Genomic DNA, 72089 nt, shown 5'->3' with positions numbered 1-72089 from the left:
ATATATAAAATTATATATAATACATATACATCATTGTATGCATGCATGTAATATATATATAATATAATATAATATATATATATATGTGCCATGTGTAATACATATATATAATATATAATTTATTAATAACATTAAATTATTTTTATTTTTTTTTAGGCATGAAGAATTCAAGCCCATGAAGACTTAAAGTCCATGAAGAATTCAAGTCCATGAAGAAATCAAACCCATGGAAAAATCAAGCCCATGAAGAATTCAAGTCCATGAAGAAATCAAGCCCATGAAAAATTAAAGTCCATGAACAATTCAAGCCCATGAAGAATTAAGACCCAATTTGAGCAACCCATGGAAGATATTATTTGGAGAAGGCCCAAGGATTATTTTTAATCCTAATGAAGATTAAAAACCAATTTATAGAAATCTATTTTTATTTTTTATGTGAGAGCTTTATTAGGTGTGTTTTTTAGCTAAAATCCATTTAACTATTAGGTGGATATTATAGCTAAAATCCATTTAACTTTATGAATGCTTTATTAGGTATGTATTTTAGCTAAAATCCATTTAATATTAGGTGTGTATTATAACTAAAATCCATTTAACTTTAAGTGTGTGAGTGCCCATTAGATATAATTATGTCTAGTTGAATAATTGAAATTGTGTGGTTTGTATTGCATCTTGTGGCCTATAAATAGATCACTTGATTGCATTTGTAAGTGTGATTATTATTCTTGAATTAAAGTTTAGTTGTTTCCTTATAATTCTCTCTTTGAGAATTGTTCTTGTTATTTCCCCTTTTCTTTAGTATTCTCTCTTGTGATCTTACTTCCTTCCTTCCTTTCTTCTTTTAAATTCTTATGTCATTTATTATTACTTTATTATTCACCGCCTAAATGGCCGGTTAATTTGTGCCTTTAAATTTCTGCAATTTTAATTCTTGTCATTTAATTATTCACCGCCTAAATGGACGGTTAGTTTATGCCTTTAAATTTCTGCAATTTTAATTCTTGTTATTTAATTATCCACGGCCTAAATGGCCGGTTAGTTTATGCCTTTAAAATTTCTTGTCATTTAAATTCTGTTATTTAAATTACGTCGTTTAAATTCATGTCAATTAACTTTTAAATGGAAATGAGTAGCTAAATCTAATCTTGGGTTAAGGCAAGGACAGTGTCCAACGCCAATGATTCCCAAAGAAAGCTGCGCTTTAAATAAGTAACATTAATTTAAATTTCAGTATGAGTGTATCTTAATTATTGAGAAATCACTAGGTTTGGATTGGAGCGTAAGCCTAACTTAGAGCTTTCATGCCATGTATGAGAGTTACTAGAACTGGAAACGCTATCATACCCAAACCCGGATGATTAATTTAGTTGTTTTGTGTATTAATTGCAATTAAATTTATGGTGGTTGCTTAAATTAGAATCCCGCATATCATGTATGGGGATTGCTTAACCTAGAACTATCATCATCTCTAATTGCATTTAATAACAAACCCTCATATCTGAAATTAAATTAATGTTGCTAATCTTTTATGCTAAAATTTGGGAATCAACGGGTTGGCACTGAAATTGTCTTAACTCAAGTACTATCCAATTTTATATTCTCACTTAAAGTATTTATTTCAATTACTGCCTTAATTTATTTCTTAGAATCTGTTGTTTAAAAAACCATAAAAAACCTTGTTGCCAATTTATCCAAATGCGTGTGTGCTTGTGTGACATTCTTTTTATTTTGCCATAAATAAATCTCTCAGTGGATGACCTGGACTCATTCAGAAAATATAAATTTAAATTTGAACTACAACTGCACTCGTACACTGACGAGTATAAACCTCTCACCCAAACAAAGAAAAAAAATATAAAATTTTTATTGTGTTTTGTTTTGTGTTTTAATTGCAGGGTGGGAGTGCAGCCATATTCTTATTTTTGTGTATGCGTGCCAGGGTGGTCTTTGCCTTGTGTTTCATTCTTTTTCCTTCCATAAGTGCTCCCGTTCGGGTAGTCCGGGTGGTTGGGGATATCCGGGCGGGGGTGCTTACATTGTTGGTATCAGAGCGTAGTTTGAGTCAGTTTTTTTGGGAGATGAGTTCCTGTACACCAAGGTTGTTGGGTAGAGGTAGGGAGGTCTAGGTGAATCGAATAGGGTCAGGCCGCGTTGAGTTTTGTTGGTTTGTGTGAGAGACAATGTCCCAATGTATACTCGTGCAGGGGTGATAAGTGCACGTTAGGATGGGATAGTGAAGTGGTATGAATGAGATTTATTTAGGACTTGTGCCTAGCCTAGGTGTTTGGGGTAAGAGGTTGGTTTAGCCTTAATATATGTGCCTGATATTTGGTGTTGCATGCAAATTTTGAGTATTCCCAATGGAACCTGGACGATTAGATCCCGGTGTACCCCTACCCAATCCAAATGATCTCCTAGCATTGGATTGTTTATGGTGTCAGTGGGAACATGAGTTTGCTGCTGGATGGGGAGGCGGGCGAGATGAAGAGGAATACTTAGGGAGTTATATGTATCGGCTTGACGAGTTGTTTTAAGAGACGATCCACGAGATCTTTTGGGGATTGTCGAAGGGATAAGTCCTGTTCACTCGTGAGCACATGAATGACGTGTGGAGGCGGCTGACTAAAGTAATGATGAATGATGTGATCCTTCGTTCCCATTATAATGTTTTTGCCAAGGCTGCGAGGCAACAAGTTTCCATTTGGGAGCCTTACCAGGGACCGATACAGGATGTGCCCAGGATTGGAGCACTACCTGACACTCAGTCCCTCCAAGCTACCGTGAGGGTACCATCACAGCCACCAGAGGGACATGTTGAACCCAGCTCTAGCATAGCTAGCAATAAGGACTTAGCTTACCTGGCAGAGGAAGCTACCTCAATTGCCAAGGGTGATTAGGGGAGTTCTAGTTAGTATGATTAGTAGGGGGGCTGTAATGCAAATGTGTGGTTTTAAATTACGAGTTTTGTAAGGATTGGAATAGTGTGAGAAATCAAGTACAATGTTTGAAGGTATTATGCAATAAGATGAATTTAGTAAACTTGTGAGCCTTGGGATCCTTAGGAATCAAGTAGTCATTGTTATTAGTAAAAAGTATCATAATGACATGATGTGATGAATAGTATGACTAGGAAAGTCACAGGTTTGACCTGTGATGGACATTTGGTTGTAGATCGTTTTCGCTAAGACCGAGTGGATCGAACACCTGATTTGTGGTGGATTTGTTGGGTTCCTAACCATTTCATAATAGTGAGGCGGATTAGAGATAACACGTACCTCGTCTAAGGGAACTTTTAAAGTTATATTTAGGGCACACATTGTGCATGATAAGGGCGTGTATGGCTTGATTCCTCCGCGATTGTGAATGAGCATGGGATACTCTGGACCTTCTTGAAGATTTACTAGGGAAGTTGCCTTAGTAAAGGATTGACCCTGCAATTGAACCGGGCAGCCTTGAGGCATAAATGTCCTTCCTCCCGAGTAAATGATCTGTCGGGCTAACTCTGAGGTGTTTTCTAACGATTGTTTGTCGTACTCGTACAATCGCTATGAGTTTGTGGCCATGCCATTTGGGCTGACCGACGCCTTCGCAGTATTTCTGAATTGATCGGGACCAGTGTCAGAGATAGAGGTATGGAGTTTCTTTGGTCTCGCTAGGGGTTAAGGCTAGCGTCAATTTCATGAGAGCTGAGGTCGTGGTATAATATGAGCTGGAGGCCCATGATTGGATTTTGCCAGGAATGGTACAGAAAGGTCCCACCATGTGGGAATGTGCTATAGGAGTTCGATGGTAAATGGTAGACCCGTAGGTACCGAGATGTGTACAGGGTGTACTGGGACCAAAAATTGAAGGTTGGGTAATGCGGTAGCTCGTGCGTAGTTGACAGTTAAACTGTCTATTCATATTCGGACGAGACATCAGTGATGGGAATTAACTGAAGGATTATTACAGCATTATAGATTTAGAGTTTACAACAGTTATGCTACTTGGAGATTTGGCATCACTACCTAGATAGGGTATAGGTATTTAGTTCTCACAAGTGGAATGGAGTTTAGGTGACCCCATGGTTGGCGTGTCGAAGGACTAAGGCTGTGAGATTCTGTAATAAATAAGATTAAGTAAAGGTGGTAGCGGACGTTTTGGGATGTCGTGGAGCATCCATGATAAAGTGAATTAGAAATAAGAAAACCCCTCTAAGATTCTAGGAGATACCCTAGTGTATGGCCAGGACCGAAGTTAGTTGTATGTCTAAGTCACTATTGGGTTCTGTTGTAAGGATAATGGTAGCTATGAGTACGTTCGGTACTAATCGCAGACTACATGCCCTAGGGTCGGTTATTGACCGATTGAGGGGATGAGACTCCTCTGGATGCTGGTCAAGTGGTACATCGGCAGAAACATGAGATGGCTTGTTATGCCAGTCAGAAGAATGCTTAACCCACTTCAGTTACTTTTCGTTACTGGGGAGACCTATGAGATGCCTTGGGGATTTAAATAGTTGCTGATATGGTGAGGTGCTTTTAGCCGAATAGGCTGCAGAGCGGATAATACCAGTTCTAAAGATCGTGTTCTAGCTAGCTTATAGGATCTTTGAGGAGGTCAGGGTTAGTATTTAGCGATTAAGAGGAGGTATGGCCAATTAGCTGTTTGGAGTTAAGATTGGCAGTGGGACAAGACTGAGGGTTGTGGTCACAGAATAAGTCGTAGTAAGAACTAGCAATTGGGTATGTTAATTCCTTTAAGAGGGGAGATCTGGTGACATTTGGATCTCGAGGTATATTGAGTGGATAACGTATATTCCTTGATAGTCCTGATTAAATGGCTACCCCTACTTATTGACGGGACCATGAGCGTACGCGATAAATTGTGAGAGAAAGTACTGTCGAGAAAATGTTGTGTTACCTGGTTAAGAATCAGTTGGAAAAAGTTAGACTAAAGGATATTGCTGTTGAATTCTTGATTGAGTATGTCGTCTCGTTTCCATGTTCCCATGCTTTGCGAGTACGTGGCAGGTTCCAGTCACGTTACCGAGTATTAGCTTCTCGTCATGCAAAGGGATGGCTCCACTCTTGTCTTTATCGGTTGTACTTGAAGTTAGCTGCATTTGCATTGAGCTTTGTATTGTGGATCGGTTTGTTATTGGGATTGAATACCTCTGAATTTTGAGCTTACCTTTAGATTGATATGTGGTCGAGATAGCTTTGGGGAACAATTGAGTTATGATATTGTAATAGGCGAACCATGTTGGTGTGTGTAATATGATTGATGACGTTTCTTAAGTCGGTTGAGGTATCAGTGGCCATAACGTGATCTAATAGAGGTGATAGATTAGGAAGTTGTGCTGGTGTAGTAAGTCAAGTAGGATACGTAGTCGACTCAGACTTGTGGGAATACTGGAAAATGATGATATGGAATGTCCTGGAAGAGATATTGGGTAATATCATCAGGGTTGTGAGTGTATCTTGAGTTCATAAACTGAGCGCAAATTAGGAGGACAAAATTCTCTTAAGGAGGGGAGAACTGTAATACCCCGAAATTTTGGAAACGATATTAATTATCAAATTTCGGTATTTGGGGTTTGTATCGAGTATTTGAGGACTAAGGTAATAAAATAATAGTAGAAGTAATGTAGAAAATAACAAAAAAATCATAATAATAATTAATTGTAAATCAAATTAACTTAAAGTAATTTAAATTAAATTAATATGATAAATGAGTGGCTGTGCACATAGGCTTGGAGGCCAAGTTTTACACAGTGCCATTCTCTGAAAATTAATAGAGGAGAGAGAGAGAGAGAGTGAGAGTTGGAGAGGGTGAGCTTGGGAGTGAGCAGAGAGTGAGAGATAGAGAAAGGGAGGGAGATGGAGAGAAGGAGATTGAGAGCTGGTGGCCGAGGACTGGCCGAAGGCAGTCGGGTGCAGTCGTGAGCGGCCATAGAAACTGGCTGAGTGAAGCTCGGCCATGGCAGCCGAGCGAAGCAACGAGCGGCAGTGATTGCGGGTGATGGAGTGGACGCGACCGAGGTTGGTGGCGGAGCTGGGTCACAATGGCGCAAGGAAACGGCCGGAAGCAAGCAAAGACGCGGCCATGGTCGCGAGCTTCGTAACTGGGTGAGGGGGCGATGCAAGCAGCGGCGCCGCTGTGGGTGGCGGTGCTGGTAGCGGGGTGGCCAATGGTGCCGCTAGTAGGGGGCGGTGACAACTGGGCAACGGCGAGTGGTCGCTGGTGCGCGCAAAGAAGAAGGCACAGGAGAGAGCCGCGGGGAAGAAGAAGAAGAAGAAGAAGAAGAAGAAGAAGAAGAAGAGAAGAAAAAAGAAAGAAAGAAAAGGAAAGAAAGGAAAATAAAAGAAAAGGAATGGAAAAAAATGGGAAAAATGAGGCGATTTCGGGATGGTCTTGGCATGAAAAGTGACCAGGTACGTGGGTAAAAATTTATTAGAAGTGTTCTATGTTTAAAAATTCTATTCGGCTAAATTAATTATATTATATGGTAGATTTATTTAATTAAAGTTACGATTTTATTTATTGCCAGCAAACGTTTTATTTCGCAGGGGGAGTGCAAGAAATGCAAGAAACAGCAGTGTAAAGGCAAGCTCCTAACCCTCTCCTCGTGTTCTTTAATTCCCGTGAAAGACCCCGTGATTTCTCGTATTTTACCCTTTCCTTACTCTAATTCGGCGCCTAGCCTTATTTATTGAATTATTGTTCATTTGTTTTAATTTAAAGTAAGTCTGAGACTTCTAGAGTTTTATTTGTTGAGTGCTTACAGGGGTTTGTATCACCCCCATTTCTTTTGGAATGATGCCGAACCCAGCTTGGGGACTAGGTTCCTAGACGTACGGGTTTATTTACGGTTTTCTCGGATTTATTTATGGTTCGATTAGAGCTATCAAGCAGTGGGGCAGGGGTCAGTTGTTGGTGACGTTGGGGTAGACTATTGTACGGCCCTGATGTGGACCGTCGGGTGGACACTCCTAGTCACTGGCCATTGACTAGTGCCGGGGACTGCTGACTAGCTCTACTAGTATGTGATTTACTGCACGTTTATATTCATTATATTACTGTTCATGATTTGATATGCACATGGGTACGGGTTGCATGTTGGGATATTCATTTATTGAGTATGCTTGGACACGGACATTCTAGCTTGGTTAGGTTGCATCCAGCACGGGCATATGCATCGCGTGTGGTTTACTATGTGGGCGGAGCATGGCCTGATGCTTAGATGTATGGGCGCCAGTGTATCACGTTGATGTTTATTACGCCATTGCATTTTTATGGGCATTGCATGGTTACTGGTAGTTACTAGTTCTCGGACGAGAGGACCGTTTCGAGAGAGCCTATGGCTCGGGTGTCGGGAGTACCGACACGGACACACGGGTGACGAGAGTACCGACCCGGGATGGCACGCACAGGTTTGTGGAGATATTTGTTGCCTTTTCGGGCAACGGCAGGTTGGTATGGGACTTGGGTGTCGTGTGTCTTGTGTGGGCCCCAAGAACCGGTATATGCTTTTGTTATGCTATACTATTACATGGTAGTGTCTCATAGCTTGTGTGTGCTTGGGGGTTGTGTCCTAGGGGAGTTTATTGGATCTATACAGCCTTCAGCCTTTCTTTCCTTATGCTTGCTGAGTCTCTTGAGTCACTTTGCTTTCCATCATTCCAGGTAGTGGCAGCGTGGGCCATGGCAAGGGAGTCATCTTTTAGTGGCAGAGTCGGTATGGTGTACAAGCAGTCCTGTCAATCCCTGTTAACTCTGATGTCTAAGTAGGATTTACTCTATTATTTTGTACTGTGCCAGGTCTTTTCTCGAGTCTCGTGTATGTCAGCACAAGAGTCTGTGTTTATTTATTTATCACGTGACCGCTGTGCTAGCGGGGTACCCGTAGTGCATGCATGTGTTTAGCTTCGCTTCCGCTGTTCTTATTTTTGTGTATGCATGCTAGGGTGGTCTTTGCCTTGTGTTTCATTATTTTTCCTTCCGTAAGTGCTCCTGTTTGGGTAGTCCTGGTGGTTGGGGATATCCGGGCGGGGGTGCGTACAAAACATGTCTAAAAGTAATCTCATTTAATTTAAAATAAATTTACTTTTTATATGAGTAAGAGAAAACATGTCTAAAACCAATTCTCTTTAATTCAAAATAAATTTAATTTTTGTATGAGAAAGAGAAAACATGTCTAAAAGTAATTCTCATTTAATTCAAAATAAATATACTTTTTGCATAAGTAGTAAAAGCATTTATCAATAAATGAAAATTCAAACATAAATAATCAAAAGAACGAAACATGTTTAAAGACAATCCACCTTTAATTCAAAATAAATTTACTCTTTGTACCCACTTTTAATAAAAAATAAATTTATTTTTTTATATAAGAAAGAAATACATTTATATCATAAAAATATTTTTGTTAATAATCAAAATTTAATTAATATGAGCAAGTTGGCTCAACAGTATTATTTGATTGCTAACAGGTAGTGAACCTAAAAAATCACTCACCATATAGTGTTGCGTTTGATATCGCCATCGTATACCCAAAATGTTACTGGAAGTGATTGGTCAAATGTTAACCCCTGGCCCCTTATGTAATAGTGCATAGTTAAAATGCATAACAAATAGTGCATAGTAAAGTACATTATTAAAAAGGGGCGATGGATTTCAAAAGGATTTAAATTGGAAGAAAAAGAAAAAGTGGAAGGGGAGAAAAAATTAATAAAAAGGGGGCAGGACCTTTGCCCTTCTTTTCAGCTCTCCCTACTTCTCTACTTTCTTTTCTCATCTTTTCCTTTCTCTGCTTCCTTTAAAATTCTTCTGTTGTCGAAAAATATTTTACATGTGAAGGCCACGCGTAAAATTTTGAGATGCGGGCACTAGTGATACGCAAAATCTCTATGTCTAACACGAGAAGAGATAATTGGAACGGTACCATTCGACATACTAGGTGTGGATCGACTTGGATCACCACATCTTGAGGTGGATTCAGTCTCAGCACAAAAATGATTTTTGTATTCCATCCTTACATCGAACAACAGGTATACCTTTATTTAGATTCAATTACTGAATATGGGTGTTGCTTAAATACCCAAACTAGTGTATGTCATGTATATTATATTCCGTTGCGTGTATGTGATACACGGTAAAAAAATTATTTTTGCCCATACTGCTGTACATCTGATTCCCTTCAGGGGGATCAGAACCTTAACTTGGTATTTAATGCATATACGCGGATGTATGTGTCAAATATTGCATTTAATCGATGTGCTAGTTTCGGCAGCCAAACAACATATTTTAATTGCTTCATTTTCATGGTTGTGCGATACTTTGCATTGGACATTAATATGGGGATTTAGATATGCTTGTTTGAATGTCGGTTTGTATTATTTGACATATGCAAAATAAATATTTTTAATTTTTTTTTAAAACAATGGAAGCAGATGTATGTTTAGGATGGGCATGGGCTTTGCATGTATGAATGAATGAATGTTACAGGGTTTCGTTTGATTTAATTCAAATTTGTAATAATTAATTCATTCGGGAATGTATTGAGGCATAAGCTTTTAGTAGCTTCTTTTAGTCTTTATTTTACAAAAGTTGTAAATGATGACAGCATCAAGGAGTTGATTGTAGCAAAAGTGGTGAAGTTGAAGCATCACTTCATCAACAAGTTGATGTGTGACATGGTTTAAACTCTGAAGGCTCAAGTTTTTTTTGTGTGGAAACCCATGGTCATCCTGGTTAATTTATTGTTCGGTTTATTATTCAATAATTGTGTAATGGAATGAATGATGGAATCTGATGAGACCTTAAAATAAGAAGCTCAAAAATCTTTCCATAAAATTAATATTAGATATAAAAGATAAATTGATTTATTGTGGCTTTTCACTATCGTAGGGGTTCATCAGTCTTATTGGGTGTTATCCAAAAAACTGTAAAAGTAAGAGTGTATTTCATGAAAAATTATTTGATTTTTCCTATTAACCATGAGATGGGACAGTGTTCAAATGGGTCTCACCTAACTAAGTAACTAAAATGTGAAGTAGGGTGAGGTTTAACTCATTGCACTTAGCCAGACAGTGGGTGGGATCTAACTAGTCTATTAGGTTAAAAAACTATAAATGTGAGGTTTATGATAGGTTCGACCATCTGCTATTGGATTCTGTATAAGAATCAAGTTTTTTGCTAGGGAAGTACAGGATTCTAAAAATTTAGTGAGAGTACCCATTTAATCAAAAATCTTTAATTAAATGGAGTTTTGCAAAGATACAAGGTAATATATCAATTTATTTTCTACAGGTAAAATGACAGGTTTAAATCTGTTATCTCGTATTCTAGAAACCAATAGGCTTACTAAGCCTAATTTTTCTGATTGGTTTCGAAATTTAAAAATTGTGCTTAATATAGAAAAAATATATGACACTTTGTCCTATATATCACCTACTGATATTCCTCTAACTACGACTAAGGAGGAGATTATCACTTGGGATGTAACGCCCCATTTTCCTGGACGCGTTATAACCTGCGACAATTTTAGGACAATAATTTTTTTCTTTCAAACGCTAAAGTAAATCACATCATTCCTCGTATCCGTCCCAGAATTCCCATACATTTTTTTCGAAAGAGAATCATTATACATATCAAGTGCGGAAGCAAGGATCGAGCCTGATAACTTAACATTGATCATTAAATTATCGTTCCTCAACATAACTTAATACAAAACATAAGTTCTCAACTATCATTAATCTTAAATAGGGATATATATCCTCATGCTTTCAAAACGTCCAGAATTTAAAGTAGCAGAACTTAAATACATGGGCTACATTACATACATTTCATTCATCATGCACTCTGCTAAGTGCCATTTCATACCTCATTCATCCTCGTATCTGCTACAATCTCCATCTAGAACGTTTGAATATTCCAGGGGCAAAGCCCAAGTTAGATGATGAATCATCTAATTAAGGGTATAGAAAACATATTTTGTGCATGAATGCAATGTCTTACTTCATCGTAAGAGTCAACTGCACCCTTCATGTTACTCACCATTTTTGCAGCCACCTCTTTCGAAGCTGGGGTGTATGGGTGCACCCCTTGGTAAAGCAACGGTGTCAGTTCGTACTCCTTATGGCCACAATGAGCATGGTCAATGATATCAACGTGTACATATGCATTTCATAGCATGTCATGTGCAGTCCACGTGATGGATACATATCAGAGCATGTCAATATGATGAAAACATCCTCGAGGATTGGGGTTTGAAACATAAATCACCTACAACTAACCATTTTTCATAAAATTAAATCCAGTTGGGAAGTACCACTTACCTTCTCAAGCTTATCGGGGTATCTCGATATTCACGCATGTCTCAAAATTCGTGCATCGCCTCGATTTGCGTGTCAATCTCAAAATTTGCAAAAGTTACTTTAACTTAAACCTCATAGCATCCTAATCAACATAATTATTTAAATAAACATTAAAATCTATTTTTCATAATTTCATGCATTTTCTTTATTTTTCTCTCTATTTCTTCCTATTTTCCTCAATAAATCAAACTAAATATTTCTCAAATATTTTCTTGAATATTTTACTATGAAAATTCATAAAATAATATTCTTGAATTTCTAAATTTTTCTAGACAATTTTACTTACCTTAACTTAGCCTCTCAGGCTTCCTCGGTATGCATGCCATATCCTCAAAACGCTTGCCTGAACTATTTTCTCGCCCAAAATCTCCAAAATATTAATAAATATCCATAGCCTATTTTTTTTGAAAATTTTCCCACATTTCCTCTATTGTTTTCTCCATTTTCTTTCTTTTTTTTCTTTTTCTTTCTTTTCTTTTCTTTTCTTTTTTTCTTTTCTCTTTCTCCTATTCATCTTCTTCCTCCCTCCTTCCTCTTGCAACTCACGCATGGTTTTTCTTCTTTTTTTTTTTCTTTTTTTCCTTCTTCCTTTTTTCTTTTTCTTCTTCCCCCTTCTTCTCCTTCCCTTCTTCCCTTGATTCTTCTTGCGCACATGGCCGCCATCGCCCAGCCGCTGCTGCCTCGGCCAACACTGCCTATCGGCCTTGCCGCCATGCAACACCGTCTCCACCGTGAACCGTCACCATCGCGGCCTGCTCTATCGCGGCCATGACTTCACCTAACTGCTGTAACAGTAACTTCGCGGTTGCCATGGCCGCTTCTCCGGCCACTTCCAACCTCCTCCGTATCACCTTGCGACCTTCTCCTGCTGCTCTGCTTGCGCCACCTCGCCACCAGCTACTGCCCTGCTCCAAGTCAAGCTTGCGCGTTAGCCATGGCCGCTTAGAGCTCACTGCCATGGCCGAGGCTGTTTGCTTTAGGACACCTCTACTCGGCCAACTTCCTCACTCTCTCGATCTCTCCATCAATCTCTCACTCTCGGCCTTGCCCTCTCTTTCTCGATCTTACCCTCTATTATAAGCTCTCAGCCAAGCCTGCCTCTTCCCTCTCCTTCTTCCCCCTTTTATAGCCACTTCCGCTGCCAACGGCCCACCTTGCCCATCCCTCTTGGAGTGAAGATCACTCTACTAGTAGCCATCAATTGGCAGAGGCATGGGTTTGAAGTTACAGGGCATGGGCTTTGAATTGAAGATGCAGAGAAATGGTTGCACACACTGCACGCATACATACATATAACTATATACTACATTAATATATATATATATATATATATTGAAAATTGCATAATTGATTTAAGAAAAATTACACATTAAACCCCAAATTTCATCCCTATTACACTAGTGCAATTCCCTAATTACAACTACGACCTTAAACCTCAAATTAATTTGCATTACAATACCAAAAATCCACAATTAATAATTTCAAAGTTACTCGATAATAACGATTTCGCCCCAGTGTCCTCACCGGCCTGTTGTTTTATCCCGAAACCACTGAAGGGTTGTTTATTACGAAAAATTGGAGCCCCCTCAGGCTTTCGTTGACTTCCCAGATGTCCCCTACGACAATTCAATTTTACAGCCTAAATAGCAGTTGTATTTTAGCTGTACCGAAAATCGACTCAATTCCAATTTCTTTTATTATCATAAATCTTATCTCGGAACGCTTATCAAGACCATATCATTTTTCTTAGATAATTTCACTCCGAGACACCCTCTGCAGTCGATTCAGTACTTATAACTACTATCAAGCCCATTTTTCGATATTCAAACCCTGCTTAAATTACGTGACAACCTTATGCCGAAACGGGGTCTTGCATGGGAGATTTTGAAAGAACATGACATGAGAGCCCGTAACTATATTCTCGCATCGATGTCCAACGATTTGTAGCTTCATCTTAAGCACTTTATGAGTGTTGCGAGCATGATACAACATCTCAATGACCTATTTGGCAAGCATAATCGGGAAACTTGGTATGAGATATTGAAGAAGATGTTTTGGGTTCAGATAGTTGAGGAGATGTCGGAGACCATCTCATTAGCATGATCGATATGATTGGTTAGCTGGATGCCTTGGAATTCCCAATGAACACTCAACTTCGGACTAATCTTGTCTTGCAATCATTGTCGAATTCTTTCTCCTCCTTTATTACCTATTTCTATATGAATAAGATTTAGTGTTCTCTCATTGAGTTATTAAATATGTTAATAACCGCCTAGTCACAAATGAAAAGAAAGGGTAGAGGAATTCTTGTTATTGCCTCGTCTTCTTCTCAAAAGAAACCTAAATCTAGGAAGATGAAGATAAATATTTTTTAAGCTAACAACGATGATGGTCAGATAGAGACAAAGGGAAAAGAGGTTCAAGGAAGGGTAATTATTACTTTTGTAGACAGAAGGGACACAGGAAGAGGAACTGTCCATACTATCTAAGGATCTTTAAGGGAAAGTGCTTGGATGGTCAAGATATTTTTCCTTCTATGTGTGTTAGTGAGACTGATCTTTCGATTGGTCAATACTTTGCTTCTTGGATTGTGAATTCTGGTGCTACTTCTCATATTTGTTTGTCTGCGCAGGATCTTAATCAAAGTAGGGCACTTAGGAAAAACAAAGTGATTTTGCGGGTTGACAATGGGGTAGCGTTGTTGCATTAGTCATAGGGAGTACTTCTGTATCTTTACAATCTGGGCATGTATTTGTTTTATATAATTGTTTACATATACCGAATGTGATTCAAAATGTTGTTTCAATTCCACAACTTGTAAGTCATGATTATACATTTTCTTTTATATGTAATGAATGCTTTATTATGTTTGATAATGTGTGTATGAGCAAAATTGTGATAATAAACGGTTTATATTTCCTAGAAACATGTGTAAGTGAATATAGTTAGCAAATAGTTGCTAGACCTAATACCACATTATTGTTTTACTCTTGTGTTTAGTTTTGATGATGAAAAATATCAAATGATTTTATACTCTAAATCAAAGTATATGATTTGGAAACAAAAATCAATTTCAAGTTCTTTGTTAAAATGAAAACCAAATGATCTATAATTTTCTATAGATGAAAATTTTCACAAACAAGTATTATGAAGAATCTCCAAAATAATTTTTACAAATTGATTTTGAACCATCGGATAATAGAAGCAAATCATTTTCAAAGGAAAAAGACCATGCCTACTCTTTATAGATTGATGTTTTTGTCTTTGGCATGATTTTAATGATGGAATTAATTTATTAATTTGCATTCACTTGGTGCTTTAAATTTCTTTTATATGATTTATTAAGCACCAAAATTAATTTCATCATACAATTAAATCTTGATGACAATTGAAATATTATATTTCTGATTGATCAAAAAATTGTTAAATGAAAATTAAATTCAATATCAAAATATCTTGTGATAAATTTCTTATGACCTTTTGGAATATTGTGTTTTTAATTAATTCAAAATAAATTTCTAATAAAATATCTTTTAAATCAAAAGAAATCATTTTTTAGTGCATTCAAGATCATCTATCGACAAGTATTGAAAAAATGTATGAAACTGTCGACAGTCAGAAAGCATGTTTTGATAATATCATGAAACTATCAGCAGTTTGGCAAGCAATTGTCGAAAGTTTGTAATTTTAAAAATGCAACTATCAACAGTTTGGCAAGCAACTGTCGACGGTCAATAAGTTTGCAAATGCAGCTGCCAACAATTTTTCATTTCTAAGCCTATTCTGTCGACAGTTTATGTGATTTTGTCGACAGTTTGTTACACAAAAATCTTCTAATAGCTAGTTTTTCAAATTCCAACAGTCACAAACAGTTATATTTCTCTTGAAACGTTTGAGAAGGCTATAAATACAAATCAAGGACATCATGAGAAGGCGAATGGATGGAAATGAAGTGAAGAGAGCTTAGAAATTATTTACATCATCTCAATTGTATATGTGCTTTAATATTTTCTCTCAAAGGATTTGATCTTAATTTGTATTTTATTATTCAAGCCTTGTTTTTATTTTGAGAGATCTTATAACTAAGAGATTTATCTCTTAAATTCTCACTTATTATACATTTCTTATATTTCTTAGCTTTGATAGCTAGAGGGCCTACTTGTTTAAGTAAGAGGTTTGTAAATTCCTAGCGGTTAATGCTAAAGGGTGTACCAATTTTGGTAGGAGAACTAGTGGATTGGTTTACAAAATCCTTAGTGAGGAGCTAAAATAGTGGTTTAGGCTTGATTTAAGCCGAACCATTATAAATCCTTGTGTTTATCTCTTATACTATTTGTTTCATTTATTATTTCAAACATTTCAATAATTCTCACTTGCATTATATTCTTATTTGTTTTGAAAAAGATTTCAAGTTTTCAAACTAATTTTTAAATAACCCAATTCACCCCTCTCTTGGATTGGTGTCATAACATTTCAAACCTATCAATTGGTATAAGAGCCAAACTCCTTGTTCTAGGTCTAACGACCTAAGGAGAGATCCATAGCTCTTAAGGAAGATTATCCTACTAATGTGGCGCCGTACTTTGATGGTTCTTACTATGATTTTTGGAGGAAAAAGATTTGTATTTACTTGCAATCCATTGATTTTAATTTGTGGTATATTGTAGAAAAAGTATTTGTTTCAAAACCAAAATCCATTTGGAGTGAAGATGATAAAAACCATTTTGTTTTAAATATCAAAGCCATGAAAATTTTGCATCAAGCTTTGCATGAAAATGTTTATGCAAAAATTTCTAAGTGCTCTAATGCTAAAGATATATTGAATACTCTTAATTTAGTTTATCTTACTAATCAATCTTGTGAGTTTGCTGATGATGTTTATAAGGAAAACAAAGAAGATGCTTTAAAGGAAAGCTCTCATGCCTCTACTGAAGAAAGATCAAATCCCATCATGTGTTTCATGGCAAATGAAAAAGAGGAGGTAACCTCTACTTTTACTCTATATATTAATGATATTGAAAATGATCATGATTGTAGTTCTTTGAATGCTAAAAATGACGATCATGATACTTTTACAAATGAAGAGTTGTTGAATATTTTAAATGAATTATATGTCGATTTTGAAAAACTTTGCTTAAAGAACAACACTTTTCAAAAGCAATTAGATTTATTGTCAAATGAATTAAAAATTTTAAGATCAAATAATGAATATTTACTTGCCTTCAATAAAGAATTTTCAATGGAAAATGATTTGAAAGAAACTAAATTGAAATATCTAATGGTACTTTAAATGAGAAACTTATTTTAAATAGAGAGATTTCAAATTCATGTGATCATGAAATAGGTGTTCAAAATTTTAATAGTTAAAGAACTAATGTCTAAAGCTCATCTTCACACACCTTTCATGATATTAAATGTTTTTATTGTTGCAAGATAGACCACATTGCATTTTGTTTTCCTTTTAAAAGGAAATCATCTAGTGGTCCTAAAATGAAATGGATTCCTAAGGGAACTAAGGTATCTAGTATTTCTCATATTAAACCCCAAGGATCCAAGCATGTGTTGATACCAAAAAATTCTTATTTTCATAAGAATGTGCACAATAATAAAATGAAAACAAATTTTAAACAAAAATTATTTGCTTCACATCCTAGTGATTTGTATCAATTTATAAACAAAGGTTTTGTAAGAAACTATCCAAAGATTTTTAAACAAGTATGGGTTCCTAAGGGAACACTCTATGCTAACAATGGTGAACCTAATGTGGTTTGACCACCAAAAGTTTGTGGATAGTTATTTTTGTAAATTTGTTTGACATCCAATTGATACTTGAAGAGAAATTCTTATGGATGGATCAAGCATAAAGAAAAAGGGGAATGAAAAAGAGATTTAACCCCAAATGATGAATTGTCATCCAAGAGTAAGAACGATTTTATTAATTAAAATCTTGGTGATACATTTCTATCCCTAAACTCTCAATGTTTAGGAGTTTTGATGATTTTGAATTATGAGTTTGCCTTCATGATTGTGTTGAAAATTTTATCCATAATTATATTAGAGAATAAAATTTGTGATGTATGCTAGAAAATGTTGTTTTAATAGAAGGAATTAAACACAACCTAATTAGCATAAGTCAATTGAGTGATAAGGGATATAGAGTATTCTTTAATGTTAAATCATGTGAAGTATCTTGTTTCAAAACAAATGAAACAAAAATAACAGGTAATAGGATAAAAAATGTGTATAGATTTATTCTTATCTAGTATAGAAAAATGCCTAGGATCATTTATTTCTCAAAATTCTTGGCTATGGCATAATAGGCTAAGGCATACTAGTATGATTGCCATCAATGAATTTTGCAAACATGATCTTATTAGAGGATTGCCGAATGACAAATATGAAATAGATTACATTTGTGAGGCATGTATGAAAGGCGAACAAACGAGTATATCATTTAAGCCTACAAGTGAAGTTTCAACCTCTAGGTCTCTAATCTTACCTCATTTAGATCTTTTTGGACCTTTGAGAATCCAAAACCTAGATGGAAAACATTATGCTCTTGTCATTATAGATGACTACTCTAGGTTCACTTGAGTAATATTTCTTACATCTAAAGAAACATATAGATCATTTGAAATATTTTGTAAAAGAATTCAAAAAGATAAAAGTATATGCATTTCAAATTAGAAGTGATCACGGGGGAGATTTTGAAATGAACAATTCAAGCACTATTGTGAGGAAAATGATATTCATCATAATTTTCTAGTGCTAGATCACCTCAATAAAATGAGAGAGTTGAAAAGAAAAATAGATCTGTAGAAGAAATGGTTAGAATTATGCTATGTGACAAAAATCATTTGGTCTAAGCCATTAACACCTCATGCTACATGTTGAATAAGGATTCCATAAAGCCTATCTTAGAGAAAATCCCTTATGAATTATACAAAGGAAGAAAACCTAATATAGGTAAATTTGATGCCAAAAGTGATGAAGGTATATTTATAGGTTACTCATTCCAAAGTAAAAGTTATAAAGTATTCAACAAAAGAACTCTAGTAGTAGAAGAAACAATTCAAGTTGTATAGTTCATGACATAAATGTTGAAATCTCAAAACCTAGAGAAGAGTGATAATGAAGTAACCAAAAATCTTGAAAAACTTTCATTAGAACATAATGAATCAAACACTCTAGATAATGATTCGATTGAAAGATATCAAGAGTATCAAGAAGAAAAAGAATCAACATTTCCAAGAGAAAGGAAATATATCAAAGAAAATGAAATCATAGGAGATCCAACTAAAAGCATTAGAACTAGATCATCCATTAAAAATGAATGTCAATATATCGCTTTCTTATCTCAAATTGAACCTAAAAATGTCAAAGAAATTTTAGATAATGAAAATTGGATTATGGCCTTGCAAGAAGAGCTAAATCAATTTGAAATAAGTGGTGTATGGAAATTGGTTCCAACATCCAACCATAATAATCAAATGGGTGCTTATAAACAAAATTAGAATTAAAGCTAGATTAGTAGCTCAAGTGTATAATCAAGGAAAATGAATAAATTATAATGAAACTTATGCTCTCATGGCTAGGTTAGAAGCATTGAGAATATTGTTGGCATTTGCATGTCACAAGAAGTTAAGCTACTTCAAATGAATGTTAAAAGTGTTTTTTTGAATGGATATAAATGAGAAAGTATATGTAGAACAACCTCTTGGTTTTGAGAATCCTTAATGTGAGAATCATATGTTCAAATTTACAAAGGCAATATGTGATCTAAAATAAGGCCCTAGAACATGGTATGAAAGACTTAGAAAATCTTGTCTAGAAAAGAGGTCTTAAGAGAGATTAAATAGACACTACAAAAAATCAACGTTTTAGCGATGAAAAATTTCGTCGCTAAAACATCAAAATCCGTCATTAAATATTTTATATACGGATTTAGTGACGAGTATTTTTTTAGTGATGAATATTTTTAGCGACGGGTATAATCCCCGTCATTGATTTCCTCGTCGCTAATTCAGCAACAGGCTTTATCCTGTTGCTTAATAAAAAAATAAAAAAATATATTTTTTTATAAAAATAAGTAAATTTAAACATAAATTGTATAAAAAATCTATAAATAAAATAAATATATTATTTATTTTTAATATATTAATAAATAATTTTTTAATAAATAAATAAATTAATTAAAAAAATAAAAAATAAAAATAAAAATTTTAAAACTAAATAAAAAATATTTTTAAAAATATAAATTATATAAATAATTTTTTTTTATATTTATTTAATATAAAAAAATTTGTTTATATTTTATATTTATTTAAAAATAAATTTTTATATATAAAAATAAAATTTATGATAATTAAAAATTTATTTTAATTAATTGAATAGAAATTAAAAATTTATTTATATAATTATTAATTTAAAGATAAAAAATTAAAATTCATATAAATATATAAAATAACAAAAATGAATATGAAATTCAAACCGATTAATTTAATTAATAAAATGTATTGATAAATATTTAGTTATAATCATCATTATTAAAATCATCATTTTGTTCTTCATTATCATAAAACTAGTCTCTTGGTCTAAGTTGAGTCGACGGTCTGGATTGCTGATAAGGGTGAGTCGACGGTCTAGATTGTTGTAACGCCATCATATGTCTACTCATCTGCTCATGCCATGCCATCATCTGTTGTTGCCACTGACACAGCTACACATTCTTGTTTCACCACTCGATCATCTCAGTACGAGCGGAATACAACTCCTCTTTCATCTGGGTGACTCTCAGTCTAATTTGTTTTAATTTCGATGACAACCCATATGAACCACTGGAGCTGCTATTGGATCCAACTAGGTAGGATTGCTTAGCTTGAGAGTCGAGACTATAGAGATGACACTTCTTGTTCCTACTAGAGACAACCAGATAAAAGATGTGACACTCATCGACTGTAGGTAGAGAGGACGACTCGCTACCGTTGACTAATGCTGAAGATACCTCTGCACTTAATCTCTTATATGCCTCATATATAAATTAAAATATTGACACTGTTAATTAATAAAAAAATCATTAAATTGTAACGATGTACATAAACACAATTACCGTGACACTCTTTGATCTATTATCAACCCACACTTCTTGTCCTTGATCATCATTCCGAGTGTGAGTTTTCTTGAAAACCTCAAATTCATTGGGCTTGCAGTTTAATTCCTTTGGTTGTATGACAAATGTATGAAGTAAATAAAATAATATATAAACCACTATATAAGTTTATAAAATTTACATTTAAATAGGAAAACTAATTACCACCCTCCTTTAGCTCTTAGTAAAAGGAATGGATCCGCCTGTGTGGACTGACCCACTAGTCTCGGAGGCGTGATTCTTTTTGTTTTGTTCTACTTGCTTCTTGTACTCATCTTCATCTCACTTTGCGCGCAATGCCCACCGCATGATCAGATCCATCCACTAACCCTTATTAGCATCTCTTTTAATTTTGTTCAAATTATTTCTGAAACTTCTCCGCTTAAACTTATTCCAAGTGATCCATATACAATCATTCTCCTCAGGTTGCCACTTGAACTCCTTCTACAAGAAGTTGAAAATGAATAAATATGTATTAAATTTTAAATTAAAACTTTCTATAGTTAAGAATTACAATTATACTAACGCTAAATTCTTTCAACCACATCCATCGTATTATTTTTAGCACATTATCTCAATGAAGCCAAGCTTTAGTGTATCGTCTCTTCCAAATCTTTGATTGTACACTTGGTGGGCCAATTTTAGGGAAAAAATTGTAAAACCAAGATTTATCTAGTAAAAACATGCATTTTTGTATATAATAATTGCAAATAATCAATTAAAAATAATATATAAGATACTCACTGAACACAGTTCTGATTACAGGATAACTCTACTCGGTGATCAATTCGGTCAGTATCAACTGGCTCAGATAGAGTTAGCTCAACATTTTGCGTAAGAGAAAAGGACGAAGGATTTGCATTCATTCACTTGGTGCTCTAAATTTCTTTTATATGATTTATTAAGTACCAAAATTAATTTCATCATACAATTAAATCTTGATGACAATTGAAATATTATATTTCTATTTAATCAAAAAATTATTGAATGAAAATTAAATTCAATACCAAAATATCTTGTGATAAATTTCTTATAACATTTTGGAATATTATGTTTTTAATTGATTTAAAATGAATTTCTAATCAATTGTCTTTTAAATCAAAAGAAATCATTTTTGAGTGCATTCAAGATCATTTTTTAGTGCATTTTTTCAAGCATTGAAAAAATGCATGAAACTGTCGACAGTCCTCTAGGACTCTGTCGATAGTCAAAAAGCATGTTTTGATAATGCCATGAAATTGCCAACAATTTGGCAAGCAACTCTCAACAGTTTGTAAGTTTGCAAAGGCAACTGTCAACAGTTTGGCAAGCAACTGTCGACAGTCAGTAAGTTTGCAAATGCAACTGTCAACAATTTGGTAAGCAACTGTCGATAGTCAGTAAGTTTGCAAATGCAACTGTCAATAGTTTATATGCAACTATCAACAATTTTTCGTTTTTAAGCCTATTCTGTCGAAAGTTTATGTGCTTCTGTCAGCAGTTTGTTATGCAGAAATCTTTCAACAGTTAGTTTTTAAAACTCCAATGACCACAAACGGCTATATTTCTCTTGAAACTTCTGAGAGGCCTATAAATACAAATGAAAGAGATCTTGAGAAGGTGAATGGATGTGAATGAAGTGAAGAGAGCTTATAAATTATTTACATCCTCTCAATTGTATATGTACTTTAATCTTTTCTCTCAAAGGCTTTGATTGTAATTTGTATTTTATTACTCAAGCCTTGTTTTTATTTTGAGAGATCTTGTAACAAAGAGATTTATCTCTTAAATTCTCACTTATTGTACATTTATTGTATTTTCTAGGTTGGGTAGCTAGAGGGCCTACTTGTCTAAGTAAAAGGTTTAATTTGTAAATTTCTAGCGGTTAATGCTAGAGGGCTTACCGGTTTTGGTAGGAGGACTAGTGGATTGGTTTACAAAATCCTTAGTGAGGAACTAAGGTAGTGGATTAGGGTTGGTTTAAGCCAAACCATTATAAATCCTTATGTTTATCTCTTGCTCATAGTTTTTGTTTAATTTATTATTTCAAACATTTCAATAATCCTCAGTTGCATTATATTCTCATTTGTTTTGAAAAGGATTTCAAATTTTCAATCTAATTTTAAATAACCCAATTCACCTCCCTCTTGGGTTGGTGTCATAGCTTTTCAAACCTATCACACATTAAATGAGAAGTGTTCTCGGGGTAATCAAATTAATCTCAAACAATTGTGACACCTTAGATTGAGTCATATCAACGAGAGTAGGCTTATGAAGTTGTCTCATTAGGGTCTTATATGTGATTTGTGTGCTAAGCCTGCGCTAATTTGTGAGTCATGTATTCTAAAAAAAAATGAATAAGTCTCATTTTGTTGGACAAAGAGAAAGGACTATTGAATTGTTAGGATTGGTACATTCAAATATATGTGAGCTCATAAAAGTTATGGCTCAATGTAGTTATGCAATGACTGTATATTTATGAGTTAATGTAAATTCTTGAGTAAGGAATTAAGTGAAAAAAAATTAAAATTAAAATTAAAATTAATGTATTTTTAGTTGAGGGTGTTTTAGCAATTATTCAAAAATATTGGGGTTTAAGTGTAATTTCAAAAATTATTGCTATATCACATTAAATATAAGTTGTGCATAATATTAGTTGAGGGACCTTGTAGGCGAGATGGCTTGCGCACGCAAGGGGGGTTCGGGAGGTCCTGGGATCGAGTCCGCGCAATTGGGAGGAAATTCAAGCATTTTCCAACAATAAGGGCCCCAAAACGACCTTGTTTTGGGGTCGGGTCCATGCACGCGCCAAGCGCATGACATGCGCGCTGTTGCATGGCCATGTCGGGCCACACAGGGCCCTGCATGGCCCAACCACTCACCACGCGGCTGCCAGCCGCTGTTACTTGTCGCCTTTCAACCTTCCACACATCCAAACCACTTTGTTGCCACCAGAAATGATGCTCCCTTGTTGCCATGATGCTCCTACAATATTCCTTCCTCTTGGCCTATAAATAGGTAGTGATGTTTGAGTGAAATGGGAAGATTTTGGAGAGAAATTAAGGAAAATTCTGGTGACGTGGGCTTGGGTTGTGACGTTAATGACCATGGTGTGTGGCAAGGGTTAAGGAAAAATACCTAAGGCAAGTTCCTATTTCCTAACTTTCTAATTTGCAAGTTCATGCCTCTTAACTTTATATTTTGCAAGTTTAGTTACTCTCTTTGCAAGTTCTCTTCCCATGTTTGCAAGGTTGTGCTTCTATTTTTGCAAGTCCTTTCTCATTTTGGAAGTTATTTCCCTTTTCTAGTAAATTATTTCATGGTTATCATTTATACCTATTGAGTCTCATTTATGCCTATCTTTCTTTGGAAATGATGCTTTATTGAGGACATGTAAAGATTTGATGTTATCTTGCATAAGTTATGTTCTCTCATGTATGTTGCATCGGGTAATCGTATGTCAGTTATATATGATAAGTCATTATAATATGCATGGTATGATGATGCATAGAGCATGTACATGAAAATGGTTTTAAAATGTGTAAAGGCTTCATGATGCGCGCAGCGAACGAATCTGCAGAGAAAGCTTCGACTCAGAGATGAACTTCAGTCCCATGTTTATGATATGGACTTCAGTCCCATGTTTACAAAATGGATTTCGGTCCTAGGGTTTTGGACTTCTGTCACATGATTATGGTTTTAAAGGATTGCATGTGAGCATGAATGCATGTTTCATCTTGTATCATGTAGAGTGATATAAGAGATGTGGTGTAAGAGCCTTAAATGTCACTTATGATTCTATTTGTCTCTCGATATCCATGATTCTTATGCTCACTTTCTTTCAGTCATTCTAGGTAAGGGTAAGTGTAATACCCAAGAATTTCCAAAGGACTTAAGAGTAAATTATCTTGGGGCAGAAATGGAATTTACAGAATAATTTAAGGTTATAAGATAATTTATTATAGTTATAAATGACCGAATTGACGACAGAGAGTGCCCTGGAGCCAAGATGCCTAAGGAAAATGATCTGGCATAATCGAGCATCTCGAGGTATGATTTATAGCACTGAAAGAAATCTAATTTGAAACGATTTTCGATACAGCTAAGATACAACTATGATTTAGGTTAAAAAATTGAATTGTCATAGGAGACTTCTGGGAAGTCAACGGAACCCCAAAGAGGTTCATATTTTGCATAAGGAACAACCCTTCAGTAGTTTCGAGAAGAAACAAAAGGGTTTATGGTCAAAACTTAGATTCGAGCCAAGTGCAAATTTCTTAATTTTGTCTGAAGGAGGTCGAAATAGAGTTATTTTGGAATCTTCGGAGATGCAATGAAAAGTACTGATCTTATGGATCGTACTGGCACTATTGGGAACCTCAAGGGCTTCAAGGAAAGGACCAAAATGCAAAAAAGGAAAGAGGCTGGGGTCAAAGTACAATTTTGCAAAATTTTGCAAAAGGAAATCTACCATGGCCGACCAAGCTTCCACCACCACCTCCCATCATCGAATTTGGTGGCGAAATACTCATGGAAAGTGGTCAAGGATGCTCTTGGGTCGGGCCTAGCCAACATTGGCCACGAGGGTGGCCAATTTTGCATGATTTTTAGTCATTTTTTTGGTTGGAATTTTGATGCATTGAATCCGTGTTTAGTGGTTGAATAATGGTGTTTTTAGACTAATCCTGGGTAGGTAAAAGCCTGACAGAGGTTGGATTGACTAGGCACGAGCATTTGAAGGCTCAAAATTGCTTATAAATGAAGGTTTTTGGAAATGGCTAAGAGAAGGAAAAAATTAAACTCTCAGATCCAAGAGTTTGGAGAAAAATTGAGGGAAATGGATAAGGGGCTTTTGTTCTCCATGTTTAGAGGATCGTTTTTGGAATTTTGAGCGATTTTCATTGAGAGTTCAGGGAGATACGAAGATTCATCGGGAAAACAAGCTTTGCCAGAAAATGGGTTTGAGCAGATAGAAAATAGCTTCGATTGAGGTGTTTAAAGCTATAATCCTGTAGAGGATGAAGAGAGGGAGACGTAGGTTCAAACGGGAGGCGAAACAGAACTCAAACGAAGAAGAAATCGCCAAAAAACCAGGGATGTTCGAAAATCATCATAATCTGGCTGAGGAAGAAGACCAGCTCGTGTAGTGCATGCGCCAGCCAGCCTCTGCTCGTGGGGGCGCGTGGAGCATTAAGAATGGGCGTGTGAGGGCGCGTCCAGGCTTGGAAAATTCTGCAAAGAATGTCAAAAAATAGAGAAAAATGAAATCTAAAGGGTTGTGCAAAAAATTTTGGTGTTTGCCTTTTCAGTTTCTCGATTTTCGCAGTGACCAACCTCGTTATGCATGCAAACCAAACATTGGGGTTAGTTCTGGAATTTTCTTTTAAAGTTCTTAGAATATTATGAATCGTTGTGGAAAAATATTAAAGAAATTAGTTAAGAAAGTATTTATTTGGAATATTAAAGAGAAAAATTGGAGAAAAATGAAGAAAAATATGAAGAAATTGAGATATTGATGTATTCTTGAATAAATATGATTTATAGGATCATTGTGGTTTGAGTTTAAGTGATTTCTAAGTTCAGCACGAAAATTGAGGTTCGACACACAAATCGAGGTAGTACACATTTTTTGAGGTGTATTGAATTTTGGGCATCAAGTTAGTGGTTTTTCCTGAAAGCTTATACATGTTATATTTTGTCTATGTTGAGCATGATAGTCAAGAAAGTGGCTAAGTTATATGTATTTTATGCACATCTTGTCATATCTGTACATATATTGTTGCATCGATGGTTATGATATTTCATTCGACATGGTATTATTGGCATATCGATACTTGTGTCGGGATGGGATGTCTCCCTATAGTGTAGCCGTAATTCCCCAAGAGTAATTGACGAAACAACATTAGGATTATCCTAAAAGCAGGTCGGGATTCTACCTAGGGTTCCGTGCCGGGCTGATGGGCTAGGAAAGTTACACTAGGGCATATGTTGTTCATGTATGTGCATCATGCATTCATGTATCTATTTTTAAACCCTCATTAGAAAATTCATCTTCTAATTGAGTTATGCCTCTGGAACATTCAAACGTTCAGTTGAGACTTGCATCCTAGGCAAGGAAGTGGATGAGATGAGATGGCACGTGATGACGTGCCCGATGAGTTCAGTATGTTGTTCCAGTAATCTGTCTGTTCATGAAGATCCAGATATGTTTCAGCCGAGTTGAGAAATGACAATGTATATTGAGGTATCATTTGATTGTACCTGAGGTTTTTAGTTGATTACCTCAGGAAACGACTCTCCATGTATTTAACTATTAAAGATATGATGGTATGGATTCTTATATTGTGATTAAAGTGAAATTGATTATGTACCATATCAGGTTTCAATTATTCCTTCTGCGTTTGTGACGATTACCTGTCTTAGCTTATTGATTCTTATTTTGGTATGTTGAGAAACTAGATCGGGATTGTTGAGGAATGATTTATATTGAGTTTATGTTAAAAAATATATCCCTGAAATTCCATGAATTATTTAACGCTCAGAAAAAATGGGGCATTACAGTAAGGCTAAAGAAGTGAGCAAGTCAAGTGAAGTTGGAGTCGTGAGGTAGAAGTGTGTACAGAGCCGTCTTAATCAAAAGCTGCTTGGAAGGTGTTTTGAGATGTGTAATACGAAGTTATGTTTTGTTTATGTTCTAGGTTGTATCCCTAAGGGGTTATGGTGGGTATGTTGACTTAATATGTATATGTCTATGAATAGTGATGTATGAGTATAGCTTCTGTTGTTAATAGCAAGAAGTATGTGTGACTTAATTTGGGTTTTGTGTCTATACCACCTTTTCTGACGGACCCTTCTTAGATTCCTCGAATATGGGGTCTTCGGTGATGGAGACATTATAATTATCAGAATTTGTTTAAACGAGAAATTGAGAGAAATTAGGGGTGTTGCAATTGGTGTTATTAAAGCATGTTTAAAAAGAAACTAAGGTAAATTCAGGTCGTCACGGGTTATGTCTACTTTGTAATTTTTACTGATGATTTTTGTCACGGTATGGTTACGTGTATTTAATGAAGTACAAGTCTAGAGTATTTGAAAAATTCAAATAATTCAAGGCTGAAGTAGAAATCAAATATGAAAAGTATCAAGATTCTTCGATTAGATCGAGAAGGTGAATATTTGATTGTTGAGTTTATTGATTATCTTAAGGCGTATTGAACTAATTGAGCCCCCAAAGTGTAGGGCTTTTGTTGCCCATGCCCTAAGGATGAATTATGGAGAATTTGGGCCATTTTCATGGAAGTTTGAAGGGCATTCGAGGGATCGCCGAAAAATGGAGGCGGACGACTGGCTGAGGCTTCGAGCCTTTGGTTGGGGCACCTCCGATGCTCCTTTCAAGTTCAAACTTGGCCAAAGTGATCGACTAAATGAGGGCTTTAAAGTGGTGGAGAAATCTCAGATCGTTGGTGTGCCGAAGCCGAGGAAGATGACCGGCGCGTGGCCGGCACGCGCTGTCCCTCACGTGCCGCCACTTGCCCTAGCACGTGTAGGCGCTTGCGGGCGCATGGAGCATGGGAAAAATCGAGAAAAAATGCTGAAAAATATGGAAAATTATTTTACGGAGGTCCGTGCAAAAATATCTAAAGTTGGGATTCTCGATGTCTCGATTTTAGAGCCAAAGAGCCTCGTTTTGCATGAAAACGCAACATCCGGGTAAGTCTAGTATTTTTCCTTTGAAGTTCATAGCATATTATGAATTGTTGTGAAGATAGATTTGAGGAAATAGTCTCGATGTAATTATTGAGATTTTTAAAAGAAAAATAATGAAAATGGGAAATAAATGAAATATTGAGAATATTTAGTGATTAAATATTATTTTATGATTGAAATGATCGAGATGATGAAATTGGTGCAACTTTTGAGAGTTGGCACGAGAATCGAGGTCGAGCACGCATATCGAGGCAATGCATGCTTTTCAATGTGTCTTGATCTTTGGGCAAAGGTGAGTGCTATTCTCACAAGAACTTATATTTATGATATGATTGTTATATATGCATGTTATTTATGAATGCAATATTCATTTGTCATATTGCATGGAAAGTCGTGATATTTGCATTGCACGATATTATTGTCATATTGATATTTGTGCATGGGAATGAGATGTCGCCCCCAGAGTGTAGCCGTAATTCCCCTAGGGCATTGAGGGAATAACGTTAGGCTTGTCCTGCAAAGGTTCGGGATTTGCCTAGGATTCCTAGCCGAGCTAGTGGGCTTGAGAAGTTACATTAAAGGGCAAATGTTGTTCATGTTATTGCATCATGCATTCATATATATGTTTTTGGACCCTCACTAGAAGTTTCATATTCTAATGGGTTATGCCCCTGGAACATTCAATGTTCCAGTTTTAGACTTGCAGTTAGGGTAAGGAACAGGTTGAAATATGACGGCACGTGATGGCGTGGCCAATGATTCAGCAAGCTAACTCGGAGATGTTTTAGCTGATGTTTTATTAATGTTTAGCCTTGTTAGAATATTATGGATTCTTCATGTATTAAGGCTATTAAAGATATGATGTAATATATGGTACGAATTCTTTATGATATAATATAAGGTGAATTTAGGTATGTACCATATCAGGTTTCGATTATCCCTTCCGCGTTTTTAATGATTTGCTGGGGGTTTCCCTTTAACATACGGCATTTGATGTATGAGAAATGTATAAGAAAAGGGAATATGTATGTATACGATGGGCCCCAGCATAGTGGCACGCCCTCCAATGGGGCGGGGTGTTACAGATATACTATTCTTACTGTGATTTATTTGATAAATCAAATACCAACTAAATCTATTTCAACCACACCATATGAGATATGGGCTAGGAAACCTTCGAGTCTTAAGCATGTTAGGATTTAGGGTTGCTCGATTTTTGTAAAAAGGTTGAGAACAAAGAAATTGGATCCTAGATCTAAGAAGAGTCGTTTAGGGGGATATCCTAAAGATAGTTTAGGGTATTATATCTATTTTCCAACTGACCCAAGAGTTATGGTTGCTAGGCATGTCATTTTCTTGCAAGAAGAGTTCATCCAAGAGGGTGGTATGGGAAAGAAAATAGATCTGATGAAAGAGGAGTTTTTTATTCCACAAATACATGATCAGATTATTGAGCATGGTGAATCAACTCAGGGAGATCATCCACAGGTTCCCCATAGGTCTAGTAGAGTGCCCCATCCTCTGAATCGATGGTATGGTTTATTAGTGGAGGGGATACATGAATTATTCTTGTATGAGGACAGTGACAAGTTGGTTAACCATACCACCTATGAGGAGGTAATATCTGATATCGATGCTTTGAAGTGGTAGATAACTATGGTATTTGAGATGAAGTTTATGTACTCCAATTAGGTCTGGGTCTCAGTAGATCCACCTGAACAAATTGTTCCTGTCGGGTGTAAATGGATCTTCAGAAGAAAGATCAGTTTAGATGAACATGTTTCGACCTATAAATCTTAGTTGGTAGTAAAGAGTTATCGTCAGGGTTAAGGTATTGACTATGATGAGATTTTCTCACCAATCACTATGTTGAAGTCTATTAGGATGATATTAGCTATAACTACTTACTATGACTATAAGATTTGACAGATGGACGTTAAGGCGACTTTTCTGAATGGATTTCTTGAAGAAAAGATTTATATGGAACAACTGAGTGAATTTGAGTCCACTTATCCACATCAAGTGCGTTTGCTGAAAAGATTAATTTATGGTCTAAAGCAAGTATCAAGAAATTGGAACATCCATTTTGATCATGAGAGCTTTGTAATATTCAGCTTTAAGTTCATCCATATTACTAGTATCAATCCCAATAATTTTTTCTTCATAAAGCATTTGTTCTCACTCTTCCCATCTTCTTTCTAGTTCTACCTTCTTCTTAGCTCATTCTGCCTTCTTCCTAGCTAGTTCTTCCTGATCTCTTTTCAACATTAACATCTCATTCGCTTGCTCAATTAAAATCATTTTGGACTGCGTTTTCTTTTCAATTATTTCCGTCAACATGTTTTTTATTTCCTCAGCAGAAGCTTCTATCACTTTGGATTTATCTTTTCGTCCATATTCTTTTGTAGCATCTTTTCTAAGTGGTTGTTCCAATGAAGGCATGTTGTTTTGAATATCAATATCACACAGGTTCTCCGAATCAGGAGTAGATGGTGATAATGTTGCTGGACTTGCATTTTAAGAAATTTTAGATTTTTCCTTCGATGAAGTCCTGGATAATTTGGCTGCATGTCATAACTCATGCCAGCAATGTAAAAATGTAAAAGCAAACTTTTGTAGGCTCTTGTACATCTCTATTGCTTGAGAAATCTAATAAATTAAAAAATAATGTCAATAACAATGACTATTAGCATAATATTAATAATTACCAATAAAAGGATAACGAGTGAATTTACCTTATCTTGTTCTATTGTTCTACTTTGATTTATGTCGTCTATTTGGCAATAGTATCCTTAAAATTTGCTCATAGCAAGTTGGATTATAGACTAACGATGCATCAGGAATTGAGAGTTCGATCAAATTCAGATTTTTTATATTGATGAAAATAAGCATGAATCATTTTTCAATACTTTTTGTCTTATTTGATTGTTATTGTATGTGTAGCGTCTATACTAATATTTAAGTATGTTCACATGACCATCATATTATCTTGCATTGATTTTTTTTTTTTTTTGGTATCTTCCTTTAAAAAAAACACATAGCAGGTAATCCATAGCTATCACATTAAAAGTATGATTATAGATAATAAGTGACGAGATAGAATTCATGCTTTTAACTAATTAATTATATCCTATAAAATTATATATTAGTGTATTACACTATTATTTCCGTAAGTAAACTGTTTGACTTCATCAAAGAAAGGAACTTCCCAACAAATGGGATAGATATTGCCATTACCCCAAACTTTTTAAACTTCTATATATTATGGGAATAATTAATAATTTCATGTCATGCCCATGAATAGATCTTTCCATATTTTATCTTCTGGTTGGCATAAGCTACAAAATTTACTCAAATAAGGGAAGGTGGCATTTATTAGTTATTTATATATATAGATAGAGAGAGAGAGAGAGAGAGAGAGAGAGAAGAAAGGCAGATTCAAGGAAGGGCTAAACTGAGTTTTAGCTCGTGTCAACCTCAACAGCTCTTTATTTTCTGTTCACCTCACGCAAACCACAGCCCACATGCTTTTTGAATCTGTCACTGATTCTACCATATTCCAAAACATGGTGTTAATATTATTCATGTAAAGTAGACTTCAGTACAACGTTCGCCAGAGGCTAGGGCCCAATAAGCTTCACACAAACAATTAAACAAACCGTAAAAAGTCGATCGTCTTATCGGACCGCCCAACAATAAACGAGTAGTGTCGAAGAAGCAAAATTCACACGGGGCAAGAAGACTAAGCATCTTTCAGTGTGTTGGCTATGTCTATAACAAATCGATATCGAACATCGGCTTTCCCAAGGCGTTCCATTGCAGTGTTTACGTATTCCATTGGAATGACTTCAATATCTGCTGTTATGTTGTGTTTTCCTGCAAAGTCAATCATCTCTTGTGTCTCCTTCATGCCTCCTATGCAACTCCCTCCCACTATCTTTCTCCCTGCAATTTTTTCACATCCCACCATATTAATTAGGCATAATTCTTTTGATTATCCCATTCAAGGATTAAAGATGTAGAGTTTCTTAATGTCTCAGTAATTACCCAGGAGCAGAGGAAAGACTGGAAGCTCGAGTGGCTTCTCTGGTGCGCCAACCATGACGAGTTTTCCTTGAGTCTTCAACAAACTAATCAGTGGTAGAAGAGAGTGAGGAGCTGAGACCGTATCAATAATGCCATCCATTGTGCCCACAGCCGTCTGTTCACATTTAAACGAGCCCAATTAAAAAGAAAGTTAATATTCCACATTACAATAACAAAAACGACATATTTCAAGCTTTTGTCCTATCATGTCATTTACATCTATGTCCTTTTATTCGCCAAAATCCTTGTAACTCTTACTCCTTATTAATTGTAACAAATTGAAGGAACAATGGCTACCTGCATTTGATCTTGGTCGCGACTGACCAAAAAAGAATCGGCACCAAGACGTTCAATAGCCTCCTGCTTCTTGGCAGGAGAGGTACTGATTACTGTGACTTTGACGCCCAAGGCCTTGGCAAATTTCACAGCTACATGGCCTAAGCCACCAAGGCCAACCACGCCCACGTTCATGCCTGGCTTGTCGAGTCCATAGTATCTGAGTGGGCTATAAGTAGTGATACCCGCACAGAGCAAAGGAGCACACGCATCAAGAGACAGGTTTTCTGGAATGCGGACGATGAAGTGCTCGTCAGCCACCATGATATCGGAATAGCCTCCGAAATTAGGGGTTCCGTCATGGTAGGTGGAATTGTAAGTGAATAACATTTTTGGACAATAGTTTTCGAGATTGTTAGTACAGGTATCGCAAGAGCGACATGATCCGACCATGCAGCCGACCCCAAGTCTGTCGCCGGGTTTGAATTTCTCGACCTTGCTACCAACCTCTGTTACCACGCCCACGATCTCATGCCTGTAATGTTGAATATATAAAATTGCTACTGTGAGACTGACATTGAACTATTAGAAGAGAAAGAAACAAAGGGGGGAAGAGTGAAATAATTAATTACCCAGGGAGGCAAGGATAGATGGTGTTGCCCCATTCATTCTTGACCTGGTGAAGGTCCGAGTGACATATGCCACAGAACAAAACCTTAAAGGCCACGTCTTTCTCTCCAGTTTCCCTGCAAATTAATTAGCAAACACCACCCCGTTTCAGTTATTCATTCATTCAAAGAAATACCACATTGAAATTTCCATTTCCATGGAGTACTTTAATTTCAGGGTGTTTATTATAGATATATATATATATATATATATATTTACCTTCGTGAGAATTTGAAGGGTGCGAGAACGCCAGTCGAGTCTCGGGCCGCCCATCCGAAGGCCTTCACTGGGTGCTGATCCTCTGGTGATTTCGCCATTGCTGCTCCTCAGATTTTCTCAATTTCCAAGCTATATATGAAAAAGGTGGAAATTAAGAAGGCTAACGATGAGAAAGATTGGGAAAGAAGAGAGAGATGTATAAGCAATTGTGCGTAGGATACGAGAAGAAATGGAATCTATGGTATATAAAGAGCGGGGAGAGGGCATTAGTAATTTTCGATGGCGTAGTCGCTGAGATCAGGATTTGGTATGTGCATAGGTTGGCGGAGCGGCGAAGTAGGATTTTGATTATAGGACGAATTTAAATATAAAAAATATAAATAATTTTTTTTATAATTATTTCTTATGATTTTTTATATTTTGATCACGCCCCATAACAATCTCATTATCAATTTTATTAAATATATCATTTTCAACATATACAATTAAACTATTATTCATTAATTGATTTTCAATCTTATTACGCAATCGATTATTCATAATATTTATTATAAAAAATACTTTTTCAATTATAGTAATAGCAACCGAAAGAGTTAAATGCTAAAGTCAAACTTGTAAACTAATATGTATACTATATTTTTTTCGTCACTACTAATTTTTGTGCAAGTTTACTGAGTCTCATAATTCTTCAAACACTTTTTTAAAATGCAGTTTATGAAAAGTTATTCGAGAGTTTGATTTATTAATATAGAATATTATAATTTTTAAATACTTAAAAATAAAAAAAATTCTAGCCCGCCCCCCCCGCCTCATGTGGCTCCGCCTTTGGGTTTGACGACAATTTTTTATTGGCAAAATGTGGTAGAGGTAACTGCCTTCATTGGGTCTCACGTGACTCTACCCTTGGGTTTGACGACAATTTTTTAATGATAAAATATGATGGAGGTAACTATCTTCACTGGGCCTCATGACTCCGCCCAATTTCTTAATGGCAAAATGTTGGGAGACAAGTCTTCTTGGTTGCCTCCACAGAGTCTCATGTGGCTCCGCACTTGGGTTTGGCGGCAATTTCTTAATGGCAAAATGTGGTGGAGGCAACTGCCCCCACTAGGCCACGTGGCTCTTCCCCCCTTGGGTTTGGCGGCAATTTGTTAATGGCAAAATGTTGGGAGACAGTCTTCTTGGCAATTGGCGAAAGGCTCTGCTTGATTCCAGAAGCCGGTTGACGACTATGTTGCATGGAAATGAAAATAGGAAACGTTTTCGATAGGAGTACCAACACGGGTGACGGGAGACCGACCCGAGATGGCACACACAGGTTTGTGGAGATATTTGTGGCCTTTCCGGGCAACGACATGTTGGTATGGGACTTGGGTGTCGTGTGTCTTGTGTGGGCCCCAAGGACCGGTATGTGCTTTTATTATGCTATACTATTGCGTGGTAACGTCTCATGGCTTGTGTGTGCTTGGGGGTTGGTGTCCTGGGGGAGTTTATTGGATCTATACAGCCTTCAGCCTTTCTTTCCTTATGCTTGTTGAGTCTCTCGACTCACTTTGCTTTCCATCATTCCAGGTAGTGGCAGCGTAGGCCATGGTAAGGGAGTCATCTTTTAGTGGCAGACTCGGTATGGTGTACAAGCAGTCCCGTCAATACCTGTTAACTCTGATGTCTAAGTAGGATTTACTCTATTATTTTGTATTGTGCCAGGTCTTTCCTCGAGTCTTGTGTATGTCGGCATAGGAGTCTGTGTTTATTTATTTATCATGTGACCGCTGTGCTAGCGGGGTACCCGTAGTGCATGCATGTGTTTAGCTTCGCTTCCGCTATTCTTATTTTTGTGTATGCGTGCCAAGGTGGTCTTTGCCTTGTGTTTCATTCTTTTTCCTTTCGTAAGTGCTTCCGTTCGGGTAGTCTAGGTGGTTGGGGATATCCGGGCGGGGGTGCTTACATTGTTGGTATCAGAGTGTAGTTTGAGTCAGTTTTTTTTTGGAGATGAGTTCCTATACACCAAGGTTGTCGGGTAGAGGTAGGGAGGTCTAGGTGAATCGAATAGGGTTAGGCCGCGTTGAGTTTTGTTGGTTTGTGTGAGAGACAATGTCCCAATGTATATTCGTGCAGGGGTGATAAGTGCACGTAAGGATGGGATCGTGAAGTGGTATGAATGAGATTTATTTAGGACTTGTGCCTGGCCTAGGTGTTTGGGGTAAGAGGTTGGTTTAGCCTTAATATATGTGCCTGATATTTGGTGTTGCATGCAGATTTTGAGTATTCCCAATGGAACCTGGACGATTAGATCCCGGTGTACCCCTACCTAATCCGAATGATCTCCTAGCATTGGATTATTTATGGTGTCAGTGGGAACATGAGTTTGCTGCTGGATAGGGAGGCGAGCGAGATGAAGAGGAATACTTAGTGAGTTATATGTATCGGCTTGACGAGTTGTTTTAAGAGACGATCCACGAGATCTTTTGGGGATTGTCGAAGGGATAAGTCCTGTTCACTCGTGAGCACATGAATGACGTGTGGAGGCAGCTGACTGAAGTAATGATGAATGATGCAAGCCTTCATTCCCATTATAATGTTTTTGCCAAGGCTGTGAGGCAACAAGTTGCCATTTGGGAGCCTTACCAGGGACCGATACAGGATGTGCCCAAGATTGGAGCACTACTTGACACTCAGTCCCTCCAAGCTACCATGAGGGTACCGTCACAGCCACCAGAGGGACATGTTGAACCCAGCTCTAGCATAGCTAGCAATGAGGACTTAGCTTACCTGGTAGAGGAAGCTACCTCAGTTGCCAAGGGTGATTAGGGGAATTCTAGTTAGTATGATTAGTAGGGGGGGCTGTAATGCAAATGTGTGGTTTTAAATTACGAGTTTTGTAAGGATCGGAATAGTGTGAGAAATTAGGTACAATGTTTGAAGGTATTATGCAATGAGATGAATTTAGTAAACTTGTGAACCTTGGGATCCTTAGGAATCAGGTAGTCATTGCTATTAGCAAAAAGTATCATAGTGACATGATGTGATGAATAGTATGACCCTGCTATGAGTTTGTGTGATGAAAAGTATCATAGTATCATAGTGACCTTCTTGAAGATTTACTAGGAAAGTTGCCTTAGCAAAGGATTGACCCTGCAATTGAACCAGGCAGCCTTGAGGCATAAATGTCCTTCCTCCCGAGTAGATGATCTGTCGGGCTAACTCCGAGGTGTTTTCTAACGATTGTTTGTCGTACTCGTACAACCGCTATGAGTTTGTGGTCATGCCATTTGGGTTGACCGATGCCTTCGCAGTATTTCTGAATTGGTCGGGACCGGCGTCAGAGATAGAGGTATGGAGTTTCTTTGGTCTCGCTAGGGGTTAAGGCTAGCATCAATTTCATGAGAGATGAGGTCGTGGTATAATATGAGCTGGAGGCCCATGATTGGATTTTGCCAGGAACGGTACAGAAAGGTCCCACCATGTGGGAATATGCTATAGGAGTCCGATGGTAAATGGTAGACCCGTAAGTACCGAGATGTGTACAAGGTGTACTGGGACCGAAAATTGAAGGTTGGGTAATGCGGTAGCTCGTGCGTAGTTGACAGTTAAACTGTCTGTTCATATTCGGACGAGACATCAGTGATGGGAATTAACTGAAGGATTATTACAGCATTGTAGATTTGGAGTTTACAACGGTTACGCTACTTGGAGATTTGGCATCACTACCTAGATAGGGTATAGGTATTTAGTTCTCACAGATGGAGTGGAGTTTAGGTGATGCCATGGTTGGCGTGTCGAAGGACTAAGACTGTGAGATTCTGTAATAAATAAGATTAAGTAAAGGTGGTAGCAGATGTTTTGGGCTATCGTGGAGCATCCATGATAAAGTGAATTAGAAATAAGAAAACCCCTCTAAGATTCCAGGAGATACCCGAGTGTATGGCCAGGACCGAAGTTAGTTGTATATCTAAGTCACTATTGGGTTCTGTTGTAAGGATAATGGTAGCTATGAGTACGTTCGGTACTAATCGCGGACCACATGCCCTAGGGTCGGTTATTGACCGATTGAGGGGATGAGACTCCTTTAGATGCTGGTCAAGTGGTACATCGGCAGAAACATGAGATGGCTTGTTATGCCAGTCAGAAGAATGCTTAACCCACTTCAGTTACTTTTCGTTACTGGGGAGACCTATGAGATGCCTTGGGGATTTAAATAGTTGCTGATATGGTGAGGTGCTTTCAGCCGAGTAGGCTGCAGAGCGAATAACACCGGTTCTAAAGATCGTGTTCTAGCTAGCTTATAAGATCTTTGAGGAGGTCAGGGTTAGTATTTAGCGATCAAGAGAAGGTATGGCCAATTAGCTGTTTGGAGTTAAGATTGGCAATAGAACAAGACTGAGGGTTGTGGTCACAGAATAAGTCGTAGTAGGAACTAGCAATTGGGTATGTTAATTCCTTTAAGAGTGGAGATCTAGTGACATTTGGATCTCGAGATATATTGAGTGGATAACGTATATTCCTTGATAGTCCTGATTAAATGGCTACCCCTACTTATTGATGGGACCTCGAGCATACGCGATAAATTGTGAGAGAAAGTATTGTCAAGAAAATGTTGTGTTACCTGGTTAAGAATCAGTTGGAAAAAGTTAGACTAAAGGATATTGCTGTTGAATTCTTGATTGAGTATGTCGTCTCGTTTCCATGTTCCCATGCTTTGCGAGTACGTGGCAGGTTCCAGTCACGTTACCGAGTATTAGCTTCTCGTCATGCAAAGGGATGGCTCCACTCTTGTCTCTACCGGTTGCACTTGAAGTTAGCTGCATTTGCATTGAGCTTTGTATTGTGGATCGGTTTGTTATTGGGATTGAATACCTCTGAATTTTGAGCTTACCTTTAGATTGATATGTGGTCGAGATAGCTTTGGGGAACGGTTGAGTTATGATATTGTAATAGGCGAACCATGTTGGTGCGTGTAATATGATTGATGACGTTTCTTAAGTCGGTTGAGGTATCAGTGGCCATAACGTGATCCAATAGAGGTGATAGATTGGGGAGTTGTGCTGGTGTAGTAAGTCAAGTAGGATACGTAGTAGACTCGGACTTGTGGGAATACTAGAAAATGATGATATGGAATGTCCTAGAAGAGATATTGGGTAATATCATCAGGGTTGTGAGTGTATCTTGAGGACATAAACTGAGCGCGAATTTCGAGGACAAAATTCTCTTAAGGAGGGGAGAACTGTAATACCCCGAAATTTTGGAAATGATATGAATTATCAAATTTCGGTATTTGGGGTTTGTATCGAGTATTTGAGGACTAAGGTAACAAAATAATAGTAGAAGTAATGTAGAAAATAACAAAAAAAATATAATAATAATTAACTGTAAATCAAATTAACTTAAAGTAATTTAAATTAAATTAATATGATAAATGAGTGGCTGTGCACATAGGCTTGGAGGCCAAGTTTTGCACAGTGCCATTATCTGAAAATTAATAAAGGAGAGAGAGAGAGAGAGTGAGAGTTGGAGAGGGTGAGCTCGGGAGTGAGCAAAGAGTGAGAGATAGAGAAAGGGAGGGAGATGGAGAGAAGGAGATTGAGAGCTGGTGGCCGAGGGCTGGCCGAAGGCAGTCGCGAGCGGCCATGGAAACTGGCTGAGTGAAGCTCGGCTATGGTAGCCGAGCGAAGCAACAAGCGGCTGGGATTGCGGGCGATAGAGTGGACGCGACCTAGGTTAGTGGCGGAACTGGGTCGCGATGGCTCGAGGAAACGAAAGCAAAGCCGCGGCCATGGCAGCCATGGCGCGAGCTTCGCAGCTGGGCGAGGGGGCGATGCAAGCAGCGGCGCGGCCGTGGGTGGCGGCGCTAGTAGCGGGGTGGCCAACGGTGCCGTTAGCAGGGGGCGGTGACGAGTGGTTGCTGGTGCACGCAAGGAAGAAGGCGTAGGGGAGAGCTGCGGGGAAGAAGAAGAAGAAGAAGAAGAAGAAGAAGAAGAAGAAGAAGAAGAGAAGAAAAAAGAAAGAAAAGAAAAGGAAAGAAAGGAAAATAAAAGAAAAGGAATGGAAAAAAATGGGAAAAATGAGGCGATTTCGAGATGGTCTTGGCATGAAAAGTGACCAGGTACGTGGGTAAAAATTTATTAGAAGTGTTCTATGTTTAAAAATTCTATTCGGCTAAATTAATTATATTACACGATAGATTTATTTAATTAAAGTTACAATTTTATTTATTTCCAGCAAACGTTTTATTTTGCAGCGGGAGTGCAAGAAATGCAAGAAACAACAGTGTAAAGGCAAGCTCCTAACCCTCTCCTCGTGTTCTTTAATTCCTGTGAAAGACCCCGTGATTTCTCGTATTTTACCCTTCCCTTACTCTAATTCGGTGCCTAGCCTTATTTATTGAATTATTGTTCATTTGTTTTAATTTAAATTAAGTCCGAGACTTCTAGAGTTTTATTTGTTAGGTGCTTACGGGGGTTTGTATCGCCCTTATTTCTTTTGGAATGATGCCGAACCTAGCTTGGGGACTAGGTTTCTAGACGTGCGGGTTTATTTACGGTTTTCTCAGATTTATTTATGGTTCGATTAGAGCTATCGAGCAGTGGGGCAAGGGTCAGTTGTTGGTGACGTTGGGGTAGACTATTGTACGGCCCTGATGTGGACTGTCGGGTAGACACTCCTAGTCACTGGCCATTGACCGATGCCGGGCACTACTGACTAGCTCTACCAGTATGTGATTTACTGCACGTTTATATTCATTATATTACTGTTCATGATTTGATATGCACATGGGTACGGGTTGCAGGTTGGGATATTCATTTATAGAGTATGCTTTGACACGGACATTCTAGCTTGGTTAGGTTGCATCCAGCACGGGTATATGCATCGCGTGTGGTTTACTATGTGGGCAGAGCATGGCCTGATGCCTAGATGTATGGGCGCCAGTGTATCACGTTTATGCTCATTACGCCATTTCATTTTTATGTGCATTTCATGGTTACTGGTAGTTACTAGTTCTCGAACGGGAGGACCGTTTCGAGGGAGCCTATGGCTCGGGTGTCGGGAGTACCGACACGGACACACGGGTGACGGGAGTATCGACCTGAGATGGTGCGCACAGGTTTGTGGAGATATTTGTTGCCTTTTCGGGCAACAACAGGTTGGTATGGGACTTGGGTGCTGTGTGTCTTGTGTGGGCCCCAAGGACCGATATGTGCTTTTGTTATGCTATACTATTACATGGTAGCGTCTCATGGCTTGTGTGTGCTTGGGGGTTGGTGTCCTAGGGGAGTTTATGGATCTATACAGCCTTTAGCCTTTCTTTCCCTATGCTTGCTGAGTCTCTCGACTCACTTTGCTTTCCATCATTCTAGGTAGTGGCAGCGTGGGCCATGGCAAGGGAGTCATCTTTTAGTGGCAGAGTCGGTATGGTGTACAGGTAGTCTCGTCAATCCTTGTTAACTCTGATGTCTAAGTATGATTTACTCTATTATTTTATACTGTGCTAGGTCTTTCCTAGAGTCTCGTGTATGTCAGCACAAGAGTCTATGTTTATTTATTTATCATATGACCGTTGTGCTAGCGAGGTACCCGTAGTGCATGCATGTGTTTAGCTTCGCTTCCGCTGTTCTTATTTTTGTGTATGTGTGCTAGGGTGGTCTTTGCCTTGTGTTTCATTCTTTTTCCTTTCGTAAGTGCTCCCGTTCGGGTAGTCCGGGTGGTTGGGGATATCCAGGCGGGGGTGCGTACAAAACATGTCTAAAAGTAATCTCATTTAATTTAAAATAAATTTACTTTTTATATGAGTAAGAGAAAACATGTCTAAAACCAATTCTCTTTAATTCAAAATAAATTTAATTTTTGTATGAGAAAGAGAAAATATGTCTAAAAGTAATTCTCATTTAATTCAAAATAAATATACTTTTTGCATAAGTAGTAAAAGCATTTATCAATAAATGAAAATTCAAACATAAATAATCAAAAGAACGAAACATGTTTAAAGACAATCCACCTTTAATTCAAAATAAATTTACTCTTTGTACCCACTTTTAATTCAAAATAAATTTATTTTTTTATATGAGAAAGAAATACATTTATATCATAAAAATATTTTTGTTAATAATCAAAACTTAATTAATATGAGCAAGTTAGCTCAACAGTATTATTTGATTGCTAGCAGGTAGTGAACCTAAAAAATCACTCACCATATAGTGTTGCGTTTGATATCGCCATCGTATACCCAAAATGTTACTGGAAGTGATTGGTCAAATGTTAACCCCTGGCCCCTTATGCAATAGTGCATAGTTAAAATGCATAACAAATAGTGCATAGTAAAGTACATTATTAAAAAGGGGCGATGGATTTCAAAAGGATTTAAATTGGAAGAAGAAGAAAAAGTGGAAGGGGAGAAAAAATTAATGAAAAGGGGGCAGGACCTTTGCCCTTCTTTTCGGCTCTCCCTACTTCTCTACTTTATTTTCTCATCTTTTTCTTTCTCTGTTTCCTTTAAAATGCTTCTGCTGTCGAAAAATATTTTACATGTGAAAGCCACGCGTAAAATTTTGAGATGCGGGCACTAGTGATACGCAGAATCTCTATGTCTAACACAAGAAGAGATAATTGGAACGGTACCATTCGACATACTAGGTGTGGATCGACTTGGATCACCACATCTTAAGGTGGATTCAGTCTCACCACAAAATCAATTTTTGTATTCCATCCTTACATCGGACAGCAGGTATACCTTTATTTAGATTCAATTACTGAATATGGGTGTTGCTTAAATACCCAAACTAGTGTATGTCATGTATATTATATTCTATTGCTTGTATGTGATATACGGTAAAAAAATTATTTTTGCCCATACTGCCGTACATCTGATTCCCTTCAGGGGGATCAGAACCTTAACTTAGTATTTAATACATATACGCGGATGTATGTGTCAAATATTGCATTTAATCGACGTGCTAGTTTCGGCAGCCAAACAACATATTTTAATTGCTTCATTTTCATGGTTGTGCGATAATTTGCATTGGACATTAATACGGGGATTTAGATATGCTTGTTTGAATGTCGGTTTGTATTATTTGACATATGCAAAATAAATATTTTTAATTTTTTTTTTAAAATAATGGAAGCAGATGTATGTTTAGGATGGGCATGGGCTTTGCATGTATGAATGAATGAATATTATAGGGTTTCGTTTGATTTAATTCAAATTTGTAATAATTAATTCATTCGAGAATGTATTGAGGCATAAGCTTTTAGTAGCTTCTTTTTGTCTTTATTTTACAAAAGTTGTAAATGATGACAACATCAAGGAGTTGATTGCAGCAAAAGTGGTGAAGCTGAAGCATCACTTCATCAACAAGTTGATGTGTGACATGGTTTAAACTCTAAAGGCTCAAGTTTTTTTTTTTTGTGTGGAAACCCATGGTCATACTGGTTAATTTATTGTTCGATTTATTATTCAATAATTGTGTAATGGAATGAATGATGAAATCTGATGAGACCTTAAAATAAGAAGCTCAAAAATCTTTCCATAAAATTAATATTAGATATAAAAGATAAATTGATTTGTTGTGGCTTTTCACTATCGTAGGGGTTCATCAGTCTTATTGGGTGTTATCCAAAAAATTGTAAATGTAAGGGCGTATTTCATGAAAAATTATTTGATTTTTCCTATTAACCATGAGATGGGACGGTGTTCAAATGGGTCTCACCTAACTAAGTAACTAAAATGTGAAGTAGGGTGATGTTTAACTCATTGCACTTAGCCAGACAGTGGGTGGGATCTAACTAGTCTATTAGGTTAAAAAACTATAAATGTGAGGTTTATGATAGGTTCGACCATCTGCTATTGTATTCTGTATAAGAATCAAGTTTTTTGCTAGGGAAGTGCAGGATTCTAAAAATTTAGTGAGAGTACCCATTTAATCAAAAATCTTTAATTAAATGAAGTTTTGTAAAGATACAAGGTAATATATCAATTTATTTTCTATAGATAAAATGACAAGTTTAAATTCGTTAACTCGTATTCTAGAAACCAATAGGCTTACTAACCCTAATTTTTCTAATTGGTTTCGAAATTTAAAAATTGTGCTCAATATAGAAAAAATATATGACACTTTGTCCTATATACCACCTATTGATATTCCTCTAACTACGACTAAGGAGAAGATTATCACTTGGGATGTAACTCCCCATTTTCCTGGACGCGTTATAACTTGCGATAATTTTGGGACAATAATTTTTTTCTTTCAAACACTAAAGTAAATCACATCATTCCTCGTTTCCGTCCCAGAATTCCCATACATTTTTTTCGAAAGAGAATCATTATACACATCAAGTGCGGAAGCAAGGATCGAACCTGATATCTTAACATTGATCATTAAATTATAGTTCCTCAACATAACTTAATACAAAATATAAGTTCTCAAATATCATTAACCTTAAATAGGGTTATATATCCTCATGCTTTCAAAACATCCAGAATTTAAAGTAGCAGAACTTAAATACATGGGCTACATTACATACATTTCATTCATCATGCACTCTGCTACGTGCTATTTCATACCTCATTCATCCTCGTATCTGCTACAATCTCCATCTGGAACGTTTGAATATTCTAGGGGCAAAGCCCAAGTTAGATGATGAATCATCTAAGTAAGGGTACAGAAAACATATTTCGTGCATGAATGCAAAGTCTTACTTCATCGTAAGAGTCAACTGCACCCTTCATGCTACTCACCATTTTTGCGGCCACCTCTTTCGAAGCCAAGGTGTATGGGTGCACCCCTTGGTAAAGCAACGATGTCAGTTCGTACTCCTTACGGCCACAATGAGCGTGGTCAATGATATCAACGTATACATATGCATTTCATAGCATGTCATGTGCAGTCCATGTGATGGATACATATCAGAGCATGTCAATATGATGAAAGCATCCCCGAGGATCAGGGTTTGAAACATAAATCACCTACAACCAACCATTTTTCATAAAATTAAATCTAATTGGGAAGTACCACTTACCTTCTCAAGCTTATCGGGGTACCTCGATATTGGCGCATGTCTCAAAATTCGTGCATCGCCTCGATTTGAGTGTCAATCTCAAAATTTGCAAAAGACACTTCAACTTAAACCTCAAAGCATCCTAATCCCCATAATTATTTAAATAAACATTAAAATCTATTTTTCATAATTTCGTGCATTTTCTTTATTTTTCTCTCTATTTCTTCCTATTTTTCTCAATAAATCCAAACTAAATATTTCTCAAATATTTTCTCGAATATTTCACTATGAAAATTCATAAAATAATATTCTTGAATTTCTAAAATTTTCTAGACAATTTTACTTACCTTAACTTAGCCTCTCAGGCTTCCTCGGTATGCATGTCATATCCTCAAAACGCTTGCCTGAACCATTTTCTTGCCCAAAATCTCCAAAATATTAATAAATATCCATATCCTATTTTTTTGAAAATTTTCCCACATTTCTTCTATTGTTTTCTCCATTTTCTTTCTTTTTTTCTTTTTTTTTTCTTTTCTTTTCTTTTTTTCTTTTCTCTTTCTCCTATTCATCTTCTTCCTCCCTCCTTCCTCTTGCAACTCACGCATGGTTTTTCTTCTCTTTTTTTCTTTTTTTTCCTTCTTTTCTTCTTGTTCTTCTTCTTCTTCCCCCTTCTTCTCCTTCCCTTCTTCCCTTGCTTTTTCCTGCGCACATGGCCGCCATCGCCCAGCCGCTGCTCCGCCTGCCGTCGCTGCTGCCTCGGCCAACACCGCCTATCGGCCTTGCCGCCATGCAACACCGTCTCCACCGTGAACCGTCACCATCGCGGCCTGCTCTATCATGGCCATGACCGCACCTAGCTGCTGTAACAGCAGCTTCGCAGTTGCCATGGCCACTTCCAACCTCCTCCATATCACCTTGCGACCTTCTCCTACTGCTCTGCTTGCGCCACCCCGCCACCAGCTACTGCCTTGCTCCAAGTCAAGCTTGCGCGTCAGCTATGGCCGCTTAGAGCTCACTGCCATGGCCGAGGCTGCTTGCTTTAGGACACCTCTACTCGGCCAACTTCCTCACTCTCTCGATCTCTCCATCAATCTCTCACTCTCGGCCTTACCCTCTCTTTCTCGATCTTGCCCTCTCTCTCCCTCTATTATAAGCTCTCAGCCAAGCCTGCCTCTTCCCTCTCTTTCTTCCCCCTTTTATAGCCACTTCCGCTGCCAACGGCCCGCCTTGCCCATCTCTCTTGGCATGAAGATCACTCTACTAGTAGCCATCAGTTGGCAGAGGCATGGGTTTGAAGTTACAGGGCATGGGCTTTGAATTGAAGATGTAGAGAAATGGTTGCACACACTGCACGCATACACATATATAACTATATACTACATTAATATATATATATATATAGAAAATTGCATAATTGATTTAAGAAAAATTACACATTAAACCCCAAATTTCATCCATATTACACTAGTGTAATTCCCTAATTGCAACTACGGCCTTAAACCTCAAATTAATTTGCATTACAATACCAAAAATCCACAATTAATAATTTCAAAGTTACTCGATAATAACGATTTCGCCCCAATGTCCTCACCGGCCTGTTGTTTTATCCCCAAACCACTGAAGGGTTGTTTATTACGAAAAATCGGAGCCTCCTCAGGCTTTCGTTGACTTCCCGGACGTCCCCTACGACAATTCGATTTTACAGCCTAAATAGCAGTTGTATTTTAGCTGTACCGAAAACCGACTGAATTCCAATTTCTTTTATTATCATAAATCTTATCTCGGAATGCTCATCAAGACCATATCATTTTTCTTAGATAATTTCACTCTGAGACACCCCCTGCAGTCGATTCAGTACTTATAACTACTATCAAGCCCATTTTTCGATATTCAAACCTTTCTTAAATTACGTGACAACCTTATGCCGAAACGGGGTCTTACATGGGAGATTTTGAAAGAACATGACATGAGAGCCCGTAACTATATTCTCGCATCGATGTCCAACGATTTGCAGCTTCATCTTAAGCACTTTATGAGTGTTGCGAGCATGATAAAACATCTCAATGACCTATTTGGCAAGCATAATCGGGCAACTTGGTATGAGATATTGAAGAAGATGTTTTGGGTTCGGATAGTTGAGGAGATGTCGGAGACCATCTCATTAGCATGATCGATATGATTCGTTAGCTGGATGCCTTGGAATTCCCAATGAACACTCAACTTCGGACTAATCTTGTCTTGCAATCATTGTAGAATTCTTTCTCCTCCTTTATTACTTATTTCTATATGAATAAGATTTAGTGTTCTCTCCCTGAGTTATTAAATATGTTAATAACCGCCTAGTCACAAATGAAAAGAAAGGGTAGAGGAGTTCTTGTTATTGCCTCGTCTTCTTCTCAAAAGAAACCTAAATCTAGGAAGATGAAGATAAATATTTTTTAAGCTAACAACGGTGATGGTCAGATAGAGACAAAGGGCAAAGAGGTTCAGGGAAGGGTAATTGTTACTTTTGTAGATAGAAGGGACACGGGAAGAGGAACTGTCCAGACTATCTAAGGATCTTTAAGGGAAAGTGCTTGGATGGTCAAGATATTTTTCCTTCTATGTGTGTTAGTGAGACTGATCTTTCGATTGGTCAATACTCTGCTTCTTGGATTGTGAATTCTGGTGCTACTTCTCATATTTATTTGTCTGCGCAGGATCTTAGTCAAAATAGGGCACTTAGGAAAAGCAAAGTGATTTTGCGGGTTGACAATGCGGTAAGCGTTGTTGCATTAGTCATAGGGAGTACTTTTGTATCTTTACCTTCTGGGCATATATTTGTTTTATATAATTATTTACATATATCGAATGTGATTCAAAATGTTGTTTCAATTCCACAGCTTGTAAGTCATGATTATACATTTTCTTTTATATGTAATGAATGCTTTATTATGTTTGATAATGTGTGTATGAGCAAAACTGTGATAATAAACAGTTTATATTTCCTAGAAACATGTGTATGTGAATATAGTTAGCAAATAGTTGCTAGACCTAATACCACATTATTGTTTTACTCTTGTGTTTAGTTTTGATGATGAAAAATATCAAATGATTTTATACTCTAAATCAAAGTATATGATTTGGAAACAAAAATCAATTTCAAGTTCTTTGTTAAAATGAAAAACAAATGATCTATAATTTTCTATAGATGAAAATTTGCACAAACAAGTATTATGAAGAATCTCCTAAATAATTTTTACAAATTGATTTTGAACCATTGGATAATAGAAGCAAATCATTTTCAAAGGAAAAAGACCATGCCTGCTCTTTATAGATTGATGTTTTTGTCTTTGGCATGATTTTAATGATGGAATTAATTTATTAATTTGCATTCACTTGGTGCTTTAAATTTATTTTATATGATTTATTAAGCACCAAAATTAATTTCATCATACAATTAAATCTTGATGACAATTGAAATATTATATTTCTGATTGATCAAAAAATTGTTAAATGAAAATTAAATTCAATATCAAAATATCATGTGATAAATTTCTTATGACCTTTTGGAATATTGTGTTTTTAATTAATTCAAAATAAATTTCTAATAAAATATCTTTTAAATCAAAAGAAATCATTTTTTAGTGCGTTCAAGATCATCTATCGACAAGTATTGAAAAAATGTATGAAACTGTCGACAGTCAGAAAGCATGTTTTGATAATATCATGAAACTATCAGCAGTTTGGCAAGCAATTGTCGAAAGTTTGTAATTTTAAAAATGCAACTGTCAACAGTTTGGCAAGCAACTGTCGACAGTCAATAAGTTTGCAAATGCAGCTGCCAACAATTTTTCTTTTTTTAGCCTATTCTGTCGATAGTTAATGTGATTCTGTCGACAGTTTGTTACACAAAAATCTTCTAATGGCTAGTTTTTCAAACTCCAACAGTCACAAACAGTTATATTTCTCTTGAAATGTTTGAGAGGCCTATAAATACAAATCAAGGATATCATGAGAAGGCGAATGGATGGAAATGAAGTGAAGAGAGCTTAGAAATTATTTACATCATCTCAATTGTATATGTGCTTTAATATTTTATCTCAAAGGATTTGATCTTAATTTGTAATTTATTATTCAAGCCTTGTTTTTATTTTGAGAGATCTTATAACTAAGAGATTTATCTCTTAAATTCTCACTTATTATACATTTCTTATATTTCTTAGCTTTGATAGCTAGAGGGCCTACTTGTTTAAGTAAGAGGTTTGTAAATTCCTAGCAGTTAATGCTAAAGGGTCTACCAATTTTGGTAGGAGAACTAGTGGATTGATTTACAAAATCCTTAGTGAGGAGCTAAGATAGTGGTTTAGGCTTGATTTAAGCCGAACCACTATAAATCCTTGTGTTTATCTCTTATACTATTTGTTTCATTTATTATTTCAAACATTTCAATAATTCTCACTTGCATTATATTCTTATTTGTTTTGAAAAAGATTTCAAGTTTTCAAACTAATTTTTAAATAACCCAATTCACCCCTCTCTTGGATTGGTGTCATAACATTTCAAACCTATCAATTGGTATAAGAGCCAAACTCCTTGTTCTAGGTCTAACGACCTAAGGAGAGATCCATAGCTCTTAAGGAAGATTATCCTACTAATGTGGCACCGTACTTTGATGGTTCTTACTATGATTTTTGGAGAAAAATATTTGTATTTACTTGCAATCCATTGATTTTAATTTGTGGTATATTGTAGAAAAAGTATTTGTTTCAAAACCAAAATCCATTTGGAGTGAAGATGATAAAAACCATTTTGTTTTAAATATCAAAGCCATGAAAATTTTGCATCAAGCTTTGCATGAAAATGTTTATGCAAAAATTTCTAAGTGCTCTAATACTAAAGATATATTGAATACTCTTAATTTAGTTTATCTTACTAATCAATCTTGTGAGTTTGTTGATGATGTTTATAAGGAAAACAAAGAAGATGCTTTAAAGGAAAGCTCTCATGCCTCTAGTGAAGAAAGATCAAATCCCATCATGTGTTTCATGGCAAATGAAAAAGAGGAGGTAACCTCTACTTCTACTCTATATATTAATGATATTGAAAATGATCATGAGTGTAGTTCTTTGAATGCTAAAAATGACGATTATGATACTTTTACAAATAAAAAGTTGTTGAATACTTTAAATGAATTATATGTCGATTTTGAAAAACTTTGCTTAAAGAACAACACTTTTCAAAAGCAATTAGATTTATTGTCAAATGAATTAAAAAATTTAAGATCAAATAATGAATATTTGCTTGCCTTCAATAAAGAATTTTCAATGGAAAATGATTTGAAAGAAACTAAATTGAAATATCTAATGATACTTTAAATGAGAAACTTATTTTAAATAGAGAGATTTCAAATTCATGTGATCATGAAATAGGTGTTCAAAATTTTAATAGTTAAAGAACTAATGTCCAAAGCTCATCTTCACACACCTTTCATGATATTAAATGTTTTTATTGTTGCAAGATAGACCACATTGCATTTTGTTGTCCTTTTAAAAGGAAATCATCTAGTGTTCCTAAAATGAAATGGATTCCTAAGGGAACTAAGGTATCTAGTATTTCTCATATTAAACCCCAAGGATCCAAGCATGTGTTGATACCAAAAAATTCTTATTTTCATAAGAATGTGCATAATAATAAAATGAAAACAAATTTCAAACAAAAATTATTTTCTTCACATCCTAACGATTTGTATCAATTTATAAACAAAGGTTTTGTAAGAAACTATCCAAAGATTTTTAAACAAGTATGGGTTCCTAAGGGAACACTCTATGCTAACAATGGTGAACCCAATGTGGTTTGACCACCAAAAGTTTGTGGATAGTTATTTTTGTAAATTTGTTTGACATCCAAATGATACTTGAAGAGAAATTCTGATTACAGGATAACTCTACTCGGTGATCAATTCGGTCAGTATCAACTGGCTCAGATAGAGTTAGCTCAACATTTTGCGTAGGAGAAAAGGACGAAGGATTTGCATTCATTCACTTGGTGCTCTAAATTTCTTTTATATGATTTATTAAGTACCAAAATTAATTTCATCATACAATTAAATCTTGATGACAATTGAAATATTTTATTTCTATTTAATCAAAAAATTATTAAATGAAAATTAAATTCAATACCAAAATATCTTGTGATAAATTTCTTATAACATTTTGGAATATTATGTTTTTAATTGATTTAAAATGAATTTCTAATCAACTATCTTTTAAATCAAAAGAAATCATTTTTGAGTGCATTCAAGATCATTTTTTAGTGCATTTTTTCAAGCATTGAAAAAATGCATGAAACTGTGGACAGTCCTCTAGGACTCTGTCGATAGTTAGAAAGCATGTTTTGATAATGCCATGAAATTGCCAATAATTTGGCAAGCAACTCTCAACAGTTTGTAAGTTTGCAAAGGCAATTGTCAACAATTTGGTAAGCAACTGTCGACAATCAGTAAGTTTGCAAATGCAACTGTCAATAGTTTATATGCAACTATCAACAATTTTTCATTTTTAAGCCTATTCTGTCGAAAGTTTATGTGCTTCTGTCGGCAGTTTGTTATGCAGAAATCTTTCAACGGTTAGTTTTTTAAACTCCAATGACCACAAACGGCTATATTTCTCTTGAAACTTCTAAGAGGCCTATAAATACAAATGAAAGAGATCTTGAGAAGGTGAATGGATGTGAATGAAGTGAAGAGAGCTTATAAATTATTTACATCATCTCAATTGTATATGTACTTTAATATTTTCTCTCAAAGGCTTTGATTGTAATTTGTATTTTATTACTCAAGCCTTGTTTTTATTTTGAGAGATCTTGTAACAAAGAGATTTATCTCTTAAATTCTCACTTATTGTACATTTATTGTATTTTCTAGGTTGGGTAGCTAGAGGGCCTACTTGTCTAAGTAAAAGGTTTAATTTGTAAATTCCTAGCGGTTAATGCTAGAGGGCTTACCGATTTTGGTAGGAGGACTAGTGGATTGGTTTACAAAATCCTTAGTGAAGAACTAAGGTAGTGGATAAGGGTTGGTTTAAGCCGAACCATTATAAATCCTTATGTTTATCTCTTGCTTATAGTTTTTGTTTAATTTATTATTTCAAACATTTCAATAATCCTCAGTTGCATTATATTCTCATTTGTTTTGAAAAGGATTTCAAATTTTCAATCTAATTTTAAATAACCCAATTCACCTCCCTCTTGGGTTGGTGTCACAGCTTTTCAAACCTATCACACATTAAATGAGAAGTGTTCTCGGGGTAATCAAATTAATCTCAAACAATTGTGACACCTTAGATTGAGTCATATCAACGAGAGTAGGCTTATGAAGTTGTCTCATTAGGGTCTTATATGTGATTTGTGTGCTAAGCCTGCGCCAATTTGTGAGTCATGCATTCTAAAAAAAAATGAATAAGTCTCATTTTGTTGGACAAAGAGAAAGGACTATTGAATTGTTAGGATTGGTACATTCAAATATATGTGAGCTCATAAAAGTTATGGCTCAATGTAGTTATGCAATGACTGTATATTTATGAGTTAATGTAAATTCTTGAGTAAGGAATTAAGTGAAAAAAAATTAAAATTAAAATTAATGTATTTTTAGTTGAGGGTGTTTTAGCAATTATTCAAAAATATTGGGGTTTAAGTGTAATTTCAAAAATTATTGCTATATCACATTAAATATAAGTTGTGCATAATATTAATTGAGGGACCTTGTAGGCGAGATGGCTTGCGCACGCAAGGGGGGTTCGGGAGGTCCTGGGATCGAGTCCGCGCAATTGGGAGGAAATTCAAGCATTTTCCAACAATAAGGGCCCCAAAACGACCTTGTTTTGGGGTCGGGTCCATGCACGCGCCAAGCGCATGACATGCACGCTGCTGCACGGCCATGTCGGGCCACACAGGGCCCTACATGGCCCAACCACTCACCACGCAGCTACCAGCTGTTGTTACTTGTCGCCTTTCGACCTTCCACACATCCAAACCACTTTGTTGCCACCAGAAATGATGCTCCCTTGTTGCCATGATGCTCCTACAATATTCCTTCCTCTTGGCCTATAAATAGGTAGTGATGTTTGAGTGAAATGGGAAGATTTTGGAGAGAAATTAAGGAAAATTTTGGTGACGTGGGCTTGGGTTGTGACGTTAGTGACCATGGTGCGTGGCAAGGGTTAAGGAAAAATACCTAAGGCAAGTTCCTATTTCCTAACTTTCTAATTTGCAAGTTCATGCCTCTTAACTTTCTATTTTGCAAGTTTAGTTACTCTCTTTGCAAGTTCTCTTCCCATATTTGCAAGGTTGTGCTTCTATTTTTACAAGTCCTTTCTCATTTTGGAAGTTATTTCCCTTTTCTAGTAAATTATTTCATGGTTATCATTTATACCTATTGAGTCTCATTTATGCCTATCTTCCTTTGGAAATGATGCTTTATTGAGGACATGTAAAGATTTGATGTTGTCTTGCATAAGTTATGTTCTCTCATGTATGTTGCATCGGGTAATCGTATGTCAGTTATATATGATAAGTCATTATAATATGCATGGTATGATGATGCATGGAGCATGTACATGAAAATGGTTTTAAAATGTGTAAAGGCTTCATGATGCGTGCAACGAACGAATCCGCAAAGAAAGCTTCGGCTCAGAGATGAAATTCAGTCCCATGTTTATGATATAAACTTCGATCCCATGTTTATAAAATGGATTTCAGTCCTAGGGTTTTGGACTTCGGTCCCATGATTATGGTTTTAAAGGATTGCATGTGAGCATGAATGCATGTTTCATCTTGTATCATGTAGAGTGATATAAGAGATGTGGCGTAAGAGCCTTAAATGTCACTTATGATTCTATTTGTCTCTCGATATCCATGATTCTTATGCTCACTTTCTTTCAGTCATTCTAGGTAAGGGCAAGTGTAATACCCAAGAATTTCCAAAGCACTTAAGAGTAAATTATCTTCGAGCAGAAATGGAATTTACAGAATAATTTAAGGTTATAAGGTAATTTCTTACCGTTATAAATGACCGAATTGACGACAGAGAGTGCCCTAGAGCCAAGATACCTAAGGAAAATGATCTGGCATAATCGAGCATCTCGAGGTATGATTTATAGCACTGAAAGAAATCTGATTTGAAATGATTTTCGATACAGCTAAGATACAACTATCATTTAGGTTAAAAAATTGAATTGTCATAGGAGACTTCTGGGAAGTCAACGAAACCCCAAAGAGGTTCATATTTTGCATAAGGAACAACCCTTCAGTAGTTTCGGGAAGAAACAAAAGGGTTAATGGTCAAAACTTAGATTCGAGCTAAGTGCAAATTTCTTAATTTTGTCTGAAGGAGGTCGAAATAGAGTTTTTTCGAAATCTTCGGAGATGCAATGAAAATTACAGAACTTATGGATCGTACTGGCACTATTGGGAACCTCAAGGGCTTCAAGGAAAGGACCAAAATGCAAAAATGGAAAGAGGCTGGGGTCAAAGTATAATTTTGCAAAATTTTGCAAAAGGAAATCTACCATGGCCGACCAAGCTTCCACCACCACCTCCCATCATTGAATTTGGTGGCGAAATACTCATGGAAAGTGGTCAAGGATGCTCTTGGGTCAGGCCTAGCCAACATTGGCCACGAGGGTGGCCAATTTTGCATGATTTTTAGTCATTTCTTGGTTGGAATTTTGATGCATTGAATCCCTGTTTAGTGGTTGAATAATGGTGTTTTTAGACTAATCCTGGGTAGGTAAAAGCCTGAAGGAGGTTGGATTGACCAGGCACGAGCATTTGAAGGCTTGTAATTGCCTATAAATGGAGGTTTTTGGAAATGGCTAAGAGAAGGAAAAAATTAAACTCTCAGATCCAAGAGTTTGGAGAAAAATTGAGAGAAATGGATAAGGGGCTTTTGTTCTCCATGTTTAGAGGATCGTTTTTGGAAATTTTGAGCGATTTTCATTGAGAGTTCAGAGAGATACGAAGATTCTTTGGGAAAACAAGCTTTGCCAGAAAATGGGTTTGAGCAGTTAGAAAATAGGTTCGATCGAGGAGTTTGAAGCTATAATCTTGTAGAGGATGAAGAGAGGGAGGCGTAGGTTCAAATGGGAGGTGAAACGGAACTCAAACGAAGAAGAAATCGCCAAAAAACCAGGGATGTTCGAAAATCGTCAGAATCTGGCCGAGGAAGAAGACCAGCTCCTGCAGTGCATGCACCAGCCAGCCTCTGCTCGTGGGGGCGCGTGGAGCATTAAGAATGGGCGCGTCCAGGCTTGGAAAATTCTGCAAAGAATGTCAAAAAATAGAGAAAAATGAAATCTAAAGGGTTGTGCAAAAAATTTTGGTGTTTGCCTTTTCAATTTCTCGATTTTCGCAGTGACCAACCTCGTTATGCATGCAAACCAAACATTGGGGTTAGTTCTGGAATTTTCTTTTAAAGTTCTTAGAATATTATGAATCGTTGTGGAAAAATATTAAAGAAATTAGTTAAGAAAGTATTTATTTGGAATATTAAAGAGAAAAATTGGAGAAAAATGAAGAAAAATATGAAGAAATTGAGATATTGATGTATTCTTGAATAAATATGATTTATAGGATCATTGTGGTTTGAGTTTAAGTGATTTCTAAGTTCAGCACGAAAATTGAGGTTCGACACACAAATCGAGGTAGTACACATTTTTTGAGGTGTATTGAATTTTGGGCATCAAGTTAGTGGTTTTTCCTGAAAGCTTATACATGTTATATTTTGTCTATGTTGAGCATGATAGTCAAGAAAGTGGCTAAGTTATATGTATTTTATGCACATCTTGTCATATCTGTACATATATTGTTGCATCGATGGTTATGATATTTCATTCGACATGGTATTATTGGCATATCGATACTTGTGTTGGGATAGGATGTCTCCCTATAGTGTAGCCGTAATTCCCCAAGAGTAATTGACGAAACAACATTAGGATTATCCTAAAAGCAGGTCGGGATTCTACCTAGAGTTCGGTGCCGGGCTGATGGGCTAGGAAAGTTACACTAGGGCATATGTTGTTCATGTATGTGCATCATGCATTCATGTATCTGTTTTTAAACCCTCATTAGAAAATTCATCTTCTAATTGAGTTATGCCTCTGGAACATTCAAACGTTCAGTTGAGACTTACATCTTAGGAAAGGAAGTGGATGAGATGAGATGGCACGTGATGACGTGCCCGATGAGTTCAGTATGTTGTTCCAGTAATCTGTCTGTTAATGAAGATCCAGATATGTTTCAGCCGAGTTGAGAAATGACAATGTATATTGAGGTATCATTTGATTGTACCTGAGGTGTTTAGTTGATTACCTCAGGAAACGAGTCTCCATGTATTTAACTATTAAAGATATGATGGTATGGATTCTTATATTGTGATTAAAGTGAAATTGATTATGTACCATATCAGGTTTCAATTATTCCTTCTGCGTTTGTGACGATTACCTGTCTTAGCTTATTGATTCTTATTTTGGTATGTTGAGAAACTAGATCGGGATTGTCGAGGAATGATTTATATTGAGTTTATGTTAAAAAAAAATATCCCTGAAATTCCATGAATGATTTAATGCTCAGAAAAAACGGGGCATTACAGTAAGGCTAAAGAAGTGAGCGAGTCAAGTGAAGTTGGAGTTGTGAGGTAGAAGTGTGTACATAGCCGTCTTAATCAAAAGCTCCTTGGAAGGTGTTTTGAGATGTGTAATACGAAGTTATGTTTTGTTTATGTTCTAGGTTGTACCCCTGAGGGGTTATGGTGGGTATGTTGACTTAATATGTATATGTCTATGAATAGTGATGTATGAGTATAGCTTCTGTTATTAATAGCAAGAAGTATGTGTGACGTTTCTAATTTGGGTTTTGTGTCTATGCCACCTTTTCTGATGGACCCTTCTTAGATTCCTCAAATATGGGGTCTTCGGTGATGGAGACGTTATAATAATCAGAATTTGTTTAAACGAGAAATTGAGAGAAATTAGGGGTGTTGCAATCGGTGTTATTAAAGCATGTTTAAAAAGAAACTAAGGTAAATTCAGGTCGTCACGGGTTATGTCCACTTTGTAATTCTTACTGATGATTTTTGTCACGGTATGGTTACGTGTATTTAATGAAGTACAATCTAGAGTATTTGAAAAATTCAAATAATTCAAGGCTGAAGTAGAAAATCAAATATGAAAAAGTATCAAGATTCTTCGATTAGATTGAAAAGGTGAATATTTGATTGTTGAGTTTATTGATTATCTTAAGGCGTATTAAACGAATTGAGCCCCAAAAGTATAGGGCTTTTGTTGCCCATAGCCTAAGGATGCATTCTGGAGAATTTAGGCCATTTTCATAGAGGTTTGAAGGGCATTCGAGGGGTCGCCGGAAAATGGAGGCGGACGGCTGGCCGAGGCTTCGAGCCTCTGGTTGGGGCAACTCTGATGCTCCTTTAAAGCTCAAACTTGGCCAAAGTGATCGACTAAAGGAGGGCTTTAAAGTGGTGGAGAAATCTCATATCGTCGGTGTACTGAAGCCAGGGAAGATGACCGGCGCGTGGCCGACACGCGTTGTCCCTCACGCGCCGCCACTCGCCCTAGCACGTGTGGGCGCTTGCGGGCGCGTGGAGCATGGGAAACATCGAGAAAAAATGCTGAAAAATATGAAAAATTATTTTACAGAGGTCCGTGCAAAAAGATCTAAAGTTGGGATTCCCGATGTCTCGATTTTAGAGCCAAAGAGCCTCGTTTTGCATGAAAACGCAACATCCGGGTAAGTCTAGTATTTTTCCTTTGAAGTTCATAGCATATTATGAATTGTTGTGAAGATAAATATGAGGAAATAGTCCTAATGTAATTATTGAGATTTTTAAAAGGAAAAATGAATGAAAATGGGAAATAAATGAAATATTAAGAATATTTAGTGATTAAATATTATTTTATGATTGAAGTGATCGAGATGATGAAATTGGTGCAACTTTTGAGAGTTGGCACGAGAATCGAGGTCGAGCACGCATATCGAGGCAATGCAAGCTTTTCGATGTGTCTTGATCTTTGGGCAAAGGTGAGTGGTATTCTCACAAGAACTTATATTTATGATATGATTGTTATATATGCATGCTATTTATGAATGCAACATTCATTTGTCATATTGCATTGAAAGTCGTGATATTTGCATTGCACGATATTATTGTCATATTGATATTTGTGCATGGGAATAGGATGTCGCCCCCAGAGTGTAGCCGTAATTCCCCTAGGGCATTGAGGGAATAACGTTAGGCTTATCCTGCAGAGGTTTGGGATTTGTCTAGGATTCCTAGCTGGGGTGGTGGGCCTAAGAAGTTACATTAAAGGGCAAATGTTGTTCATGTTATTGAATCATGCATTCATATATATGTTTTTGGACCCTCACTAAAAGTTTCATCTTCTAATGGGTTATGCCCCTGGAACATTCAACGTTCCAGTTTTAGACTTGCAGTTAGGGCAAGGAGCAGGTTGAGATATGACGGCACATGATGGCATGGCCGATGATTCAGCAAGCTAACTCGGAGATGTTTTAGCTGATGTTTTATTGATGTTTAGCCTTGTTAGAATATTATGGATTCTTCATGTATTAAGGCTGTTAAAGATATGATGTAATATATGGTACGAATTCTTTATGATATAATATAAGGTGAATTTAGGTATGTACCATATCAGGTTTCGATTATCACTTCCGCATTTTTAATGATTTGCTGGGGGGGTTTCCCTTTAACATACGACATTTGATGTATGAGAAATGTATAAGGAAAGGGAATATGTATGTATACGATGGGCCCCAGCATAGTAGCACGCCCTCTAATGGGGCGGGGTGTTACAGATATACTATTCTTACTGTGATTTATTTGATAAATAAAATACCAACTAAATCTATTTCAACCACACCATATGAGATATGGGCTAGGAAACCTTTGAGTCTTAAGCATGTTAGGATTTAGGGTTGCCCGATTTTTGTAAAGAGGTTGAGGATAGAGAAATTGGATCCTAGATCTAAGAAGAGTCATTTAGGGGGATATCCTAAAGATAGTTTAGGGTATTATATCTATTTTCCAACTGACCCAAGAGTTATGGTTGCTAGGCATGTCATTTTCTTGCAAGAAGAGTTCATCCAAGAGGGTGGTATGGGAAACAAAATAGATCTAACGAAAGAGGAGTTTTTTATTCCACAAATACATGATCAGATTATTGAGCATGGTGAATCAACTCAAGGAGATCATCCACAAGTTCCCCGTAGGTCTAGTAGAGTGCCCCATCCTTTGAATCGATGGTATGGTTTATTAGTGGAGGGGATACATGAATTATTCTTGTATGAGGACAGTGACAAGTTGGTTAACCATACCACCTATGAGGAGGCAATATCTGATATCGATGCCTTAAAGTGGTAGATAACTATGGTATTTGAGATGAAGTTTATGTACTCCAACTAGGTCTGGGTCTCAATAGATCCACCTGAACAAATTGTTCCTATCGGGTGTAAAAGGATCTTCAGAAGAAAGATCAGTTTAGATTAACATGTTTCGACCTATAAATCTTAATTGGTAGTAAAGAGTTATCGTCAGCGTTAAGGTATTGACTATTATGAGATTTTCTCACCAATCGCTATGTTGAAGTCTATTAGGATGATGTTAGCTATAACTACTTACTATGACTATGAGATTTGAGAGATGGACGTTAAGATGACTTTTTTGGATGGATTTCTTGAAGAAAAGATTTATATGGAACAACTGAGTGAATTTGAGTCCACTTATCCACATCAAGTGCGTTTACTGAAAAGATCAATTTATGGTCTAAAGCAAGTATCGAGGAATTGGAACATCCATTTTGATCATGAGAGCTTTGTAATATTCAGCTTTAAGTTCATCCATATTACTAGTATCAATCCCAATAATTTTTTCTTCATAAAGCATTTGTTCTCACTCTTCCATCTTCTTTCTAGTTCGACCTTCTTCTTAGCTCATTCTGCCTTCTTCCTAGCTAGTTCTTCTTGATCTCTTTTCAACATTAACATCTCATTCGCTTGCTCAATTAAAATCATTTTGGACTGCGTTTTCTTTTCAATTATTTCCGTCAACATGTTTTTTATTTCCTCAGCAGAAGCTTCTATCACTTTGGATTTATCTTTTCGTCCATATTCTTTTGTAGCATTTTTTCTAAGTGGTTGTTCCAATGAAGGCATGTTGTTTTGAATATCAATATCACACAGGTTCTCCGAATCAGGAGTAGATGGTGATAATGTTGCTGGACTTGCATTTTAAGAAATTTCAGATTTCTCCTTCGATGAAGTCCTCGATAATTTGACTGCATGTCATAACTCATGCCAGCAATGTAAAAATGTAAAAGCAAACTTTTGTAGGCTCTTGTACATCTCTATTGCTTGAGAAATCTAATAAATTAAAAAATAATGTCAATAACAATGACTATTAGCATAATATTAATAATTACCAATAAAAGGATAATGAGTGAATTTACCTTATCTTGTTCTATTGTTCCATTTTGATTTTTGTCATCTATTTGGCAATAGTATCCTTAAAATTTGCTCATAGCAAGTTGGATTATAGACCAACGATGCATCAAGAATTGAGAGTTCGATCAGATTCAAATTTTTTATATTGATGAAAATAAGCATGAATCATTTTTCAATATTTTTTGTCTTGTTTGATTGTTATTGTACGTGTAGCGTATGTACTAATATTTAAGTATGTTCACATGACCATCAAATTATCTTGCATTGATTTTTTTTTTTTTTTTTTTTTTTGTATCTTCCTTTGAAAAAAACACATAGCAGGTAATCCATAGCTATCACATTAAAAGTATGATTATAGATAATAAGTGATGAGATAGAATTCATGCTTTTAACTAATTAATTATATCCTATAAAATTATATATTATTGTATTACACTATTATTTCCGTAAGTAAACTGTTTGACTTCTTCAAAGAAAGGAACTTCCCAACAAATGGGATAGATATTGCCATTACACCAAACTTTTTAAACTTCTATATATTATGGGAATAATTAATAATTTCATGTCATGCCCATGAATAGATCTTTCCATATTTTATCTTCTGATTGGCATAAGCTACAAAATTTACTCAAATAAGGGAAGGTGGCATTTATTAGTTATTTATATATATATATATATAGATAGAGAGAGAGAGAGAGAGAGAGAGAGAGAGAGAGAAGAAATACACAAGCGTAACAATTCTACTCAAAGGCAGATTCAGGGAAGGGCTAAACTGAGTTTTAGCTCGTGTCATCCTCAACAGCTCTTTATTTTCTGTTCACCTCACGCAAACCACAGCCCACATGCTTTTTGAATCTGTCACTGATTCTACCATATTCAAAAACATGGTATTAATATTATTCATGTAAAATAGACTTCAGTACAACGTTCGCCAGAGGCTAGGGCCCAATAAGCTTCACACAAACAATTAAACAAACCGTAAAAAGTCGATCGTCTTATCGGACCGCCCAACAATAAACGAGTAGTGTCGAAGAAGCAAAATTCACACGGGGCAAGAAGACTAAGCATCTTTCAGTGTGTTGGCTATGTCTATAATAAATCGATATCGAACATCGGCTTTCCCAAGGCGTTCCATTGCAGTGTTTACGTATTCCATTGGAATGACTTCAATATCTGCTGTTATGTTGTGTTTTCCTGCAAAGTCAATCATCTCTTGTGTCTCCTTCATGCCTCCTATGCAACTCCCTCCCACTATCTTTCTCCCTGCAATTTTTCACATCCCACCATATTAATTAGGCATAATTCTTTTGATTATCCCATCCAAGGATTAAAGATGTAGAGTTTCTTAATGTCTCAGTAATTACCCAGGAGCAGAGGAATGACTGGAAGCTCGAGTGGCTTCTCTGGTGCGCCAACCATGACGAGTTTTCCTTGAGTCTTCAACAAACTAACCAGTGGTAGAATAGAGTGAGGAGCTGAGACCGTATCAATAATGCCATCCATTGTGCCCATAGCCGTCTGTTCACATTTAAACGAGCCCAATTAAAAAGAAAGTTAATATTCCACATTACAATAACAAAAACGACATATTTCAAGCTTTTGTCCTATCATGTCATTTACATCTATGTCCTTTTATTCGCCAAAATCCTTGTAACTCTTACTCCTTATTAATTGTAACAAATTGAAGGAACAATAACTACCTGCATTTGATCTTGGTCACGACTGACCAAAAATGAATCGGCACCAAGACGTTCAATAGCCTCCTGCTTCTTGGCAAGAGAGGTACTGATTACTGTGACTTTGACGCCCAAGGCCTTGGCAAATTTCACAGCTACATGGCCTAAGCCACCAAGGCCAACCACGCCCACGTTCATGCCTGGCTTGTCGAGTCCATAGTATCTGAGTGGGCTATAAGTAGTGATACCCGCACAAAGCAAAGGAGCACACGCATCAAGAGATAGGTTTTCTTGAATGCGGACGATGAAGTGCTCGTCAGCCACCATGATATCGGAATAGCCTCCGAAATTAGGGGTTCCGTCATGGTAGGTGGAATTGTAGGTGAATAACATTTTTGGACAATAGTTTTCGAGGTTGTTAGTACAGGTATCGCAAGAGCGACATGATCCGACCATGCAGCCGACCCCAACTCTGTCGCCGGGTTTGAATTTCTCGACCTTGCTACCAACCTCTATTACCACGCCCACGATCTCATGCCTGTAATGTTGAATATATAAAATTGCTACTGTGAGACTGACATTGAACTATTAGAAGAGAAAGAAACAAAGGGGGGAAGAGTGAAATAATTAATTACTCAGGGAGGCAAGGATAGATGGCGTTGCCCCATTCATTCTTGACCTGGTGAAGGTCCGAGTGACATGTGTAAAGGCTTCATGATGGGCGCAGCGAACGAATCTGCAAAGAAAGCTTCGGCTCAGAGATGAACTTCAGTCCCATGTTTATGATATGGACTTCGATCCCATGTTTATAAAATGGATTTCGGTCCTAGGGTTTTGGACTCCAGTCCCATGATTATGGTTTTAAAGGATTGCATGTGAGCATGAATGCATGTTTCATCTTGTATCATGTAGAGTGATATAAGAGATGTGGCGTAAGAGCCTTAAATGTCACTTATGATTCTATTTGTCTCTCGATATCCATGATTCTTATGCTTACTTTCTTTCAGTCATTCTAGGTAAGGGTAATTGTAATACCCAAGAATTTCCAAAGGACTTAAGAGTAAATTATCTTGGGGCAGAAATGGAATTTACAGAATAATTTAAGGTTATAAGGTAATTTCTTACCGTTATAAATGATCGAATTGACGACAGAGAGTGCCCTGGAGCCAAGATGCCTAAGGAAAATGATCTGGCATAATCGAGCATCTCAAGGTATGATTTATAGCACTGAAAGAAATCTAATTTAAAACGATTTTCGATACAGCTAAGATACAACTATGATTTAGGTTAAAAAATTGAATTATCATAAGAGACTTCTGGGAAGTCAACGGAACCACAAAGAGGTTCATATTTTGCATAAGGAACAACCCTTCAGTAGTTTCGGGAAGAAACAAAAGGGTTTATGGTCAAAACTTAGATTCGAGCCAAGTGCAAATTTCTTAATTTTGTCTGAAGGAGGTCGAAATAGAGTTTTTTCAGAATCTTCGGAGATGCAATGAAAGTACAGAACTTATGGATCGTATTGGCACTATTGGGAACCTCAAGGGCTTCAAGGAAAGGACCAAAATGCAAAAATGGAAAGAGGCTGAGGTCAAAGTACAATTTTGCAAAAGAAAATCTACCATGGCTGACCAAGCTTCCACCACCACCTCCCATCATCGAATTTGGTGGCGAAATACTCATGGAAAGTTGTCAAGGATGCTCTTGGGTCGGGCCTAGCCAACATTGGCCACGAGGGTGGCCAATTTTGCATGATTTTCAATCATTTCTTGGTTGGAATTTTGATGCATTAAATCCGTGTTTAGTGGTTGAATAATGGTGTTTTTAGACTAATCCTGGGTAGGTAAAAGCCTGAAGGAGGTTGGATTGACCAGGCACGAGCATTTGAAGGCTCAAAATTGCCTATAAATAGAGGTTTTTGGAAATGGCTAGGAGAAGGAAAAAATTAAACTCTCATATCCAAGAGTTTGGAGAAAAATTGAGAGAAATGGATAAGGGGCTTTTGTTCTCCATGTTTAGAGGATCGTTTTTGGAAATTTTGAGCGATTTTCATTGAGAGTTCAGGGAGATACGAATATTCATTGGGAAAACAAGCTTTGCCAGAAAATGGGTTTGAGTAGTTAGAAAATAGCTTCAATCGAGGCGCTATAATCCTATAGAGGATGAAGAGAGGGAGGCGTAGGTTCAAACGGGAGGCGAAACGGAACTCAAACGAAGAAGAAATCGCCAAAAAACCAGGGATGTTCGAAAATCGTCAGAATCTGGCCGAGGAAGAAGACCAGCTCCTGCAGTGCATGCACCAGCCAGCCTCTGCTCATGGGGGCGCGTGGAGCATTAAGAATGGGCGCGTGAGGGCGCGTCCTGGCTTGGAAAATTCTGCAAAGAATGTCAAAAAATAGAGAAAAATGAAATCTAAAGGGTTGTGCAAAAAATTTTGGTGTTTGTCTTTTCAATTTCTCGGTTTTCGCAGTGACCAACCTCGTTATGCATGCAAACCAAACATTGGGGTCAGTTCTGGAATTTTCTTTTAAAGTTCTTAGAATATTATAAATTGTTGTGGAAAAATATTAAAGAAATTAGTTAAGAAAGTATTTATTTGTAATATTAAAGAGAAAAATTGGAGAAAAATGAAGAAAAATATGAAGAAATTGAGGTATTGATGTATTCTTGAATAAATATGATTTATAGGATCATTGTGGTTTGAGTTTAAGTGATTTCTAAGTTTAGCACGAAAATTGAGGTTCGACACACAAATCGAGGTGGTACACATTTTTTGAGGTTTATTGAATTTTGGGCATCAAGTTAGTGGTTTTTCCTGAAAGCTTATACATGTTATATTTTGTCTATGTTGAGCATGATAGTCAAGAAAGTGGCTAAGTTATATGTATTTTATGCACATCTTGTCATATCTATACATATATTGCTGCATCGATGGTTATGATATTTCATTCGACATGGTATTATTGGCATATCGATACTTGTGTCGGGATGGGATGTCTCCCTATAGTGTAGCCGTAATTCACCAAGAGCAATTGATGAAACAACGTTAGGATTATCCTGAAAGTAGGTCGGGATTCTACCTAGGGTTCGATGCCGGGCTGATGGGCTAGGGAAGTTATACTAGGGCATATGTTGTTCATGTATGTGCATCATCCATTCATGTATCTGTTTTTAAACCCTCATTAGAAAATTCATCTTCTAATTGAGTTATGCCTTTGGAACATTCAAACGTTCAGTTGAGACTTGCATCTTAGGCAAGGAAGTGGATGAGATGAGATGGCACGTGATGACGTGCCCGATGAGTTCAGTATGTTGTTCCAATAATCTGTCTGTTCATGAAGATCTAGATATGTTTCAGCCGAGTTGAGAAATGACAATGTATATTGAGGTATCATTTGATTGTACCTAAGGTGTTTAGTTGATTACCTCAGGAAACGAGTCTCCATGTATTTAACTATTAAAGATATGATGGTATGGATTCTTATATTGTGATTAAAGTGAAATTGATTATGTACTATATCAGGTTTCAATTATTTCTTCTGCGTTTGTGATGATTACTTGTCTTAGCTTATTGATTCTTATTTTAGTATGCTGAGAAGCTAGATCGGGATTGTCGAGAAATGATTTATATTAAGTTTATGTTAAAAAAAAATATCCCTAAAATTCCATGAATTATTTAACGCTCAGAAAAAACGGGGCATTACAGTAAGGCTAAAGAAGTGAGCGAGTCAAGTGAAGTTGGAGTCATGAGGTAGAAGTGTGTATAGAGTCGTCTTAATCAAAAGCTCTTTGGAAGGTGTTTTGAGATGTGTAATACGAAGTTATGTTTTGTTTATGTTCTAGGTTGTACCCTTGAGGGGTTATGGTGGGTATGTTGACTTAATATGTATATGTCTATGAATAGTGATGTATGAGTATAGCTTCTGTTGTTAATAGCAAGAAGTATGTGTGACGTTTCTAATTTGGGTTTTGTGTCTATGCCACCTTTTCTGACGGACCCTTCTTAGATTCCTCGAATATGGGGTCTTCGGTGATGGAGACGTTATAATTATCAGAATTTGTTTAAACGAGAAATTGAGAGAAATTAAGGGTGTTGCAATTGGTGTTATTAAAGCATGTTTAAAAAGAAACTAAGGTAAATTCAGGTCGTCACGGGTTATGTCTACTTTGTAATTTTTACTGATGATTTTTGTCACGACATGGTTACATGTATTTAATGAAGTACAAGTCTAGAGTATTTGAAAAATTCAAATAATTCAAGGCTAAAGTAGAAAATCAAATATGAAAAAGTATCAAGATTCTTCGATTAGATCGAGAAGGTGAATATTTGATTGTTGAGTTTATTGATTATCTTAAGGCATATTGAACGAATTGTGCCCCCAAAGTATAGGGCTTTTGTTGCTCATGCCCTAAGGATGCATTCTGGAGAATTTGGGCCATTTTCATGGAGGTTTGAAGGGCATTCGAGGGGTCGCCAGAAAATGGAGGCGGACAGTTGGCCGAGGCTTCAAGCCTCCGGTTGGGGCACCTCCGATGCTCCTTTCAAGCTCAAACTTGGCCAAAGTGATCAACTAAAAGAGGGCTTTAAAGTGGTGGAGAAATCTCAGATCGTCGGTGTGCCGAAGCTGGGGAAGATGACCGGCGCGCGGTCAGCACGCGCTGTCCCTCACGCGCCGCCACTCGTCCTAGCACGTGCCGGCGCGTGGAGCATGGGAAAAATTGAGAAAAAATGCTGAAAAATATGGAAAATTATTTTACGGAGGTCTGTGCAAAAAGATCTGAAGTTGGGATTCCCGATGTCTTGATTTTAGAGCCAAAGAGCCTCGTTTTGTGTGAAAACGCAACATCCGGGTAAGTTCAGTATTTTTCCTTTGATGTTCATAGCATATTATGAATTGTTGTGAAGATAGATTTAAGGAAATAGTCCCGATGTAATTATTGAGATTTTTAAAAGGAAAAATGAAGGAAAATGGGAAATAAATAGAATATTGAGAATATTTAGTGATTAAATATTATTTTATGATTGAAGTGATCGAGATGATGAAATTGGTGCAATTTTTGAGAGTTGGCACGAGAATCGAGGTCGAGCACGCATATCGAGGTAATACACGCTTTTCAATGTGTCTTGATCTTTGGGCAAAGGTGAGTGGTATTCTCACAAGAACTTATATTTATGATATGATTGTTATATATGCATGCTATTTATGAATGCGATATTCATTTGTCATATTGCATGGAAAGTCGTGATATTTGTATTGCACGATATTATTGTCATATTGATATTTGTGCATGGGAATAGGATGTCGCCCCCAGAGTGTAGCCGTAATTCCCCTAGGGCATTGAGGGAATAACGTTAGGCTTATCCTGCAAAGGTTCGGGATTTGCCTAGAATTCCTAGTCGGGCTGGTGGGCCTAAGAAGTTACATTAAAGGGCAAATGTTGTTCATGTTATTGCATCATGCATTCATATATATGTTTTTGAACCCTCACTAGAAGTTTCATCTTCTAATGGGTTATACCCCTAGAACATTCAACGTTCCAGTTTTAGACTTACAGTTAGGGCAAGGAGCAGGTTGAGATATGACGGCACGTAAGAGCGTGACCGATGATTCAGCAAGCTAACTCGAAGATGTTTTAGCTAATGCTTTATTGATGTTTAGTCTTGTTAGAATATTATGGATTCTTCATGTATTAAGGCTGTTAAAGATATGATGTAATATATGGTACGAATTCTTTATGATATAATATAAGGTGAATTTAGGTATGTACCATATCAGGTTTCGATTATCGCTTCTGCATTTTTAATGATTTGCTGGAGGGGTTTCCCTTTGACATACGGCATTTGATGTATGAGAAATGTATAAGGAAAGGGAATATGTATGTATATGATGGGCCCCAGCATAGTGGCACGCCCTCCAATGGGGCGGGGTGTTACAGATATACTATTCTTACTGTGATTTATTTGATAAATAAAATACCAACTAAATCTATTTCAACCACACCATATGAGATATGGGCTAGGAAACCTTCAAGTCTTAAGCATGTTAGGATTTAGGGTTGCCCGATTTTTGTAAAGAGTTTGAGAACAGAGAAATTGGATCCTAAATCTAAGAAGAGTGGTTTAGGGGGATATCCTAAAGATAGTTTAGGGTATTATATCTATTTTTCAACTGACCCAAGAGTTATGGTTGCTAGGCATGTCATTTTCTTGCAAGAAGAGTTCATTCAAGAGGGTGGTATGGGAAAGAAAATAAATCTGACGAAAGAGCAGTTTTTTATTCCACAAATGCATGATCAGATTATTGAGTATGGTGAATCAACTCAGGGAGATCATCCACAGGTTCCCCATAGGTCTAGTAGAGTGCCCCATCCTCTGAATCGATGGTATGGTTTATTAGTAGAGGGGATACATGAATTATTCTTGTATGAGGACAGTGACAAGTTGGTTAACCATACCACCTATGAGGAGGCAATATCTGATATCGATGCCTTGAAATGGTAGATAACGATGGTATTTGAGATGAAGTTTATGTACTCCAACTAGGTCTGGGTCTCAGTAGATCCACCTGAACAAATTGTTCATGTCGGGTGTAAATGGATCTTCAGAAGAAAGATCAGTTCAGATGAACATGTTTCGACCTATAAATCTTAGTTGGTAGTAAAGAGTTATCGTCGGCGTTAAGGTATTGACTATGATGAGATTTTCTCACCAATCGCTATGTTGAAGTCTATTAGGATGATGTTAGCTATAACTACTTACTATGACTATGAGATGTGGCAGATGGACATTAAGACGACTTTTATGAATGGATTTCTTAAAAAAAATATTTATATGGAACAATTGAGTGAATTTGAGTCCACTTATCCACATCAAGTGCGTTTCCTGAAAAGATCAATTTATGGTCTAAAGCAAGTATCGAGGAATTGGAACATCCATTTTAATCATGAGAGCTTTGTAATATTCAGCTTTAAGTTCATCCATATTACTAGTATCAATCCCAATAATTTTTTCTTTATAAAGCATTTGTTCTCACTCTTCCCATCTTCTTTCTAGTTCTACCTTCTTCTTAGCTCATTCTGCCTTCTTCCTAGCTAGTTCTTCTTGATCTCTTTTCAACATTAACATCTCATTCGCTTGCTCAATTAAAATCATTTTGGACTGCGTTTTCTTTTCAATTATTTCCGTCAACATGTTTTTTATTTCCTCAGCAAAAGCTTCTATCACTTTGGATTTATCTTTTCGTCCATATTCTTTTGTAGCATTTTTTCTAAGTGGTTGTTCCAATGAAGGCATGTTGTTTTGAATATCAATATCACATAGGTTCTTCGAATCAGGAGTAGATGGTGATAATATTGCTAGATTTGCATTTTAAGAAATTTTAGATTTTTCCTTCGATGAATTCTTGGATAATTTGGCTGCATGTCATAACTCATGCCAGCAATGTAAAAATGTAAAAGCAAACTTTTGTAGGCTCTTGTACATCTCTATTGCTTGAGAAATCTAATAAATTAAAAAATAATGTCAATAACAATGACTATTAGCATAATATTAATAATTATCAATAAAAGGATAACGAGTGAATTTACCTTATCTTGTTCTATTATTCCACTTTGATTTCTGCCATCTATTTGGCAATAGTATCCTTAAAATTTGCTCATAGCAAGTTGGATTATAGACCAACGATGCATCAGGAATTGAGAGTTCGATCAGATTCAAATTTTTTATATTGATGAAAATAAGCATGAATCATTTTTCAATACTTTTTGTCTTGTTTGATTGTTATTGTATGTGTAGCGTCTGTACTAATATTTAAGTATGTTCACATGACCATCAAATTATCTTGCATTGATTTTTTTTTTTTTTTTTTTGTATCTTCCTTTAAAAAAAACACATAGCAGGTAATCCATAGCTATCACATTAAAAGTATGATTATAGATAATAAGTGATGAGATAGAATTCATGCTTTTAACTAATTAATTATATCCTATAAAATTATATGTTAGTGTATTACACTATTATTTCCGTAAGTAAACTGTTTGACTTCATCAAAGAAAGGAACTTCCCAACAAATGGGATAGATATTGCCATTACACCAAACTTTTTAAACTTCTATATATTATGGGAATAATTAATAATTTCATGTCATGCCCATGAATAGATCTTTCCATATTTTATCTTCTGATTGGCATAAGCTACAAAATTTACTCAAATAAGGGAAGGTGGCATTTATTAGTTATTTATATATATATATATATATATATATAGAGAGAGAGAGAGAGAGAGAGAGAGAAGAAATACGCAAGCGTAACACTTCTACTCAAAGGCAGATTCAGGGAAGGGCTAAACTGAGTTTTAGCTCGTGTCATCCTCAACAGCTCTTTATTTTCTGTTCACCTCCCGCAGTCCACAGCCCACATGCTTTCTGAATCTGTCACTGATTCTACCATATTCCAAAACATGGTGTTATTATTCATGTAAAATAGACTTCAGTACAACGTTCGCCAGAGGCTAGGGCCCAATAAGCTTCACACAAACAATTAAACAAACCGTAAAAAGTCGATCGTCTTATCGGACCGCCCAACAATAAACGAGTAGTGTCGAAGAAGCAAAATTCACACGGGGCAAGAAGACTAAGCATCTTTCAGTGTGTTGGCTATGTCTATAACAAATCGATATCGAACATCGGCTTTCCCAAGGCGTTCCATTGCAGTGTTTACGTATTCCATTGGAATGACTTCAATATCTGCTGTTATGTTGTGTTTTCCTGCAAAGTCAATCATCTCTTGTGTCTCCTTCATGCCTCCTATGCAACTCCCTCCCACTATCTTTCTTCCTGCAATTTTTTCACATCCTACCATATTAATTAGGCATAATTCTTTTGATTATCCCATTCAAGGATTAAAGATGTAGAGTTTCTTAATGTCTCAGTAATTACCCAGGAGCAGAGGAAAGACTGGAAGCTCGAGTGGCTTCTCTGGTGCGCCAACCATGACGAGTTTTCCTTGAGTCTTCAACAAACTAACCAGTGGTAGAATAGAGTGAGGAGCTGAGACCGTATCAATAATGCCATCCATTGTGCCCATAGCCGTCTGTTCACATTTAAACGAGCCCAATTAAAAAGAAAGTTAATATTCCACATTACAATAACAAAAACGACATATTTCAAGCTTTTGTCCTATCATGTCATTTACATCTATGTCCTTTTATTCGCCAAAATCCTTGTAACTCTTACTCCTTATTAATTGTAACAAATTGAAGGAACAATGGCTACCTGCATTTGATCTTGGTCGCGACTGACCAAAAATGAATCGGCACCAAGACGTTCAATAGCCTCCCGCTTCTTGGCAGGAGAGGCACTGATTACTGTGACTTTGACGCCCAAGGCCTTGGCAAATTTCACAGCTACATGGCCTCAGTGCGTGCCGGCCCTGGGTATAGGCTGCCTCGGCAGCTGCCTAGGGCCCTCCTCCTCAAATCCAATGGTTAGGGGCCTTTCAGGTAAGCTCAAATTTAATTAATATAAAAAATTAATAATAAAACATTATTTTGGCATGAGAAAATGACAATTAATTCATTGGAATGAATTGCACATAGTGGCAATTAATGCATTGCAGACTTGCAGTGAACTACGCATAGGACAGTGTGCTCCAAAGTCCGAATGCACAAGAAAGAAATTTAAAATTGATTTGATAGTTGGCATCTGGAGAGGGCTGCTTGGCTATGTAGATATATATATATATAATATTTTATAATTAAAATAAAAGCAAGCATTAATGCAACAAAACTTCACTTTCCTTCAAACTCCTGCTTTGCCTCTCGTCTTCTGCTCAACTTCTTTCTTATTTTGTAACTTTTAAGTTTTATTGTGGCCCTAACATTTTAAGGGCTCTAAGCGAAATTTGATTTTAGGGGCCTACACAAAATTTTATATGAAATTCTCAACATTTAAAAATAAAATTATATATAACAAATATGAATAAAATTTTTTATTATATAAAAACATTCAAAATTATCACAATAATAGTTTAAAATTCATAATATTTCACTTTAAATTTACTCTTCTAGCATTTTTAGATGAAAAATCAACAATTAAACTATTACAATCAATTTGTTCCAACATATATTTTTTAATAGACACCATCGCCAATCCATTCAACCTTTCTTGTGACATTGTTGACCGAATGTAAGATTTTATCAATTTCAACTTTGAGAAACTTCGTTCTGTAGAAGCAACTGTAACTGGTATGGTCAGAAGTATTCTATATGCGATCCACACATTCGGAAAACAACAATCCATTGTCTTCATGTAGTCTAACACTTCAATTGCCTTCTTGGCCTATTTTGACAAACATCTCACAACTTTCAACTCAGAGAATAACTCTTGTCCGTCAATATCTGAATCCGTCTTGTATTTTAAAAATTCTTTTAACTTATTACACGATCTCTTTAAACAATCATCATCTGTA

General features: G+C 36.5%; 3 protein-coding genes across 3 annotated transcripts in view; all 3 read right to left on the bottom strand.

Moving 5' to 3' along the window:
* Positions 1–31732: 31732 nt before the first annotated feature.
* Positions 31733–33674, bottom strand: LOC127803375 (probable mannitol dehydrogenase). Its single transcript, XM_052339549.1, has 5 exons — positions 33445–33674; positions 33189–33302; positions 32578–33091; positions 32242–32395; positions 31733–32139 (listed from the first exon to the last, which is right to left on the bottom strand). Exons 1-5 carry the CDS (start codon positions 33540–33542, stop codon positions 31937–31939), a joined length of 1083 nt encoding a protein of 360 aa, XP_052195509.1. The 5' UTR covers positions 33543–33674; the 3' UTR covers positions 31733–31936.
* Positions 33675–60736: 27062 nt separating this feature from the next.
* LOC127804350 (probable mannitol dehydrogenase) lies at positions 60737–70070 on the bottom strand. The gene is made up of 5 exons (XM_052341210.1): positions 70018–70070; positions 62258–62332; positions 61647–62160; positions 61311–61464; positions 60737–61209 (listed from the first exon to the last, which is right to left on the bottom strand). Exons 1-5 carry the CDS (start codon positions 70068–70070, stop codon positions 61007–61009), a joined length of 999 nt encoding a protein of 332 aa, XP_052197170.1. The 3' UTR covers positions 60737–61006.
* A 1-nt stretch (position 70071) lies between these two features.
* LOC127804348 (probable mannitol dehydrogenase) overlaps positions 70072–72089 on the bottom strand; it is a 2347-nt gene continuing 329 nt past the window's right edge. Inside the window, exons 2-4 of the mRNA XM_052341209.1 lie at positions 70895–71034; positions 70559–70712; positions 70072–70456 (exon numbers count right to left, since the gene is read on the bottom strand). Coding sequence (XP_052197169.1) covers positions 70254–70456; positions 70559–70712; positions 70895–71034 — 497 coding nt within the window. The 3' untranslated portion in view covers positions 70072–70253. The remainder of the gene's footprint in view (positions 70457–70558; positions 70713–70894; positions 71035–72089) is intronic.

Source organism: Diospyros lotus, chromosome 6 (genome assembly GCF_014633365.1).
Source record: "Diospyros lotus cultivar Yz01 chromosome 6, ASM1463336v1, whole genome shotgun sequence".
NCBI classification, from domain to species: domain Eukaryota; kingdom Viridiplantae; phylum Streptophyta; class Magnoliopsida; order Ericales; family Ebenaceae; genus Diospyros; species Diospyros lotus.
The sequence above is the reverse complement of the archived record's forward strand: the minus strand, read 5'-3'. Positions and strand labels throughout refer to the sequence as shown.

Excerpts from the sequence above, each read along its gene's own strand:
- LOC127803375 (XM_052339549.1), bottom strand. The coding sequence starts at position 33,542 with ATGGCGAAATCACCAGAGGATCAGCACCCAGTGAAGGCCTTCGGATGG. Across the intron at positions 33,303-33,444 it reads CCCTTCAAATTCTCACGAAG|GGAAACTGGAGAGAAAGACG; the intron begins GTAAATATATAT and ends ATTAATTTGCAG. Across the intron at positions 33,092-33,188 it reads ATCTATCCTTGCCTCCCTGG|GCATGAGATCGTGGGCGTGG; the intron begins GTAATTAATTAT and ends TCAACATTACAG.
- LOC127804350 (XM_052341210.1), bottom strand. The coding sequence starts at position 70,070 with ATGGTAGAATCAGTGACAGATTCAGAAAGCATGTGGGCTGTGGACTGC. Across the intron at positions 61,465-61,646 it reads GTGACCAAGATCAAATGCAG|ACGGCTATGGGCACAATGGA; the intron begins GTAGTTATTGTT and ends AAATGTGAACAG. Across the intron at positions 61,210-61,310 it reads AGTCATTCCTCTGCTCCTGG|GGAGAAAGATAGTGGGAGGG; the intron begins GTAATTACTGAG and ends GAAAAATTGCAG.